The following is a 72,089-nucleotide window of genomic DNA, read 5'->3' on the forward strand; positions in this document are numbered from 1 at the left end:
TATTTACGTATAACCAATGACAATCAAACAACCAATACGTTTTTAATTTTTTACAATAAGTGCTGGTTTAATAAAATTTTTTTTTTTTAGGAAACTTCTATATTGTTCCAAACTTAAGTAAATGAGTGAACTATTGCTTTTCATTTTCCTAACCTACTTGCAAAGACCACTACAACTGTATACAAGTGACCGGCATATGCGTATGCATCAACGTATATGAAACGGTTGATTTGTCTTTGAATGACCGACCTCTAGAACCGTTATATGTTTTCCAAGAATAATCGCAATTAGATAAAATTGCTCTAAACTATGGTACGGTCAAAAGGAAATGGAACCAGTTAAAATAGATTAATAAAAACTTAAAACAAAACCAACAAGCATGCACGGAACAGGATACCCCACAGACAACTATCTCATTCAATATTGAACTGACATGTATCTTAATTGGGACAATTCTTGTAATTTCTTGTAATGATAATTTGCTACATTTTGTACTTGAACCTATTTTTACATATGTGGCTTTCAAACGTTTAAATGTGAGCATTCTTGATGGAAGGTAAATCTAGAAAAAGCTTTCATTCTATGAATGTCCATGCAACATTTTAAAACAATTTATTTGGTAACTTAATCCACTTCTTACTTAGATTCAAAGGTGAAAACTTATATGTACCAACTGTTTGTTACTACAATCGCATCTTCCCTTTTTACTTTTCCTCAGATTTTCTTACCGACAACCAGACAGATAGCAGGTTCAAATTAGATTGACACTCAAAAGTACTGAAACATTATGATAGATAAAAAAGCCATTTTGAATTATTTCGTGGTGGATGACGTGTTTATATTTGTTTGTAAACAGCTGCAAGCGTATTTAAAAAAAAAGAAAAACTAAAAGCACCTGCTGTGTATAAGGTCAATTTATCTAACCCTCATATCATCGATATGTTGGATATGTTGTGATAATGTTCAATGTCAGAATATGTTGGTTAACATCCTTGGAAAATGTAAATCATAAAAAGTGATTACACTAATAGTCATATTTATAAAGAAGTCGGACTACATTTTAGTTTTTCTATCGGTCAGAAGTTTGGGCATGGCAATAATTACTAAATACTTTTCATCAGCATCAATTTAAATAGGAATTAAATAATATGACAGTTGTTCTCCATTTGTTTGATGTTTTAGATTTTTTGATTTTTGCAATTTGATAAGGGATTCTCCGTTTTTTCCAATTCTCAATGTTTTTTTTTCCTTAATTAATCAAAATACTTTAAAACTGCTCAAAAACTATGGCATATCAAAGGAAAACACGAGTATTTTTAAAAATAGTCTGATAAAAACGTAAAAATTAACAATGATAATGCAAAGAACAGTATTATTCTACAATTAAATCTCTCATGAAATGTTGAAATGACATGAAGCTCAATTTAGCAATTGATTATAATACAATATCTGCAATATCCTACATTTTGTACTTGTACCTGTTTTTTCATCTGTGGCATTTAAACATTTAGCTGATTACTTGCTTATGAAGTTCAATTCAGAAACGTGCTTTATAAACACGACATTAATATGAAGCTTTTATTCTACTGAATACAATTCTAAATTAAATCATTTTGAAATTTAATCCCACTTCATCATTTTGTTGTAACGAAAATCCAGTCTACCATTTTTGCTCGAAGATGAGATAAAGAATAAGACTTATCACTCAAGCTGTACTAACATGAGCAAACCGACGTCACAAATACGTTGAGCTGGATCTTCGAATCCTCCTTAAACCAGCCTAACGGCCATGACTTCTTTTTATTTAAAATAGTTAATCGTAAACAAATTTCAGTATTTTTCATACCTCAGACTGACTTGTATTTTAAAATTATTTGTCCGCAATAACCAACACTGACCATTTAAGCATTTTATTCTGTAAATCTATATAGCCGCATAGTAAATGAGTTTTATTTTCATGTAAGGATTGATTGTTTAATAAAATAGGTAGCAATATTTGAATATTATGACTAAAACAATTTATTCCATCAATTTAGAATGCAAGCATGTCTTTTTTTTTATTCAAAACATTGAATCGTTTACAAAATTCAGCAGTTTTCATAACTCAGACTGACTCGTTATATATAATTATATGTCTGCAACAACCAAAACTTACCATATAAGCATTTTATTTTGTAAATCTATATAGCTGCAAAGTAAATGAGTTATATTTTTATATAAGGATTGATTGTATAATGAAAAAGGTAGCAATATTTGTATATTATGATTAAAAAACTTTACTCGCATCAATTTAGAGTGCCAGCATGTCCTTTATTATTCAAAATATTGAATCGTTAACAATTTCAGTAGTTTTCATACCTCAGACTGACACGTTTTATGAAATTATTTGTCTGCAACAACCAAAACTGACCATAGAAGCAATTTATTATATAAATCTATATAGCTGCATAGTAAATGAGTTATATTTTCATGTAAGGATTGATTGTATAATAAAATAATAATAAGACTTAAGGTCGTTTTTATAAATTAAATGTACAAATGAACTTGAAGTTTATTTCTAAATTTACCCAATCAGTTAACGCGAAAAGTCAACGCGCATTTACTTTCAAGTGCGCGTAAAAATACACTTGTAAAATCTGTAGTAAACGCTTGTTTACTTTTAAGTGCACGTAAAAATCAATTTGAAGAATTCTGAAGTAAACGCCCGTTTACTACTGACTAAACGGACACATAGTAAACGCCCGTTTACTAGGCTAGATGTTAGAAATTTCCATTTCGACCACGTTAACGTAATTATAGTTAACGTGCGATTACTAGTAAACAGGAAACTTTAAGTTAACTAACGAAATATGTGCAAGCGGCGTTAACTTGCGTTTACTTTATATAATGCTTGGTCTGCACCCAACTGTAAGTCCTGAGTGGGGATCATGTTTCTTAGTTTACAGTTTTTACCTCGCCTGTGACAAAAGTCTTCGTCGTCGGCGTCAGCAGTTGTTGAATTTTCAATTTTACAAATAAGGTAATTGCATGTACTTATATTGTTTTAAAATCAATTTATATATTATGTAATGCTGATGTTTGATCATAAACACAACTAAATATGTTTTGAAATGGAAGAAAAAATTCAATTGAGCTAAGTACTGTTAACAACTGACAAATTTCTTGATTAACTTTTACAAGGAAGTGGAATATTTGAAATCTAGGGATGCATGCTATCTGGAACAGTTAATGAACTGTATTGATATAGGCGTTGACAGTTTAAACTTGGCAGATGCATGCGCTCAATTCCAAGCGTTGTGGATATGACACAATGTTGCTAACATCTATGACTTTCTTCTTTTTTGAGTTCCCCAACGTTCTAATACTGTATACTAAATGACCGGTTGAACATTAAGTACAATGAAAATAAATATGTGATCCTTACATGCACTTGATAACTTAAACACCATGATCCATTCATTTGAATAATTATTCAACATATCAATTGCCCACTAATATGTTAAGAGTCTTGTCTTGTTAACGTTTCATATGATTTTATATGATTTTCGAAGACTAGACAGATATTGGGTTCAAATTGGTATTAAATTTACACTGGAAACTTATGATGAAAATAACCATTATGATAATGAATATTTTTATGGCGGATGACGTGTTTACATTTGTTTGTAAACAGCTGCAAGTGTATTATAAAAAGGTGAACTAAAAACACCTGCTGTATATTAGGTCAAATTATCTTACACTCATATATTAATATGTTGAGAACATTTTTCAATGTCAGGATATTTTGGTAATCGTCTATGGAAAATGCAAACCGTAAAAAGGTAGTTAAACATACGGTCAAATGAATAGAGAAGTTGGACTCCATCTAAGCTTAAGGCCGTGTTCACATTGACCTAAACTCGGTGTCGTGTTAGTGTAACTCACACGCACACTGAATTGTGTTCCCATTGATAAAACTCAATGTTTACATGTAGTTTAAATCATGTTTTGTCTACACACAGTCGATACTCAATGTAGGCTTCATGTAGGTTAAGTGTACAAAAACGCGGCATTTAGGACATTAGTTAAACCGTGTTTATATTTAAGAAGGAAACTTTTCTTGAATAAAATTGACAATTTCAACAATTGATAATAAAGTTCTTTACAGAAATTGTTGCCTAAAATGTATATTATGTTTATTTGTTTAAAAAAAATAACGTACTTTATTAACCCTCTGATCAAGACTCAAAGCAGCATCATTGCCGAACCAATAAGTTAGCACCCATTGATTTTCTGGGGAATGCGGGCGGGGTGTGTGGGGGTATGAATTTTTTGAAACAAAAGTTGTTTCCAGTTTTTGGAGAATTTTTTTTTTTTTAGACTGATTTTTTTTTCGCTCTCAGCTGTCAATATATTTAATGCTAAAGTTAAAAGAAGAAAAAATGTTTTCGACTTGTCACCAAAAAATGTCATGAAAAAGGTCTTCCCGAATCGACTTGATATACATAGAAATATGCGCCACTGGTTTTTACTCAAACAACGATTAACGCATAAATGCATTACTAATAAAAAGTGTGAGGCGGGCATTATCTGTATCAGATTTTTTTTCCTGCGAACGTTTAAAAAAATCTCAATATTTAATCATATAATGTATAGGGAAACTCTTGGTTCAGAACATTTATTTTTATCATCTGTATGATCAGATTGTGTTTATCCATTGGGGATCGGAATATTTCCATCCCCCCTTTTTGAAGTCAAATGGTCGTTTCCTTACTACTAGAAAGTTGTCCGAAAACTTTGCATTCGGTTCTAAGTAATCAACATTGAAATGACATATAGTTTACAAGCGTGAACAAGTCTTATGTACAGGTAATTAAACAAGGTGTATAGATCTGAACAAATTTAATGTGAAACCTGTGTCCATTACACATGTTACATTAAACTAATTGTAAACATGTTTACTGTACACGGCGTTTGGTGTGAACACGGCCTAAGTTTTGTTATCGGACAAAGGTTTGAACATGAAAATAATTACTAAATACTTCAACCTACATCAATTAAAAAAGGAAACAAATGCATGATACGATTGGATAAGGTTCTGAAAGGTGGTTGATACTGAAAAAACTTTGATACATAATGATTTAACAAAAATGTGGATGTCCATAAAAACAAGAAAAAATATATGATGTCATCTAATGGAACGACTGGAAAACAACTGTCATATTGCTGATTTAATACGTTTTGAAAAAAAAGGTGAATTTGTTCGAGCAGCACAAACTGGCACGATGAGTTAACATCACAGCTCCCAAAACAGTAAAAAAGTAAATCAGAGATAAACAGTTATTTTTAAATAATAAAAGCTATACAAACATTTGATTTTGCCATTTGATTATGACTTATATCTAGAAATTGACTATGAGGGTCGGGTGAAAACAGAACTTTACGACAAAAGAGATGATATCAGCTTCCCAATTGTGAATTTCTTTTTAAACCAAGAGTTCCAAATAGTGAAGATAAAAACATCACTGTGTAAATTTTACAGACGCCATCACGAGTTGGTTGACCGTTATCATGGTTATGGAATATCCGTTTCACAAATGATATCGGATATTTTCCTTATGTCGTAACTACAATCCCGTTCCCTTTTCACGAATATGACCTACCGAATTAGACTATTTACCCCTATTTGTGTAATTTTTACATTTTGTTTTTGTTTGTATTGCTCCCACATCGTTGTCAATATAATGGAATTATATACGACTGTCATACAAGTGAGAGGTTTAGCTATCTTTAAAACCAGGTTCAATCCACCATTTTCTACATTAGAAAATGCCTGTACCAAGTCAGGAATATGACAGTTGTTATCCATTCGTTTGATGTGTTTGGACTTTTGATTTTGCCTTTTGATTTTGGACTTTCCTTTTTGAATTTTCCTCGGAGTTCAGTATTTTTGTGTTTTTACTTTTTTTTCTTTATACAATCTATCTATTACGCCAACAAAAAACAGCTAGGGTTATTGAAAGTATAAATGATCGTAATGAGCCAAACCGAACCTACTGTGGTGACAGAACCGACTGGGTGAAGGTCAAATCGATGGTTATTACGCTTTAGTCTAAACACAGATACGCACATTGTTTTGGTTGATTTTCGTTTTATTGTAGTTTTGTTCACAAATGATGCTGGAACGAGGTGCAATACAGTTTCATTTTATGTATATGGATCAAGTTCTTATTCAGTTACAGCTGTAAATGTTGGATTTAAAAAAATCAACTTTTTTTTGCTCTTTGCAGTTTAATAATTTTGGTTAGAGATTATAATTAACAATGAGTTAGTGTATTGACCAGATATTCACACTGTAAATTTGTAGGTGTGATATGAGTGTAACGCATAAAACTACTGACCTGTAATCAGTAAACTAATCATTACTGTCAGATACTGTTACAGAATATCTGTAACACAGATGATGATGCCTGTGTTCCAATTATCGTAACCCTTATCATGTCCTCTGTTTTCGAGTATGAGCTTCTGAATAATACATATCACATGGTATGTGCTTACCTGACTAACAACACACAGGGTCTGTCGAGGACACGTGGTCATTATTCCAGATTTATGGTAGAGTTCGGGTTTCCAAGGTTTAAAAATATATGTTGTGCTTGCATACTGATGTTTTTCAGATTTTTTGTATGCTGTTTTAAGAATTCATTGTTACTCCTTGATAATCATAAAATTTGAATGGAAATGGGGAATATGTAAAAGAGACAACCACCCGACCAAAGAGCAAACAACAGCCGAAGTCCATTAATGTCGAAATGTACTATTGTATTTTTTATTTGTACATTTAGATGTTCTTGCATGTATTTGTAACGGATTCTTTACTGTAATATTGTCATTTTACATGTAATGTTGTCATTTTAGTGGTATATTTATCATGGTAATATAAGCGTGCCGTTTGGCTGGCCATGAAGCCAGGTTCAATTCAACATTGTTTATTAAAATGTCCTTCACCTAGTCACGAAATGCAATTGTTATCTTATAGTTTCTTTCTGTGTTTGTGTGTCATTGTCGTTTATTTTATAAAAGAGGGACGAAAGATACCAAAGGGACAGTCAAACTCATAAAACGAACTGACAACGCCATGGCTAGAAATGAAAAAGACAAACAGAAAAACAATAGTACACATGACACAACATAGAAAACCAAAGAATAAACAACACGAACCCCACCAAAAACTAGGGGTGATCTCAGGTGCTCCGGAAGGGTAAGCAGATCCTGCTCCACATGTGGCACCCGTCGTGTTGCTTATGTGATTACAAATCCGGTAAATAGTCTAATTCGGTAGGTCAAATTAATGAAAGGGATTATGTTGCACTTAAGTGTTACTGATGTTTCGTTGTTTTCCTCTTAAAGTTGATATAGTGGCTCTCTCTGTTTAAATGTGTAACAAAGTTTTGTTATCTCTCAATTTATTTATGACATTTGAACAGCGCTTTACAAGTTGGTGTCTTTTTTTTTTTTATCGCTTCGCGTTTTTTTGCCATGGTATTGTCAGATTGTTTTGACTTATGTATCAGTATCTTTTGGTATCTTTCGCCGCTTTTTTTTCACTAGAACATTATAGCTTTGAACAACGACACTTTATATAGAACCACCATCATCGTTTAGTAACTTTCAATGTTACGACAAAAACATCTAAGGCTGCCCAGCAAATTTATTCAAAGCTTCAAAAATATGCCCCCTAGGGAAGACATTAAAGTTATATAGGGCTTTAAGCACCTGTGTGAACAAAAAGCAGACATATATTTTTTGGAATATTTGCTTAACATTAAACATGATATACACAATCTCTAATTTTAGATAATCGCCTATTTGGAACTATAATTAGCAAAGTATTGTATGCCACATGTGGATCTATTAACCTTTCTGAAATATACGTTGTGTTTGAAACTGTGTAGTCATTTGGTCGTTTTTCGTCTTTTGCCAATGCGTTTACATATTGTGTTTTCTGAATGTAACTCCCGCTTTTCATATCAAGAGCTGGTGGATCATGACAAGAATAATGTGTTATGTTCGAGTATAGATATATATCCTTATCAAATCACATTGCGATAAGACGTGTCACGCTACTTCTGTATTTGGTTTTGATGTTATATTTGTTATTATCGTAGGATTTTGTCTGATGCTCGGTCCGTTTCTGTGTGTGTTACATTTTAGTGTTATGTCGTTGTTCTTCTCTTGTATTTTATGCATTTCCCTCAGTTTAAGTTTGTTACCCCGATTTTAGACTTCTGTTTTGTACACTGGACGTTAAGCAACCAACAATCAATCAATCAATCAATCTGTTTTGTAAGAACAGAGTAGGCAGTCGTGTACAACATTGCATTATATTTCATTGCGTTAGACCAATATGTTATCATGTTGTTTAGCGTACGTTATAAAGAGATATAAAAAAACACCAAAACAAGTTTAAAATGGGAAGTCCATATGACCTACTGACAAAAACAAACGTTGTCAATCAACGGAACAAGTGAAAACTACTGTTGTAAACTTGATTTAAAACAGACATTTGTCCAAAATTGTGAGTTAAGTATGGTTTAAAGCTAGCCACATCTTTTCCCACTTATGTGTGACAGTTGTGTGTAGTTCATTTCAAATGAAAAACTTGATGAGCATTTCAAACAGACAGTTTAAGTAAATATGGCAATAGTTCGCAAAGGAACAAGGATTATGATTTAGGACGCCATACGCGCGTTTCGTCTACATAAGTCTCATCAGTGACGCTCAGTTCAAAAAAGTTATAAAGCCAAACAAGTAAAAAGTTCGAGAGCATTTAGGACCAAAAATTCCACAAAGTTGTGCCAAATAAGGTTAAGGGCTAAGATAATCTATTCGAATTCCTGGAAAAACAAAATCCTTAGTTTTGCGAAAAATTAATAGTTGTCTCACAGGAAATATTTAAACAAATGACCATATAATTGGTATTCATGTCAACCCCTGTCATCTAGCAGCAAACTGTTTAAACCAGCATACAAATAAATTTAACAAGAAAAGTTTATTACAATGTAAAGACTGAATTTCAAATTTGACAATAACGTCAATAATAAAGTGTTATAAGGTAATGCAAAATTACGGTAAAAATAACCATGATGAGATATTTCAATGGCCGATGACGTATGTAAAGTTGTTTGTAAACAGCTGCAATGGAATTGTATTAATTAGACTATATATATACACACCTGCAGCATATAGTGTGCAATGATGTTCTTGTCTATCGTATTATTATCATGCATACATGAACTTTGCAGTGATATTGAATGATACGTAAACAAAAATGCAAAACCAAAATGTCAATAGAGGTAAACAAACGGTCAATTGTTTAGTAGTTCAACTTTTAATTTCTATCTCTATCAGTCGGACTATGCGACAAATTACCCATACCACAATATATAGACAATCACCTCTGGTTTCAATAAATGTTGTTCGTGCGTTTAGGGGCGTCGTCACTTCCGTTCCAATGGTGACCGAGTGGTTGGAAAACTATTATTTGGGAAATTGAATTCTAATAGTTGACAATCAGCTCTGCTGTAAAGAGGGACTTGTGATTACGTACCTACATAACAACCATTATTTTTAGTTTATCCTGCACAATGACGATCACTAAGCCGCTTGCTGAACGTTAATAGTGCAGGGATACAGGCGATCCCCTCTATCTGGTAAATTACGTCATAAAGGCGTGCATAATTTACGATTTTTTCCGGTGACGGACAAACTCCAAAGTTTTCTATATTAACAAACTGACACTTTGTTTCTACTGAAAAATCCTGACACGATTGGTAATTGTTCTTAAGGTGGTTTGGGTGTCTTCCTCCATCTTGGATTGTAAAAAACAGAGAACCAAAGGTCCCGATTTTCTATCAAGTTAGCAAAATTTGATGCAGGAATGCAATTATTTAATGTGAATTTTCATTTAAAAGAACCAATTTATAAGAATTTAACTCATAAATATTAACATTTTTGCAAATGTTGATTATTTTTGGTTGTTTTAATTTTTTTTAAAGTAGCATTTTAAGGGAAGGTAACCCTAAAACAGTGCAATTTCTAAAGGATTCTACATGGAATTTTCCTATTTTGTATTTTAGCCGGAAAAAACGTACAGTGACCCTATCTTTTCTTTTGATATTCTCAAAGCAATGTCTGAAAGCTATTTTTTCCTTAAGTATTTAACAATTCTATCATTTTGTTTAGTTTCAAATCACAAAATGGTGTTTTTTCCTGTATAATCCATACAAAATTTGTCATTATGTCGCTTCCTGTAGCTCGAAAAAATGCACGGTGACCTATCATTCATATTATATTTTTCAACATATATCAATAGATACTACGTTTTGGCAAAGTATGAACAAATTCTATTATTTTTTTTAGTTTCCCAGACCACCTTAAGCAAATTGTTAACTGTACAACAATATGCTAATAAAAAATACCGAACACTGAGTAATTGTTTAACATGCCAATATGTTGATTGGTGGATCAAACCCTTGTAAGTCAGTCTGTTTTCGATCTATGGGTTTGACTGTCCCTCTGGTATCGTTTGCCCCTCTTTAAGAGCTAGCTACAATGTAGTATGTACAATATTGATAAATAAACAATCCAAACAAACATAACATCAAATGTAATACAACTGAAAATCGAAGTTTTTATAATTGATTGTTAGAATAGTTTGCTGAAATAAATTATAATATGACGACTAGTAATCGTTAACCAATATCATCACAATATATCTACCTTTAGCGCAAACGCAGTAATTCACAATGACGGCTGTTCAGCGTTACCATAAACCTATCTATACTGCCAGATATTCTCAATTTTTGACATCAAAACCTCCAGTTTACGTAGGCCAATATTTAGATACAATATATTTTTCACTATTTTACAGCAAAATAAACAAATCAGTCCATTTCAATTGATTTTTCATGTTCAAATTTCATGAAACGAAAATCGACGAAATGATGTTATTGTGTTGGGATGGCCACGCCACAATTATCTTTCCGTAAACAAAAATCGAATGTAAATTTCAAAGCTTCTTGTACGCCTCAGAACGAATAGAATAACATCAGAAGAAAAAATGTAAGTGAAAAAAGCGATTAAAAAAAATTACCATTGAATTATATTATATTACTTTTATTATCAAAATAGGATAAAATGACACAGCCAAAACAGTATCGTATGCATAGGGCTTTCAAGGTTATCAAAATATCTAATATAATCTAAATAATTCATGGCAGCCGTAGATTTGTTTTTATTTAACCATGGCCATATATCTTCGTATTTTTCTCTGGGCGTTAAGTACAACATGGCGACAGACACGTACTGTACTCTTAAAGTACAAATAAGTAAATATTAAAATGCGGACACACAAAATGGAAATTTCACAATAAAGTCCGAATATCGAGTAATATCAATATGGGACATACAAGTACGCGAACAATGAAATAAGATGCAACAAAACAGGAGCATCATCTATACCTGTAGAGCATCCCATACCATTTGTGAATGCACTAACTATCTATCTATTTTGTCTTGGTACATTTCGATAAAGTTTATTTAGAAAAAAACGTACGAGACATTCACTTACAAAACCATGCAAACTCTAGAAAATTTGATAAGAAGGGAAACATACTGTCCATCAGCAGGTAAGGTTGATATATTGAAACCAGGTTTAATTAATCTGCATGCCTGTAACAAGTCAGCAATATGACAGTTGTTATACATTCGTTTGATGTTTTTGATTTTGACATTTGATTAAGGACTTCTCCGAATTCGATATATTTGTTATTTCACTTAAGCTTATTGATGATAGATTACTTATAAGGTGAGGAAAATACTTTTGATTTCAAAATCTAATTTGTCTAACAAAAAAATCTGAGAAGAGCGAAGGATAATCAAGGAATATGCATAAACATTACAACAAAGAGCTGTGTTTGTGTTTTTATTCATTTTAAATTTGGAAGGATATAAAATGATGAAGTTTTTCATATATCGGAAGTTGCCTTTTTTATTATTCTGCTTATGAGATCCATTAGACTAAATATTTCTATATCCCATAAGGTTTCGTTTCCGCATTTTCAGTCGCACAATTTTACACGCAAATCTATAATGCTTCTATTACTGTATTTATGTGCAATAATCTATTTTTCGTTGTACATGTAGAATTTGTTTTAATTCCAGGAAAAAATTCCTAATGTGCACAAGAGTTTACATTTATATTTACATTTCTTATTACCACTTTAGATAATATATTAAAAAAGGCACCTGCCAAAATTGTACAATTCTATTTTCGTCCAAATGACTAAATGGTGTGAATCGATCTCAGATCTTTGATTCAACAGACATTCGCACTGTATATAGATATAGGTGTGATGTGGGCGTGACGAATAAAACCTCTGAGCTGTCATCACCATTCTAACAAATGCCAAATATAGTTAATTTGTAAGTTAAAGATGAACTAACAATGTCATGTATCTGTATCAAATGAATTTCTGCAAATAGAGGCACATCAACGTATTTGGAGTATAACAATAAAATAATCCAACCACCGCAATATGATACGCAAATTCTTTCATCATTATGTTTACTTTTGAAACATTATGTACAAATTACACAGTTTCAATTAAGATACATATTTTTCTTTGTTTATGTTAAAGATAAAATAATGGCTGTACACTATTGTTGAAAGTAGAAATGGTAAAAAAAAAACTAAAAACGTCTAAAATACAAACAATAGTAGATACAACTGAACATGGAATACTTAACAAAGGCAATATATGAGCAACGCGTGACAATCAGATACTATTGCACACAATTAATTAACAATAGATCGTCTTGCTTTAATGTGATGACAATGTCAGGAAAAGAGCTTCCAATGTGTTGTTACCTTTATTACAGATTTTTGTCTATACTTCTTCTGGAAGGGGATTATCACCTCAATAATAAAATGATTTGCTTTTATAATTTAGTCCTTTTTGTTTATATGGCTAATCAATTGATGTGGTATTTGTATATTCTTGTCTTTCTAATATTTGGCTTGGAGCGTTTATGATAAAAGTTAATTCAGAAAAACCAAATAAAATGAATGGAATAGATGATTTAATTATTCACAATCATATAAGTTAAAACACAGCTAAATACAAATGACTTGAAAAAGGCATCATTGCGGTGATCCCGTTTTTTCCATTAAAGGAACCAACTTTACTTCACCAGATGCTATGTTGTGAGTAATGAAATAGACTATTTTATTTCCGTCTATTTTAAACAAACTCATACCATTCAACAGTAACACGGATTTGGAAGTAAAAATTGCAGTTGCTATCGCGCTGCTTTAGAGACTCACTGGTGGCCTTCGTGTGTTATCTGCTCTTTTGTCGGGTTGTAGTCTCTTTGGCATTTTCCCCATTTCTATTCTCAATTTTATTAGTTCAAAATAAACTTTGTAACAGTTTCGCATTTTGGGAGAATGAAAATAATACTTGATGAATGAAGTGGATCTAAAGGATATTTTGTTGAATTACCTCTATAAGTAAGCTTAAACTTCACAATTAAAAAAAATATACATCATCTACTTTTATTTTATTCTCCACAAATGATTGAAAACATGTAATAATAATTAAATGCCAACACATCTAGAATAATTTTAGAAAGTTATATTTATTGACTTATCAGTACTGCTATGATGAAAATACACCTTACATGTATATAAGGACACTGTTGCCATTTCAATAAAATTACAAATCTAATGCTATAAAACTTAGGCATCACCCTAAGAATTGAACACATTCTAATTTTTTATTTTATTTATAGAATAAAGTTAACGTCATTCTTTCAACATTGATAAGTCGAGAACATGCGTTTATTTATCAAATATCAAATATCATATTGTTTCCTTAATGGAAACTGTGAGCAATGTTTGTATTGAGTTAGTTAGTTAACATGTAAATGTTCAGCAGAAATATAAAGAGCAATACTTACTGTTTTAATATTATTTTCCCTTACTGGTGAAACAAATGCAAAAGTTGTGTCATGTGTACTATTATTTGTCGGTTTGTCTTTTTCATTTTTAACCATGGCGTTGTCAGTTTATTTTCGATTTATGAGTTTGACCCTTCCTTTGGTATCTTTCGACCCTCTTTTGTAAGTGAATAACCATCTTGAACCTTATACATCCACCTTCTCATGGAAAATTAACATGAATAACAAGAATAACTCTTTCACTGCATGTAATTTATATTGTTGAATTTCCATAAAATATGAGTAATCATATCCAGTTTTAATAAAACAAATAATTATAAACCAATGCTTGAAAAATAATATTCTGTAGGTTTTTAAAATCATCTTTTAACTAATTCAATAATATATATCTCAATTTGAAATTTCGAAAAGATATATAAATTATGATTTCAAAAATAGACATTTAGGCAATTATATATTGTGTTTGATTCATCAATGAAAAGTATGCTGTACACATCTGCAGGTGTTTGCATAAACAACCAACTTATAGCGAATCGTTTGAATTGGTGTGCGTTATATGATCATGTAGTATTTTTTGGACATGTATTTATTGTGTTTAGCAATTAATGTATCATTTCTTTGGATGTGCCAATTCCAAGTCAGATGCCTGTAATTGAGTGATTGTTTGTTGCTTCGTAATATTATACGTTTTTCGTTAATAATATTGAAAATTAGATAAGTTTTACATGTGTCATGTCGGTCCATTTCCGGCTTGGTATGGAGCAAGGGATAATTCATTGTTGTATGCAAAACAGTGTCCTTTAGTTGACTCTTTCATGTTTTCTGATATGGTGGACATTTTTCTAATTGTCAATTAATGCATTACAACATTATTTGATGAGAGATTATTAACATGTTTGTATCTAGCTTGCCTCAGGCTTATAATTGGAACTTATCATTTTAGTAGCACAACATGTACTATCATGACTCATGATCTATTAACACGTTTGACGCAGGTTAAATCTAATTTTATAAAAAGATTAATGAAGCAGATTTAAGCAAATTCAGGTCACATTATGACCTTTAATAATGAAAAATTTAACACCAAATATAGTTAGAATTTTTAGAATTTACTGATATGACAAGGTTGTGAAACAATAAAGATAAAAAAAAAAAACGAAAAAAAACAACTAACGGTCTGATTTATGATCAATTTATCATATCTACATGCTGATTTTACTTCGTATGATAATGTATCAGTATCTCTGGAAAAAACCCAGAATATAATATTTCAAAAAGAAAATACATTCAACTTAAAAGTAAGAACGTTTCACGGATATAGTCTAATAAATTCATATCTGTTGATTACAACTGACCAGTTTATAAAAGAGATTATTGTTGTATTCATAGAATAACATATAATTTTAAGATAGAAAACATTAAATTTCAATGAAAGGATCTTCTTTGGAATAATTTCCTCTTAGACTTTATGCAATGCAATGTTATTTGCTATATAGGCTATACTTTACTTGTACCCTTGTGTTAAATGAGACCTACTCCAATGTCAATCACATTGTGAGGTCACATCACTTATGACAAAAAATAGATTGATATGTCGAAAGGTGAAAAAAGCATTCATCCACACGTATGTAATAATGAAATGTATAATCCCACGGTAGTATTTAGAAACCACATTTGGACATTTGGTATAGATTCGCCTGATAAGACATATGTATGACAGATAATGTTACATTGGTGCTGCTTATCATTGTGGTCTGTGAACGTTAAGATAATTCCTTTATTATGTGTCTTTGCCATTTTGCAATACACGTACTGGTACTTGTACTTTCAAGAAATTGAAAAGCGAGGCTTACTTATTTCAGTCATTTAAGTTGGTAAATTATTTTTTTTCTCTCTATCAATTTATGAATTTTGAACAGCGTTATACTACTGTTGCATTTATAAGATATGACAAAATTGAACGAACTTTTCAAACTTTTCAAACTAAAAAAAATAAATTAAAAAACATTTAAACAATAACAAACCATTATGTTAAAGCCTATTGATTTATTTCTCACAGTCACTCACAAACGAATGAGATGTCGACAGTGAGATATTATAGAGCTGTTACTGTAAACAATTAATTATCTATCTGAATAATTGTGTTTTATATTTAGATAAACGAATCATAGATATCAGGAATAAAAACGTGTTCACTAGACAAGTGTTTGAGTACAGGAGTTTCTCGCTACATTGAAGACCCATTGGTGGCCTTCGTCTGTCTGCTTTATGGTCGGGTTGTTGTCGGTTTAACACATTCCCCATTTCCTTTCTCAATTTTATTTTGTCTACAAAAAGACTCATTGATGACGCTAACATTAACAAAGAAAAAACGGACACATTAAGTACTTGAAAATCTATCAGGGCCCACAACTCCGATATGTGTTGTCGAATACAGTATACAAGATTGTACAAAGTGAATATTACTTGTGTGGTATATGGTGCTATGTACACTGTTACAGTAAGTCTAAATTAACTTCCTCTAATAGTTAAGAAATTGATAAACACAATAAATTTACCGATTATACTGATACATTTTAAATGTGTTCAACACAATAAATATACTGATAAATACTGATAAATTTGTAAGGAATCCTGAGAAATGAGAAAAATACATGCAAACAGATGTACTTTTTCAGAGTATCATACCATTCAGGCATTTTAAAGCAGTTGTTGTGTACACTTTTTTATACAACACGACAAATCTTATAAATGCTGAATATATTTTGATCGTGCTTTCAGTTGTTACTCACATTCTTTGATATTGTATTGCTTAGCATTACATTGTTGAAGTTCTATATAAGTTTGCGGTTTTTTTACCGGTATGAATATTTTAAATGTTTTTGTATCATTGGTCCGTAGTCTTTCTCACAACTCGAGGTGTTGTAAACATTCAATTTGAAAAAAATGCTGACTACTGTACTAGTGATATAAGTCTTAGAATATCGGAAATAACAACCTCAATTAAACATCAAAACATAAATACATTGTTTGATAGCTGTATGAAAGATACGTTTTCTTTATTTACATTATCACATTTGTTCCTTATAAACACAGGTAGATTAATTTCTGACATTTATGACAAAAATCTGATTTTAAAATGTAAATTTCGATTTCGTTGAAACACTATTGAATCGCCAAGATACTTCCTATGAGAACCATGATAAATTCCAATGATAAAGAAAGACTTCTTAAACTGTAATTACATTTAGTGCATCCAAAGATTTTCGTTAGGTTCTTTTTATATGACAACCTAAGTTAGATTTTTGTAAAATATCTTTTGACCAAAATGTTTCTTTTTATAACATTTAGTTGGATATTTTTTGTTTTATTTCCTCTCATTGTTAACGTTGATGGCTTATAAATTGTGATTCATCAAGTAAAAATACCATATGCAAAAACTTAGTATCCCTTATATACATACATGACAATCTTATCACAAAAACACTGAGGAGGTAGTTTGAATCAAAACATAATATGATAATATAACAGAAGGAACAAGACACTTCATATGTTTTGCTTGTGTTAAACCGTTATCAGAAATTATCTTAAAAAAAGAACCTGTTATGTTTTGGAAATTAGACTTGTTCGGGTGGAAATTAAACTTTTATAGAAATCGATTTATTAAACACCCACAGTGTTGAAGTTTGTACATTGCAATTGTGCTATTTTTACAATGTTATTATATTATAATAATCAACACGTATGACAAGACTATGCTATTTATAGAAAACTGACGTTTCAGTTTAATAAACACTCTATATCGATGCATTAGTCTTTACGTCATATTTTTACAATAAGTATTTCATTGTGCTATTGTTAAAGTCTTATTATATTATTTGTATTAACATTTGTCATATGGTCTCTTATGGATGTCTTTTGACATCATCGATACATTGTTCATAAATGTTTTACGTGCATATATTCACAAAATGTTCTGTAACAAGTAAAATTAGTCTATGATCTAGTTGCGATGACGAATAATTCTTCTTCAAACTGTAAATTACCACACGACAACCCGAAGACAGCATTAGGGAAGAGGTATTATACACTTGAACGTGATAAACTAGGGATTTGTTATGCCCCACCTACAATAATATATGGGCATTATGTTTTCTGGTCTGTGCATTCGTTCGTTTGTTTGTCCGTCAGTTCGTCAGTCCATTTTTCAGTTCATCGGGTTAAAGTTTTTGATTAAGTTGAAGTCTAATCAACTTGAAACCTTGTACATAGATTCTTTATGATATGATTTGTTTAATTGTAATGCTAAATTAGAGTTTTGGACCTAATTGCACAGTCCACTTTCATTAAACATTGAAAATGATAGTACGATTTGAGCATCCGTGATTTAGGGACACATTCTGATTTATATCTACTTACAAAAAAAAAACGAGATATCTAAACAAGTCTATCTTTACCAAGTGAGGAATATGATATTTGCTTTCCATATATTTGAATTATAAAAGATTTTCATTTATTTATTATCTACGGTTTTTCCGTTTTGCATCTTCTATGGTTTTTTTTTTCTTTTATTGAAATGTGTTTACCGAGAAAATCAGTCAAATAACTAATGAATTGATGGTCGGTTGAATTATGTTTATTTGGTAACAAATTGAATAAGGAAATGGATCAAACAAATAAATATATCTTTATGAAATATTATATTATAAATTTTTTTTTAAAGTGACGAAAAACATGCATTTCGGATAGCGTGAAAAAGTATTTATATTCATATTAATTATTATGCTAGAAAAATACATATAACTACATGTACGGGTAGAAATATTTGTCTCTATGAGTAAATTATATGTTCTAATTGGAAACAAGAAAACATTTTGTAATGGCAAAGTTGTCATAAATAGTGTGTTTCTTTATCGTATATCTTTTGAAGCTGGTCTAAAAGATTTCGTTGTCTTAGATCTCGCGGATGATAGCCCTTAAATGGAAGCATTAAAATTCATCACAGAAACGGAATTATTAACAACTGTCATACAAGAAGGAGGTTGAGTTAGCAATTTTAAATGGTTTAAATGTTTTCACTGAATCTGATGTACAGTAGCTGTCGTTTGTTTATGTAATTAATACGTGTTTCTCGTTTCTCTTTTTTTGTATATAGCTTATACCGTTAGTTTTCCCATTTGAATGGTTTAACATTAGTTTTTTTGTGGCCCTTTATAGCTTGTTGTTCAGTGTATGCCAAGACTCCGTGTTGAAGACCGTACACTGACATATAATGGTTTATTTTTTTAAATTGTTATTTGGATGGAGAGTTGTCTCATTGGCACTCACACCACATCTTCATATATCTATAACATACATAACAATCTACATGTAGAAACTCATATGAAACGTTGGTTGATAAAATCTAACGTTTGTCATACTCGGTATGTTTCTTAACCTCTTCCCAAAACGAAAAAAGTGGATCAGAAGTGGCAATTGTTTAATAGATGAGGCTTTTAATACACAAAAAAATATAATATTTATATCTTATCATATCGTTATGACTTGATCGATCTTACAAGTATAACTTATTTTTCTAAAATATTTGTCCAATACTGCAGCATTTAATTTCAATTCTTTTATCATGAAAAAAAGAGAAAGCCTCAGGTTTGATTTTTCTAGTTTTCATGTACTTCCTTTTCATGCACTTTCTTTTTCAAAGTTCAACTTAGAGCAAAATTTGCCTACATGTACGATTCCGGAGAAGATGAGATAACACAAAGATTTTGGTGGGTTTTGTGTTTATAAGTATTAGGTTTTCTATTTTGTGTGTTGTGTACTATTGTTTGTATATCGTTATTTTACTTTTTTAGCTATAGTGTAGTCTCTTTACTTTAGAAATATGAGTTTGATTGTTACCCTTGGATCTTTCACCCCTCTTTTTTTTTGGTTTTGTGGTTCGGTGTTTGAGTTATTCTTTTTCCTAGTATAGTTTGTATCGATATTTTCCACTATTATATGTTCTATTCTAATTCTACAAGAAAACTGTACATCAACAATGCATTCTAATGCAACAACGTTTGTAACGTTCATTTTGATTGGACAACGTCACTTATTTACATGGCATCAATTGACAATTGATGCTAAGGGACGTACGCGCATGCGCAGACGGCATATGACAGATTTTAAATACATGTTTTAACGTTGTTTTCTGTCAGTTTCATTAGAATGGAGATAATAATATTGTATTTTAAGCTCCGACGGCATCAATTTGGGATTTGATGGTCGCAAATACCCGTTTACTGTCTCCGCTAACGGATCGCCAGTAAACTTAATCTGAGACCATCAAATCCCCAATTCATGCCGTCGGAGATTAAAATACAATACAGTTACGTGCATCTCCTATTTTTAAAATTTTACCATTGTTATGATAATAATACATTTTGTCACAACTTATGGTACTTCGGTTAAGAATAATAAATGTTAATTGTTACCATATCGAGACTGCCTTGGGCACAACTAAACACTTTGAAATGGCAAAAACATCGCTTAATGTACTGTCAAATTAGGACAAAAATAGTACTGATTGTTCGAAATATAACACCCAACAAAAAGACATGCGGTTGTAATCCATTTAAAACAACTTGCAACCAGTGACCAAAGGTCGAGTATACAAACAACTATAGGTCTGCATTCTACCCTTGATCATTGATCATACTATAGGACAGGGTTCAAAGGTCAAGAATAATCAAATAAGAAAAGTATTTTTTATGAATAAAGTAAAGAAAACTATTCCCCAAGAACACCAAAATAAAGATGAACAAAAAATGTTGTTATGCTAAATAAAATAAGTTCATTCATATATGACACAAGCATAATCATGAAAATGTCTTAAAAATATAGCCGCTAATGTCATGCACGCTACTACGAGGGAAAAAAAGAATTTAAATATTTTTTTCAATGTGTTATAATTGACGAGCTTTATGATAATGAGGGACATAGACGATATCAATAAAGGCAACAGTAGTATACCGCTGTTCAAAACTCATAAATCCATGGACAAAAATCAAAATCGGGGTAACAAACCAAAACCGATCGAAACGCATTAAATATAAGAGAACAACGACACAACACCGAAATGCAACACACACAGAAACAGACCAATCATCAGACAAAACACCACGAGAATAACAAATGTAACATGAAAACCAAATACATAAATTTGGGATAGACAAGTACCGTGCCACGTCTTATCTCAATATCTCAAAAATAAGAGAAAACACAAACGGACTCAACGTTAAAATGCAACACAAAGAGAAACGAACAATATTATAACAATGACCATCTTCCTGACTTGGTACAGTACACTTTTAAAGGGGAATAAAAGTGGTGGGTTGAACCTGGTTTTAAGGCATGCCAAACCTCGCACTTTAATGGCAAAGTTAAATATAACATTGAAATGACAAAATAATATTACAGGACTACAATACAAATAAATAGGAGAACATATTAGACACAGAAAAACATGATTAATAGATAACAAAAAGCATCAGGTTTAAAATTCAATACGCCAAAAACGCGCCTTGTCCACACAAGACTCACCAGTGACGCCCAGATATAAAAGATCGAAAGTGAAAAAAGTACAAAGTTGTACAGCACTGAAGATCAAAAGTTGAAAAGGTTTCGCAAAATACGGCATTGTTTTTATGCCCGGGATAAGAACATTCTTATTATATAGAACAATTCATGCTATTGCAAACAGAAAATTTTATCAAATGAATATGAAAGAGATATACACAAAGAAACTAAAGTATTAACTAATTACAGAAAACTAAACCTGAATACATAACGCCTAGATATAAAAGATCGAACGTGAAAAAGGTACAAAGTTGTACATGTACAACACTGAAGATCAAAAGTTGAAAAGGTTTTGACAAATACGGCATTGTTTTATGCACGGGATAAGAACATCCTTATTATATAGAATACTTAATGCTATTGCAACCAGTAAATTTTAACAAATGAATATGAAAGAGATATACATAATGAAACTGAAATATAAACAAGTCAATTATTTAACTCATTTGAATATTTTTTAAGCAATTTTCGTTCCGTGCTGTGGCATAATTTTCATACCCGACAACATATTATGTTTAGTTATAAAAAAGAAAGTAATGACAACATTACAAAGTCAAACAAGGAACCAAAAGAATAAAAAACCACTTTGTTGAATGATTCGTCCCACTCAAACTCATTCATATACTGGTAAATGATTATCAACATTTTTTTAAAACATTTTTTCGACAGATTAAATCTCATGGGAAAACAAATACGATGTCTACAAAGAAATCATTGATTGTAGAACAACAATTATACAAGTGGAACTGTGATAGGGTATTTCGCTATTGAAAATCAGTTGTGTTCAATTTTATCAAAATAAGCTCATAAAAATAAATAATTTATCATTAACTTCAAGAAATTTTCATAAATCATCGTCATAATTAACCATGCGAACTTCAATTTGACCCTTTAAGTTAATAATGTAGGTTAAGATACGATGATTTACATATGTTTTCGTCCATAAAAAATTCAAACAAATTGTTATTATACGACTGCACGTTCTTGTCTACTTGTGTATTTATTTTTAAATTGATGTTAATATCAGGTCACTTGCACCTCCGAAATCACAAATGGAAGTTTTTAACGACCTTGAAAGGCTATACAGCCCTTGCACGGTCGGCATCCGAAATCATCTGAAGCTTGTTGGTTAAATATATGGCATGTATTGTGAAATGCACACACAATGTTAATATTTGTTTTTGTATTTGGATAGATGTTGAAGTATGTTATGAATAAAATAAGAGAGTTTGAAAAGATCCAGTGAACATGAATACGACAGAAAGCACCATTTTCATTTAAAGCTTATGCATACCCGACAAATTTATCTTTTATTGATAAAAACTACTCACAATATTGATAAGAAGTGTCTTTCACATAGTTATGGAAAGTATATATTTCTATTTGAAGACGTTGCCAATTAAATGACTTGATTTCTCTAATTCTGTAAAACGGATATGTGTACTCTTTACAAATATCACAATAGATAAGATAATAATTGCGATATTTTGCAAGTTATACAAACATATATGTTATGTTCACCTGTTTATATACCTTGATACGACCTTAGATAAAAACACATAAAGGTAACTTCCTTCAAAATCAAAATATTTACTGGGAATTCCCAAATACTATTTCCGGGTACATGCCGTTCACTCTAAACTGTAAGTAGAACTTTTGATTATTTCACATATAATTTTATTAAACATTAATTTATACATTTGATAATAATAAGTATTTCTGTTTACTACAAATGCATGGACAATGCAGTTATTTCCTACCATGTTTTACCTAGTTAAATTCAGTGCAGAATTCTACTATTATTGATTTGTTCGATCAACAGATTCGTTGCATTTTAAAAACGTTATGTCTGGCGCGCGCGTCTGGCGCGCGTCTGGCGTATAAAACTATAATCCTGGTACTTTTGATAACTATGTATGTTATTATATTCAAGTAATCATGTTTCATTTTTGTAAAATATTACATTTCGTTATGACCGGACGATATTGCAAACAACCTGACAGAAGTCATTGTGGGTCATATCAGATTTAATAATCCTTTGTATACTTGGATTTATTGACACTTAATGATACCAATACAATATCTATTTACGTGAGTTAGATCGTGGATATGGATATAATATTATGAATTAAAATACCTTTATCAATCACATTAAATTAGTTTTCACAGTTCAAAATGTTATACAGATAATTGCTAAGTATTATATGGCTATTTTTTTTTAATGTATAATAGCAATGTTGTAAAATATTGAAAACAACGCGTTAAATAATGTCACGCGTCCGAAGCGATTTAACTTCATCAGGAACGCTCAAAACTAAACATTTGAAATCCCAGGATGTAGAAGTACCGAGATCATTAAAGAGCTATCTTACAAAAATACCTAAAATTGATAGCCAAATTCCCCTCGTCAATTTTTACCTGAGGGAGTTGATAACTAAGTTTCTTAATAATTTCAAAATGTATAAACGGACAATTTTATAATAGTTTGTCAATTCCTGTCAGCACCTATGTACTGACTACTGAGCTGATGATATTTTTGGGGACTGATAGTCCACCAGCAGAGGTATCGATCAAGTAATGTATAAAATTGAAAACAACACGTGTAATAATTTCAACGAATACGGATTAAAATTAAAATATGTTGTTTAGCTGATCCTGTTTAAACTAAGAAAATTAATTATCTAGTGGCATGCAGATCAAGAGCTTCATGTCTATACTGTGACTTCGAGGAAAAAGTACGCAATTAAAATGACGGGTTTTTTTTCGCGTGTAGGTATTCCCATATTTGCAATCAACACAATTAGGAATAATAATATTAAGATCTGCATAGATGAAGCAGAACCACATGACACAAAAAATAGGAAACATCTGTATATGATAAATTCGAATACCATTAACTTATGAATAATCTAATTCATTCGTCATTTTGTTGGGTATTTTATCGCGTTGATCCCGCGATGTTAAGCCAAAATTTATTTTTTCAGTACGTTCTTTCAATTTGTGTCCCAAGTAAGCGGCGGATTGTGCACGAACAACAAAAATGTTCAATCTGCCACATAATGTTTGCCTGGAGTATGGTCATGAGTATGTTTATCAGTATCTGAAGTTATTCATGTTATTTGTCAAATGTAATACTTATATTTAGTTCATATTTAAATATAAAGCTTTGCGTTGAATATTATGATTTAGCTCTTGTTTTGTCATGATGTCTAATTCTTTTTTTATGCACTAAAAGCAATGGTCATTGTTTAAAGTCGTACAATGACCTGAAGGTATTTAAATTCGCGTCCGTGGAACTATGGACAAGCATTATCGTATTGCAAATCATAATACATTTCCTTGTTAAAGTAGATTACATGTATCCCCAATCTTGGGTTTTGAAATAGCAGTGCATAATCTGTTTTTTTTTCCAAAACGTCACATGTTTAGACATATTGACAATTAATACGTCAAACTGTTCGAGTAAATAAAGTAAAATAAGTGATTAACTGCATATTATGACTGTTTTAACAATTAACAAATAGTAATTTTTATATACGTCTGGATATAAATTAAAATTTTAATTTTTTTTGGTTGTTAAAACTCTTGATGATAATAAGATCGGTTTTTAAAAAGTATATTACAAAACCTATCTTCTCATATTTCATTTCAAAATTATATTTTTACGAACTACTTATGCACCATTATGTAATTGTGGAGTACTTTTAGCTTTCAACATAGAACTGTGACCCATTTTTCTGATATTATAATTTATAAAAAAACATGCAAATAATAAGCCAATAGTTAATGATGATTAACCTTTAACACAATCAAACAATCGATTTGAAGGAGACGAGCATCTGTTAACTAAATAAAATTATTATAAGTTTTTGAATCAAAAACAGGTTATCGATGGTTAAAATCTGGTGTAGCATATCATTTGAATTTAATAAATTGTATTGATTAAATTTATCTGATAAAACTTGATATTTTTAAATTATAGAAAATGATATAAAGATGACCGGTACAGTTATTGAGACATTGCGTGCAATCATTGTCTTTTCATAATACCAATGGTACGTATTATCTATTTGATCAAGTATGATTAAGGAAGTCATTGACATCGGATTACTGGTAATTCAATAAACGTGTCTTTTATGTGGGTGAACCTTAGTAGGCGTTGAATCATTTAAAGAAATTTATAGTGCATTACGCTAGTTTTACGATGGGTTTATACTTAAACCTATTTCCTTATTCCTACATTTGTTTGTTATGTATTTAATATATTTAACGTTAATGTTGCGTCGATATTGTTTACTTTTTATGCCATCCGTCCACTTACTGTTTTTAATTAAAGTTTCCATCATAAGAAAGTTAACTTAGACCTTTGTCTAATAATTCATCAATTTTGATATAGAGGAAAATAAGTAAGTATAACACATGTCTTTCGGAAAATCGAAATTGGCATATCTTCTTATTATTGTCTTATCGGGGTCTCTTATAGCTGACTATATGCGGTATGGGCTTTGCTCATTGTTGAAGGTCGTACAGTGACCTATAATTGTTAATGTTTGTGTCATTTTGGACTTTTTGGACAGTTGTCTCATTGGCAATCATACCACATCTTTTTTTATATATAATACATATAAAACTAACAACACAATCATAGTTGTATGACCACATCTTAGAACAATAGCATTATATTGTCATATCCTTTTTTTTTAGATATATATGTACTCATGCTTGCTTGTGGACTTAATCTGTAAGAATCATCTTATTTTCGAATATAAATTCATTTTTTAAGGTTCACAAAACCCTGTTTTTTCATCTGGCATATATATGTTCCGGACCATATGAGTATCTGGACCATACGCGTAGGGTCATGACCATATGGATATATACTTATTTGGTCCGACCATACGCGTATGGTCGGACCGTACGCGTAAAGTCTAGGTAATAAACACGTATACTTTTAAACTCTTAATTGGACTTCATTAGGTGTGACTCTTCTGTTTGTCACGTCACTAAAATATCATTTTATTATACATTAAAAAAACTTACAAAAAAAAAGTTTCACACTGTTAATATTACTTACTGTTTGTAAGTGCAATGATAAGAAGATGTCAAAATCAAATGACTTATTGTGAAATGAATTTAATTGATTAAAGTAGGTGACATCACCGTCAAGGATCATAATATTTTTTTTAAAGATCATGATATTTTTAAGACATTTTTGATAAGTAAAATATTTAAAGTGTATGCTTCTTTATTTTTTTCTAGTCCTTATTTCTATACTTCTATTTTAATCTTAATTATTAGACCGGTAAAATAGCATTTAAGAGCCATGAAATAGCTACTGCCTTTATTCAATTTAGATCTAGAGTTTCTTAAAAACACCGTAGACACATGGGAGTTGCCCGAGTCGATATCACTGCACGCAGCCAAAACAAGCAATCTCAGAAAAGCTACATGTATGGTACTGTGTGAATGTCATTCTAAGTATACAAAAGCATACACGAATACAAATAGCGATGAAAACTAAGATCAACTGACCGTGGCATCAATATTCAATGTTTATGTAGCTTTTGAAATGTAAAATAATTACGTATTATTTCTATTGTATATTAGAACAAAAACCTATATGGTCAAAATACTCATATGGTCCGGCCTGTTAATAACCAAACGAGTATAATACTCATATGGTCCGGCCCGTTAATAACCAAACGAGTATAATACTCATATGGTCCGACCATACGCGTATACTCCTATGGTCATGACCATACGCGTATGGTCCAAATACTCATATGGTCCGGAACATATATATTATACATATTATGTTTATTGGAAAAATATGTTATGGATTGTTATGGATTCTAAAATGTTATATCTAACGCTCAAGTGATACCTATTATAATATTTAACCAGAATAATATCAACAAGAATAACACATTTTTATTTTGCGTAGTACTTGATGAAAAACATAGGAAATATTTATTGTTCTTCCTTTGAAACAAATGTTTATCTATAAATGACATCTTTTCACAGTCAGTCATGTTTGTTTGTTTGATAAAACTTCTTTAGATTTCTTGTGAAGCTAAGTCTACATATAAATCAATTCAATCGGTACAATCTAGTATTTGAGTATAAATGATTTTAGATAAATTTGAAAAGGAAGAATTGATAAAGATAAAACCGTATAGCTCAAATGTAATGTAAACTCATACTTTAAAATGCACATTAAGAGAATAATGTTATTCACCTTATCAAATTCTATAGTCAAAGAGATGTATTGTTAAATCTAAAGAAAAATAACTTGCTGTTATTTATGGCGCACACAAAAATCGAGTAACTTTGTTAATCACAATGAAAGAATAAGATAGGACATAAATAAACGAAACCCGTAATGATAAATGAAAATAAATGTGTGGCCTGATTTATCTGATGGGATATTTAATGAGGACTTAAATTATACTTTTGATGGTTGCTACTCAGCTACTCAAGTTTGATGATATGATTATGAATGTGTAAATAAGGTGATATCGCTAGAATATTCCTTTTTAATCCCTTTCTTTATATTTATACATCAATTATAAATATTAAATTAGAAACAACATATTTGACACAATGTTTTGTTGTTTCAAGGTTAAAACGTCGGTTATTCCCTGGCATACAACTTACAGTATCTAAGCAATGATTGCTTAATATACGTTTCATGTTTATATAGGAGATACACATTTGTTCTTATATAGGAATAATAACCTTTTAATTATGGTTCAAACATTTGCTCATATGATTTGCCATCGAGATTGTTGCCAAACAATTTGAATGCACATGTAAATTGGAAGGATATCATTGAAAAGGAACTTTTACGATGAGCCCAAAATATAAAGAAGTTAAGTTTTATTTCTTTTTTACCGTTTTGTCTTCAAAACAAATTTGAATCTTACATCAACCAATATGATCTGAACCGAATGATCCACAAGAAATACGTGGACGGGTGTTTATTTCTTGTATATGCATAAATACGAGGGCTTGTATAAACTGCTTTAATTTTCATCAATTCAGTTAAAAAGTGGGAAGAAAACATGAAAGTTAAAAAAAAATAGAAGTCGTAATGAAGTGCAAACGGTGTGGCGAAATAGTGTCACAGCGTTAAAAGCTTTCAAACTTGGTTATAATCCCGGTTTAATAATGTAGACACTTATTATTTTTAAAACACGACAAGTGCTACATTTGAATAGGCAACATAGCAGGAGGTAAACATACCAGGTCTGATAATCTATTTCAAGTTCTTCTTGTATGTCTCTATCTATTAAACAGTTATCGTGTATGATAAACTGACATAAAGGAACTGTTTATTATCGCGTTAGCACTTGAAAGACCCTTCAAAGACAGCATGTTTATAATTAGGTACGAGGAGTCTCTAGTTCCATCTGCTGTTGGATAACCTAATACCAAACATTTACGGAAAATGCTAAAAAAAAAAACTTCCCCAAAGTTCTCCGAGGTGTTTGCACGACTATCTAGGTATGTGAGTAGTATTTTCATGAACAGTATCTCCGCGATACAGCCAAGTTGTGCTTATGCGGCGAAATGTAACCAACAATCAATTATAAACAGTATATCTACCGAAAAGAAACCATATCATGCAATGATATTTGTCAGCATTGAATAATGGCGGTTTTGTTTTGCTAAAATATAAAACCAAGCCACCTTATATGTGTGCCTGTTACGATTCTCGCGTTGCATTTGAGAGGTTATAATATGTTTTTGGTATGTCTTAGTTTTTGATATTTGTCCGCATAAAAGGTTTTCATTTTGTTCTGTACTATTTCATTGTTTAATTCTGAATCTTCTATATCATACTTAACATGTTTGCTGTCCATCATTGTTAAGGACAGTACAATATTAATGATCTCTAGCTATTTAACTCATGTCACAGAAGTTTACCCGTTGGTTTAAATGGTTTTGTGTATAGAACAGTATCTTAATAGTATTCGAATAGAGACATAAGTAAAGGTTTTATGTAGACCTAAAATATCGAATTTTCCACATATATATCGCATGTGTGAGTCAGGAATATGACAGTGGTTATCCATTTCATTGATGTGTTTGAGCTTATAACTTTTTGTTAAATAATAATAAGCCCTGATTAACAAATGCACACACTCTACCTGCTGCTTGCATTTTAATGTCCATGAAATGATATGAGTTTGTATGGGCAAGTGAAGAGTTAAACAGTCTTTTTAAACGCAATCACAACAGAAACAGAATAATAATTGTGTGTTTTTGCAATACATATGCAAATGAAATGATAATTTCACCTAGTAGTATACCTTAACACAACCTTGGTTGAGATAAAACAACGGTAACTTCCTTGAAGTCAAAAATATAAATAATCATATGTCCGGGTACCCGCGTGTTGTACACTACTGTAAGTACAATTTTTTCTTTAAAATGTTATTGGACATATCAATCATATATTAAAAAGCATAATTGATTTAATGAGGACACATTTATCCTATCGAACTTGAGATAAGGGCTACAATATATCGAGATACAATTATATTAAACATATTGTTTGTCATAACACAACATCGACAATACAAATATTATAAATCAAATGCCACTGGGTTAATATTATTGACGACTTATACTTTAAGTGAATTGTTATACTACGATCAACAAACTTGTAACTTTTGTAAAAGGAAACAATATAAAATTTTAAAAGTCATGTTTTAATCTTGTTTTGATAAAAGACTGGTATAATGGTCGGACAACATTGCATATTCACGTGACCGAAGTCATTTTGGGTCAAATTACAGTTTATCAGATACAAACATAATGTATTTCTTTCCATTTACACATAATGATAACAAGTATGTCAATACACAGTGTATGTTAACTAAAACTTTGTTGAATAGTTTTTCAACTGTATTTAGTGCTAGGGTATTAGGTATCGATACTGTATAAATTATTGTGTTTAATTGCGATGTTCTGGAACAAATACTGATTCAAACTAAATATAAGTAGCTCTTATAAGTTCATTTTGGATAAAGATGTGATATGGAAAATACTGTAGCTTGCAGATGAAGAGCTTTTTCTATATGATAAATAAACCATCATTTGAAAACAAAAATTAAAGGATCTAACCGAACTTAGTAGGGTAGAGCTAATGTATTTTGTTTTAAGTGACTTCAGCGGGACTTTATGCAGATACCTGACATGTATGTAGGTATTCCTCATCGCAATCATGAATTATACTACTACGAATTATGTTAATAATACAACATAAACATGCCACAACAAAACGAAAATACGCATAAATAGGTAATGCAATATATTCGTAGATCGAGTTGTTTATCTTTTTGTTGGTTATTCTTTTTTTATTGTGCTGATTAAAGCCAAATAAAAACGTACTAGATTATGCTATAGTATACTTTTCTCGTTATTTACATCATTGAGCGCGACCAAACATGTTTACCACTGAGTTGGTTTTCTTGTTTCAGTTCTTTTGTTATATATTAGGTTTAAAAGCATTCAGCAGGGGTAGGTTTTTAATCAGTGTTGAAAGTCATACGATGATCACATTCATTGCATACATCTGTTAGATCTTTGAACGATATGTTTTGCATTGTCAATCATAAAAAGATTTCTTAATTAATTTTTTCATACGCAATAAAGAAAAGCAGCAATTTTTAAAATTTAATAGAGACGTGCATATGTTAACGTAATATTGCTATTATTACTTTTTTGTGTATAGAAAGGTTAATCAAGTTTTAGGATCTGGTTTAAAGTACGATGTTTCAAATTAATGAATTCTATTCATTTATTTACTATAATCTGATATTCTATGATAACAGAAAATGGTGTAAAGATGACAATTCAGGTTAAAGAGACATTGCGTGCAACGATTGTTCTTTGCATAATAGTCAAGGTACGTCTTACATATTATCTTTTAACAAGTAAGGATATCATCTTTTAGAAATACGATAAATGATAATCCGTGAAACGTAAATATTTAGATATGACTTTGATTTTTTTAAATTCACTGAAGTGTTAGTGTAAATTTTGTGTTAATCCATTTCATTGTTCCTTCACACGTCTATTGTATCTAGTTTTATGTTAATTTTTTTTATTTTTTGTATCCGACTAGACAAACATCGCCAAATTAAGTATGTGCCGGTACATAGTCCGGACCATGTAATTCGGTGTTGTGCTACTCTCTATCAAGATAGTAAATACAAGCCCTGTAATATCGTTTCAACTAGGAGATATGTGCTCTTTATACAACCTCAGTGGTTATGTTGCAACCAATAAATGGTAAGGTCAAAACCGTTAAGCTGAAATTTTCTCTTTGATCGCAAGTTATATTATTTAGTGGAAAAGTTAGGCATTTCTGGGTAACAAAAATATTATCGTCACATCTTCTCAAAAGCTGTCATAATGCCGGTTCGTAAATGTACTACACAGTTGTCATTTATCATAAAACAATCTATATTCGTAAACACTTAATATTCATGAGGAGGGCTACCAGTACGTCCCGAACTGTTTATTTGTTATCAGGAAGCATAAGATGACATATGATCGTCAAACACTTGAAAACTCACTAAAGACAGCATGTTTATAATTTAGTATACTTGTCGCGTGCTCCATCTACCTTTAGATAGTATAATTAGATATTACTGTACAGTGGATTGACATATACATATTTAAAAAAAATCCCTTTTTATGTTTTTTATAGACATACGCGTACAGATAATTACTGCCCGGAATTTTCCATATCTTTTTATTACAAACTTAGAAAAACAAATCCTTCCATTATCAATTTATTTGATACACGTAGCAAAACGTAAAATTACTAGATTTAAACTGCAAAATTTAGTATGTGCCGGTTCCAAGTCCCGAACATGTAATACGGTGTTTGTCGTTTGTTTCTGTAAACCATCTGAGTTTTTTTTTCATTCATTTGTTCACAAATAAAGCCGATAGTTTTTCGTCTGAATCATTTGCATTTGCCATTTTGCATTTGCATACGGGGTATATATCTCCCAATTGATACGATATTCCCGTGCTTGCATTTCCTATCATGATTTTCTTGATAGAGGGTTACTGCTTACAAGGAAGCTATTAAATCAAGAGTTCCAAATGGTGAAGTTGAAATCATTCATTCGTAAATTTTACGGACGCCATCACGAGTTGGTTGACCGTTATGGAATAACCGTTTCACAAATAATATCGGATATGTTCCTTACGTCGTAGTACAATCCCCTTCCCTTTCATGAATTTGACCTACCGAATAAGACTATTTACCGGATTTGTAATCACATAAGCAACACGACGGGTGCCGCATGTGGAGCAGGATCTGCTTACCCTTCCGGAGCACCTGAGATCACCCCTAGTTTTTGGTGGGGTTCGTGTTGTTTATTCTTTAGTTTTCTATGTTGTGTCATGTGTACTTTTGTTTTTCTGTTTGTCTTTTTCATTTTTAGCCATGGCGTTGTCAGTTTGTTTTAGATTTACGAGTTTGACTGTCCCTTTGGTATCTTTCGTCCCTCTTTTGATAGTTTTATAGCTGACTATACAATATGAATTTTGAAAATTATATCATAAGTCGAAAATAAACTGACAACGTCATTACAAAAATAAAAACAAAGAGAAACAAACAGTCCACAACAAAAAACCGTAAACACATTAAGACCCCAGCAAACGAAACCCAAAACAAACAAATGTCAGGGTGATCATAAATCAGTCGTAAGGGTATTCAGATCTTACGCCAGATGTGGCAACCGTCGTATTACTCATGTGAGTACAGAACAGGCAATATATCAAATTGGATAGGTCAAGTTTGAAGAAAGGTTTTCGAGATAAATTAATATTGTAATTACGACTATTAGAACATACTCTACGTCATCTGTATAACAGATATTCCTTGCTGCTCAACACCACTTTTCTATTACTATACGTAAGCTATTCTATATATAGAAAATCAAGATAGAATACAATTCCATGAAGTTTGTGTAAGACGGAATAAATCATTGTCACGATAATTTCTTGTGGGGTTCGTGTTGCTTATAAAAAAAAGAAGATGTGTCTTTAGTTGTCTAGGTTGTGTCTTCTGTACTATTATTTGTCTGTTTGTCGTTATATTTTTAGCCATGGCGTTGTCAGTTTATTTTCAATGTATGCGTCTGACTTCCCTCTCGTATCTTTCGTTCATCTTTTAAAACATATCTGATGCCATCTTGGTCTGTAACACCATACAAGTCCATACTGTAAACCATCTATTGTGTAGCTACTCTCTATCCAGCAAATCTTCATAGTAAATACATGCCACGTAATATTGTTTCAACCTGGAGATATATGCTCCATATACAACCTCTGTTGTAATGTTGCTACAAATAAATGGAAAGGTTTAAACCGTAAAGCTGAAAGTATATGTTTTTTGATATCGAAATTTTATTTATTTGTGTCACCTTCTTCCTTGTTGTCGTTTGTTTTTTTGTGTGTTGAATGTCAATCTAATTAGTCCAGATCTTTTCAACTGCTCCTTAAAGGTCATTTGTTGCTGTGCTATTACACGTCTGACAAATGATAGGGACATAAATTGAAGTTAAGCCATCGCAAACTTGAATAGATATATAGTGTATAGATTATGTTGTTTTATGGCTTACTTTTCGTTGGAATTTTGCCTGTTTTTAATAGAATACTAGTGATATTTTACATGTTTGGTTACTTAAACAATCACGTCATGTTGTCGCTATAAACCAATTTCTTTTTATCCTTTTTCATTTTAACTCACTAAATTTTATATTTTGTTTTAGATTTCTACGGTTGATAACTATGTCCATTATACAATTGATGGTAATAGAAGATTATGTCTGCCATATTTGAATTGTGAACCAGGTGAGCTTAACACATTCGTTTTTATTTTGTAATTGATTTCTTCATTTATTTGATCTTGCAATTACACTCAAAACATGACGGTAGCAAAACGAATTGCAATACAATTTCTTCGAGTATGATGTATCTCTATAATAACTGTTTTCCAGGCCATGAAATACATCCCTGTACTATAGAATACAAACAAGATATATGCACATTATGTCCAAATGGTTTAAAGCAACCTGATTTGATATCTTCATCACCAAAGGGAAATCCGAGCGATACAAAATGCTTTGCACCATTCAAGAAATGTGATTCAGACGGCAAGTAGAATATATTGTTATGCATCCTACGTTTATAAACAAAATGTACTGTATTCGAGAATGTCCATTTGATATTTTTTGTCTCTTAATTACACTATAGATTATAGTATTTTATCGGTAATACATCTAGTTCAAACTTGAGTTTCGATGAATCAAAGCGTCAACGCTTATTTATTTTAGAATCTCATATATCATGGAGCATATCAAGTTTTTGTGGATTTCGTGATGCTCAGTCTTTAGTTTTCTGTGTTGTGTTTTATACTCTTTTGTCTGACTGCTGGGCGTTTTGTTTTTGGGTTTTTTTTTGGTGGGCAATGCGTTATCAGTGTTTTTGTACTTATGAATTTAAATGTGCCTTTGGTATTTTTTTGCCCCTCTTTAACCGGGAGATAAAAAGCAACGTAACTAACACAAATGAGACAGTAATTTGAACTCTGAGATATCTGCGACTGGCAAAAACAATAGAATAAGCATGAAATACTATTCTTAGTTGTGTGCAAAAACCTTTTGTTATAATCTTCCAGTTTCATTAACGCAAGGAAATGCTAGATTGTTTTTTTATTTGCATATCTGTGTTTGATATTGTTTCTTTACAATGGATATGTAGTGAGATACACTCTTAAAAGTACATGATCGATAGTACTTTCGAAAAGCTCTTATTGTTTACTAGTTAATTTACGAGTACTTTTAATCGTTGTCCGACATTATCTGAGGCATATTGTCCAAAATAAAATTCTTACAAGAGAAACAAAGTATGTATGCTCTTAACAAATTTCTCGGTGTTGCTGTAAATAATACTTTAACATGAATTATACAAGGTCATATTATAAACCCATTCACAATTAGAATTCTGAAACAAGCAACAGGTGTTTATATAAAGATCATACGATACAATTTTGATCCAGTATTTACAGTTCGATGAAAATTTCCGTATAGGCTAATTAGCCTGATTAAATCAAATTTGTAAGAAAAAAATATCCCTTGATGTGCTACTTTCAGGTCAGGAATATTCAGTCAGGAATATCACAGTTCTTGTCCATTCGTTTTTGATGCGTTTTGTTATTTGATTTTGCAATGTATTATGGACTTTCCTAATTGATTTTCCTCTGAGTTCAGTATTTTTGTGATTTTACTTTTTATTTTTTAGTTAAATGAGGTCGAAATTTTGTATATTTGCTCAAAATTCAGATTTGTGGCCGTATTTTTCCTTTCGAAAGAAAGACATAATTTTTTTGTCTGAAAAGATAAACACAAATTGTTTTTTGTTAAATATTTATTAATTTCTGTTTTTTATAAGTATCTTAAAAATTTCATGCATTTTTCTATTCAGAAATAACTCTTATTTGTTAAATGGTAATGAATTAAGAAAAAAGCGTCATTTTTTGCTGTATATTTATCAAAATTTGAAAAAATGCACTATTTACAGTTTTATAAAATTTGGACAACTTTATCTCCCTGCATAAGGACACAGAATGTCGTTTAAACAAATAGGGGTCCATGCACTCGTTTTCAAATCAAATCAGTTTGAATGATAAAAATCAGTCGTAAAATGCATCTTTTCCCGATATGTCACAGTTTGACGTTGCAAAAATAATATTTCTCGTTAGCGACGTCATAACCTCTCCTGTAACTGAATCGTACGCCCTTAAACCGTCTCCTACTCGTCAAACAGCATATCCAAATACAAAATATACAATACACACAAATAGATAATAAAACATTCTCTGTTACATATTAAAAATATTGATGATGTCAGTTGAGTTACATAATGGACTGAAAAGAAAAGAAAATGCAATAGATAAGACAAAATGTTCAAAGGTTTATTTTGTGAATTACTAGTTTGTAAACCATTTATATTTAATATTGAACCTTTGTACAATGAGAAATAAACTAGTGTTTTCTTGATTTGTCATGGTACATAAGTTCATTATTAAATCGGCGGCGGCGGGATTTAACATGTATTGTAAAATTTCAATCATCTGCCTATGCTTTTAGTCAATATAGCATAAACAAACCAACAGAAATACGTACGCTGAATCTCAGTTTAAAGACGTCCGTGAGCCAAATTGAGCATGTAACATAATAAATAAACCTGTGGTTTTAACCCTCTTGCTGCCAAAGGGACATTTTTGGCTTCTACACACAAATCTTGTTGATTGTGCAGAATATCAAAGGTCCATGGTAACGTCACAATACTGAAGGGCACTGACACCCTCAAAAGACGGCGCAAAAAAGGACGGTTTTTGCGGGAATGAAGTATACTGAATAAAATGCATTATAAGTATACTTTTAAAAAATCGGATGTAAAAAAAAAGATACAGGATCATTAGCTTGATAGTAAATATCAAATTATTTAACATGTTCACTTATTATCTAGTTTGCCATTTTCGTGTACAATGTTGCATATCTTAGAGAAATTTGTTAGGTTTAATCCCCTATTTTTCTACATTTGAAAATGCCTGTACCAAGTCAGAAATATGACAGTTCTTGCCTATTCTGCCGCGTGATTATGGATTTGCCGATTAGATGTTCCTCTGAGTTCAGTATTTTTGTGATTTACTTTTTGATAAACGATTTGTTTTTTATATATCTTCAATCTGAATGTCTTATTAAATTATCGCATTCCTAATAAATAATCAGAAAAGAGAAACTGCTATCATAGGCACTCGTTTCAGAAAAAAAATGTCCTATATATCTTGATATAACACAATTTACCGAACTCGCGAAAAATGTCAGCCGATGGCGAAATTTCGTTATATGTCGATTTATCCATGCTTTTAAGTTACAATCAACATTTCCTATTCGTAATCCCAGTGGACTTAAATTTCAGAACCTTGTATCGGTTTTTTAACAAATTGTTTGTCTTACATTTTACTTACAGAAATAAAGTATAGCAGAAGCAAAAAGTCTGTATTTTGCGATTCGCTAGTCGGATGTGAATGTGATACAACTAAGTGTTACTATGGTGATCCCTGTCTCTGTGACGACAAAATAACAGAGTGTGGAATCGGAGAATATCTGAATAAAACTGGAGGTAATACTATCACTTTACAAAATGATAAAAAATATTCTATAATAAAAACAAACTTGTTGTTAGTAAAATTAAACCGTTTAAATGAAATTATATAACATATAGCAATATATATCATGGGTTTTGTTGATTGTTTGTATTATCTTTGTGTTTGTTTGCAGTTTAATTACATTCAGTTCTTATTTGTTTGTCTTAATGTTATTGTTGAAGCATTCGCATTACCAATAATATCACATATCCTGTAAATTTTATCAATAACAAGTAAAATCACAAAAAAACTGAACTCTATTGAAAAATTCAAAACTAAAAATCCCTCACTAAATGGCAAACCAAAAGCTCAAACACATCAAGCAAACAAACTACAACTGTTTTATTCCTGACTTGGTAAAGAAATTTTCTTACATGTAAGTCGAAATGTTAGTTTGAACTATTTTTAGCAAGCTAATGTACGATTGCTTTAATAAATGTTAATAAAAAAAATTTAGGATGTGTAAATTGTACAGAGGGAACAGAAAAAGCCGAAAAAGGTTGTGGACCCTGCAGAAGATTCAAGTATATTTCTTACAGGTTTGTAGTAGTAGATGTTCTGTTTTAATTGCCTTTAACTCAATTGATCAAAACATATTAAAATCGATGTAGTTTTTTAACAGAACTGCAAAGATTTATTGTGTAAAATCAAATGTTTATTGTAGATTTGACTTTCTACTGGTGGGTTATCATAATTCTGTAAAGAAATGCATTGATTCTATAAAACATAACATTAAATATGATAATACCAAAATGCTGTATTTTTTGGTCGACAATATATTTGTTGAGGCAGAAGAAGTTTTATTTCAAGAACAAATTTGTACTTATTGATCATTTCTTCTGGCAGATTTGTTTAAGTACAGAACTAATTCAGAACCTTCTAAAACACAAAACAAAACATACTTCTAAGAAAAAATTTAATTTATTTTCAAATATATATTGATGATTACCTATCACTGAATAACCCATATTTCAGTCCGTACTTGCATCTTATATATCTCATTGTATTTGACATAAGGAGACTATTACTAGACGAGCTACTTCATTTACTTTGATATTTTCCCATATAGAGACAGAGATTGACGACTACAAACTAAAATCTATGAGAACCCGGATGATCTAACAAACGACGTTTTCACCACGTCAAATATTGTGCTTTGCCATCTACGTCGTCTTGCCTGCTTTGTACCGAACGTGTCCTATTCCAAAATATGACTGTTTTACCGAATATGAGTCGTATTGTTATGTGAAGTATCTTGATTTTTCATATATCTAATATGCATGTATTTAATTATAATGTTTGTTTTTATGTTCGTTTTAATATTGTTGTACGTCTTATGATCGATTTACTTTCTTATGCATGTGGGTTTATTCGGTCACTTTGTGCTGAGGTCTTGTCTGTTGCTTCCGTTGGTGGTTTAAGTTTTGTGTTTTCGGTACATTGTACATATATCTTATTTGTCAGTATATTAGCGTTACTCATGGTTCGTGCACAGGATGTTGGTTGTATGATGTTGTGGTCTTGTCATTCTAATAAAATTCATAAAAAAACACAATACAACGAAATCAAAAACTGACAATGTTGTACGTGTTTATGATAGAAACAAATCTATTTTATGTTCGATATTTTCCGTAAAAGTTACACAAAATGGTCCATGATATGTCACGTTACATTTTCAGTTTTCAAGTTATATTTGTTACTAGCTCGATTAAATATTTTTTTCTATTTCATTAAGCATTCTTAAATTTGTTAATCTGTGATTCCAATATTGTAACATATGCATGAACATGATAGTGTAAGTTTTCTTTTTTTTGCCTTTCTGTGCAAATTTTTTTATGAGACTGGTCACGTTTCCGTTTAATCGTAATATATTACTCGTAAATTAACGTTAATATACATTTAGGTATTTGTTAACGTTCTTATGTTTAACGAAACGTTTTTGAATATATAAATGACATAATATAATGAAAATTCGTTGTACAGACTATTCCGAGGGTCAATATACAAAGAAAATTATCGGCAAACTTGACTAATGGGACGTTCGTTACAAGATGATAAGCACATGGACGTTAGTTTTGTATACCTTCCAAAACACCGTTCTCATACACCTTCCAATAAACTTCGTATTTACCATTTCTTGAGTTCGTATTGACTTTTAAATTACTGTGGATTCATTTATTTTAGTGGATACTAATTTTCGTGGATTGACAAAAACTTATATGTTCGTGAATATTTAATTTCGTGGTTATGGAGAAATCTGCATACAAACCTATTGAAAATTTGGTATTCGTTGAATATTTAATTTCGTTGTTCGTGTGTTCCCACGAAACCCACGAAATTGGTATCCAACGAATAATAATGAATCCACCGTAGCAATTTTAATGCATTTAGGTCTGCTTGTAATATGATCCAATATGTTATATCAGATGTGACCTTATAGTGAACGCATTACCTTATAGCGTGTGTCTGTCTACAATATACAATTTCATCGTTATTCATATCAAATGGGATTTTATTTTTGTGAGCCAAGTACACAATCGTATTTTTAGATAAATATTGAGCCCTTATCTTTTTATTATTTTCTTATTTGTATTCATATCATGGTACAATAATCAAACGTGATAAATATTATATGGTATACCAGTGTTAAAACAATAATAAAAGTGTAAATATGAAAATACTTTTTTAATCCATTACCTTTCAATTACAAAATACAACATAATTATCTAACGCTGTTATAAAATCAAACTTGGATAATCAAGACACAATATTATATAGAGTTATTGTTTATTCCCGTTTGTTAAATACATCGGCTTCTCTACCTCAGGAATAGATCAAGATAAGATGTATTTGGCATAACTTTTAATATACTCAATATGCCCTTCAACTTCGTTTTTTTTTTGTTTTTTTTTTGCCTTTGTTACCCCTTTTTATTCAAATGTAATTGATGAGTCTTTTAAAGACGAAACACGCGTATGGTGCAAATACACAAATGTATTCCTGGTATATATGATGAGTGTATTTACAACCACTGGGTTGATGTCACTGCTGATGGAGAATTAATTTCCAAATGGTATCACCAGCCCATTAGTCAGCACTTCTTTGTTGACATCAATTATAATTGATATTTTCATAATCATTAATTAACTGTTTACAAAACTTAAATTGTTTTAAATACTATTGATTATTTAACCTCAAGAATAGATTAACTCGGATGTATTTGGCCAAACTTTTAAGAAATTTAAGGTCCTCATTTTTTTAAAATTCGTACTTCATTTGGCCTTTTTATCACCATTATTTTTTTTTCGGGCGTCACTAATGAGTCTTTTGTAGACAAATACAACATTTCAATCCTGGTATCTATAATGAGTTTATTTAAAGTAACATTAGGTAAAATACTCTGTAATGCGTCTTAGATATCTTATATTCTGCTTAGACCACATTTTTTATAGGTGTCTTGTTCATTACTTGTTAACGTTGTTTTGTTATTCTACAGAGATTCCAAAGGTGTACAGGAAGTACAGAGTTCAACAAAAAGAACAACAACACAGTTGATTAAACTTAGTTTGTCTTTGTCCACCCCATCACAATCATCTTTAGGTATGTTTTCAAATCTGATATGTAGTTAACTTGGACCGTGTTACGAGTGAAACATGCATTTAAAAGTCATCAAGTCAATGCGTCCTATTTACCTCAGTTTTTTTGTTATTCCAAGATAGTTTAATTTCTTGCTTAAAACAAAATGAATATAGATGTTATTAGCATTTCTTAGGAAACTTAGAAATTTTTTGAATAGTAAATGGTACTAAATTTCCTCACTTTTCCTCAGGCCTCGAAATCAAATGTTAAATATACGCTAATCAAGGGAAGGGACATGTACTTTCTAAACTCGAATCCATCTTATTTGAATGTCGACTACATGTTAGTACGGGATCTGCTAAGTCGATATTTTGTAAAACGATATTTATTGCACATCAAATGTTGACAGTATTTATAACGAACAATAATCCATATTATAAGACATTGTTGTATGATGTTCTTCAGGAAAAGGTAACATAAACAGATACGTGTTAAGTTCATGTATTCCCAAGCTTGTATATGTGTGTTGTATATATCTTCAGTGCATGTGTGATTTTGTGTACTTCTTTTGCAAACTCTAAACAGTGGAACATATTATATAGTATCCGCGGAAAACACTATGGCTGGTGTAATGGTGTAGTGTAGTATGAAACATAAATAAGTATACCTACACAACAATGTATTACTTTCTTAGTATAGGAAGTTTATATATAAATGATCATTCATATTTCTATTTATAATTGTTATTTCCTTGTAGCACCTTGTCTGAGCCTTACTTGTAATATATTTTGTTAGTTTCTCGTATGCGTACAGTGGAAAGTTCATATTTGCAACTTTTGACACAAAAAAACCATTTCATCTTTCCATCCTTTTTTTCTAACATCAATAGATAATCTATTAGTTTCAGTTTATCCCCAACATAATGACGAATTGGACGATACAGCAATGATAATAATGTAAGTAAACTTTACAGTTGAAAAGACATCAGCTGAAGCTGTACAACCCTTATAATTACTTACACATGTTTAAAAGGATTACAACAGAGTTATCGTTTTCAAAGTGTAGTAATGCCATGAAATGGATTTATTGAAAAGTTATGGTATTATTGACTTAATTATAATGTGTACACGGGACTGTTACTTGATGTAGTAAAAAGTAAAATAACAAAAATATCGGATATTCAAATCGGAAAGTTCATATTACAAAAAAGGCAAGTAGAATATCGCTGTTCAAAATTCATAAATCGATAGAGAAAAAACAAATCCAGGTAACAGATTAAAAATGAGGGAAAAGTATCTAATATAAGAGAACCACGTCACAACAGAGACGCAACACCGAAATGTAACACAGACAGGAACGAACTATAATGTAACAATGGCCGTTTTCATGACTTGGTACAAGGCATTTTATGACAAAATGGTTGGTTGAACCTGGTTTTGTGGCATGCCAAACCTCCCGCTTTAATAACAATGTTAAATATACCATTAAAATGAAAACATTAAGTGACAGGACTACAATACAAATAAATGACAGAGAAACACGCGAATAATATCTAACAAAGGGTACCAGGTTTACAAATTGATATGCCAGACATGCGTTTCGTTCACACATGACTAACCAGTGACGCTCAGGTGAAAAAAGGTTGAAAGCCAAAACAAGTACAAAGTTGAAGAGCACTGAGGACCAAATGCATGTTCTTGACTTGACACAGGCATTTTTGTATGTGAAAAAAGATGGAAACAATAGAAATGTAAAGATATGAAGACAAAATTTTGATCATTTACCAGAGCGTATAATGTAAAAATGGAATACACCAGCTGCACTTATCAAAAGTGATTTGTGTTTGTACTCAAGGTGAGTTAATAGTGGTTCAATACAGTTAAAATCACTGTGTTTAAATTATTTGTTTAACTTTGAGGCTGAACAGGCATCTCTTTTTTTACTAGAATAATAGCAGGTAAGAAAGTGCATGTCACTGTGTATCGTTATTTCTGGTTAAAGTTAGATAGATGTTTATCTTGGTATTGATGCGTAGGTGGCTTTTATTCACTTGCATGTTATGTCATATTAAACAGTGAGTTCGTCTCGTCACGTGCTAACATAAGTAGTTCTCATCCGAACTAAAATGTATAGTTTTCATAATACTTCATCAACGACAAGTACAAAGTAAGAGGAAAACTTCTTTTTTTTCATTTTTTTTTTTTATATTTTTCATTTATATCATCATATGGTTTACGACAACGCCTTTCATCAATATCATAACGGTCTCGTTCAGTTACATTGGAGATCACTTCTGACATATAATCAACTCTGCCAAAATGCGTCAGAAGGACTGTTATATGACAGTATTAGAACTGTCATTCTACCACATTTTAAACAGTTCGAGTTAGAATAATTCTAACTTTAACTGATTTGGTCAGTTCTACTTAGAACTGATTTGAACTGGTCCTGACAATTTTTCCCTAGAACAGTTTTAGACAGCTCTACCTAATAAAACAGTTCTACAGTTAGAATTGATATGGTCAGTTCTACAACTAGAATTGATTTAGTCAGTTTTATACATAGAACAGTTTTAAGAACTCTCAGTCTCTAAGATAAATGTGTCAAAAGATTATAATATATATTAAAAAAAACACTCTTTATCAACGATAATAATAACACTTTATGGTGATCAGTTTGATGCCCTAACTGCATTGACGTCATTTAGAAATGTTTTACAATCCTAACAGGCTTAGTCAGAAAAGTTCTATGACAGATTATTCTGACAGTTCTAATGAGAGGTTAAAAGTGATCTCCACTGTAATCGTAGCTCATTCATTTTTCTTTAACTTTGTAGCCGTAATAAAGGTTGATATATCTTTATGCCTGAATTTTTTAATGTCATGAATTTTCTTTTCCGCATCGTATTAGTTATGTGAACTCCAGCATGAAATGACTCGTTGTGAGAATGCGCATAATCAATAACGCTTACTTCTTTGTGTTTCAAACTACAAATAATTGAAGGATCTGTTTACCCTTCCTGAGCACCTGAGATCAACCCCAGTTTTTGGCCGGGTTCGTGTTCCTTAGTCTTAAGTCTATGTTTATGCATTTGTACTATTATGTGTCTGTTTGTCTTTTTTTCATTTTTATCAATGGTACTGTCAGTTTTTTGGCGTTCTATGAGTTTGACTGTCCCTTTGGTACGTTGGCACCTCTTTTTTGCTAAATCGTAAATTGTAACAGTTAGTATATGTCAAATTTGCGGCTTTTTTTGTTTTAATTATGTCAAATGATCTGCTGAATCGTTGTCTTATTTTCTGCTAAAAACTGTTTTTTTCATGTGTAACATGTTTTGCATACTTTGCTGCTTTCCATACACATTTCTGGATTGTTTTACAATATAGCAAAACATTGAGAATGTCAAAGACGTTTTTACGGTCAATAAGATATTCTTATCTTACATGCAATAAAAAATATAAATGCAGCAGCGGCAATGTAGATTGAGAAATGACTAGTGTGAATATTTTTATAACTTTCTGCAATTTTTAAGATACCAATTCAAGATATGCAATAAAAGTCATGTTGGTAAAATGGTCAAAGTATGTATTACAAATGTGGATTTTTTCATTACAGCGTGGTTATTCTCGGTGTAGCTGTTGTGGTTTTAATCATAGTTGCTGCGTATATGTGGAGAACACGTGAACAGTGCATGTGCAGTTTTAAAATGTGTTTAAATCATGGTCAGTCTTTTCATATTTGTTTGTTTGTCTTTTTGTAAAAATAAATCAGTACTTTTATTCTTTCAACTTTGGTAAAGATAAGAAGATATTTTGACATCAATCGAGCATGTTTTTTCCTGAACGGATGCATTTATAAAGACATCGTTTTCTGAATGTACGTCAATTACTTACTACTAGAGGTCATTCCAAGAAAGGGGTTTCGTGTAAAGCATTCTGACCATTCAAAATGGATATAAAAAAGTAATATAACAAAAACACCGAACAGCTAGCAAAATTAAAAACTGGAAAAGTCTTTTATTGTTATTAAAAACAAAAGTGAAAAAAAGTGTCATAGAAGTTGAAAACTATATGTCACTGTGCGTTTGTATATCCTCATTTTTAATTGAAGAAAAGTATGTTCCTAATAACTGTTTTGTACAAAAGAGAGTCGGTTATAACAGAACACGACCATCCTCTTAACAAACATAGAGATATTGTATAGCGTTTTTATTACATTTAGTATTTAGAATGAAGAATGATTGTCTGGAATTAAATAAAAGGCGGGAGAATCACCGGAAACCTATAGTTCGTTTTATGATTAGTTTGTAAGCGTAATAATTCTTTCTTCAGGGCATCATGATCCTGCAGTCCGACTACGGGAGCAAATTCCTCTAAATCAAGTAGAAAATGGAAATCAAGTTGAAAAGGGAGATATTCAAGAAACTGTAGATAATAGAACAACAGAGGGAGGTAAACCAACAGCCACTCCAACTGATAATAGAAATTCAGAAATATATCGGGATCAGGCATCCTCCAACCAGTGCGAATATCAAAAAGACAATTCTAATACAAATACAAGTGAACAATGTCATAACAATAATTCGGTATCTAGATCATCAAAGTCACCACAGGTAGAGAGCGTGACTGGTAAATGTAAGTATACTTCAAAGATTTGTTATAGTTCTGAAGAAATAATATTAAACAATACTGTCCGTATTTGAAAGTGAATCAACTGTATTTGTTTAACATCTATATTATATAGTGTTAATCTAAAATATTTGGAAAATATACAAAAAAATAATTATTTGTTACATTAAATCTGTTCAGTAGAAAAGATTTTAGAGTGGGGTGCTCATTTTCGCCGGGGACACAATTTCGCCGTTTTAGGATTTTGAGGTGTAAAAACTTCAAAGGAAATGGAAGAAATGTACTGGTAAATTATATTTTTATAACAAAGATGATATTTTTTTAAACTGAAACAAAATTACGGCTCCTACCGAAAATGACCGAAAAACGGATAACGATTTTCGGACAATTTCCTGAATAAAAAATATGATTTCAAAGAAGTATTTCTAAGTAAATGTTTGACTGAATGCCCTAATTTTGAATTCTTTACACCTTTGAAAAGTCTGCTATTCATCTATAATGCAATTGATTTGATAAAAATTGTTAAAAGCTAAGGTTATTTGGTTTCAAATAGATGTGTCAAAACGGCGAATATGTGTCCCCCATTGACGAAATATCCGGAAATTTCAAGCACCCTTTAATCTAACTTTTCAGATGATTTTTTTTCAAACAAACACGTTTTCAAGCTTAAGAATATTTTGCATTTGAAGTTATCTTCATATAGAAATATCAGTATACTTCAAAAACATTTAGACCTGACCATAAACTGTAGAAAACATGGAAAGATGTGGCGAAAATGGGCACCCCACTCTACCAATTTATGATATGATTTATTATTTTTTTACAACGGTCATTAATTGTTAATTTTATATTTGAAAATGCTTTTGTCCCTCTTTTAAACAACACGACTACCGGGGTTAAAATGTTTGATTTTGCAGATTGAAAGTGGTTATCCATTTTCCAAACGAAGTAGAGTAGATATGTTGAAGTCAAGTTATAAATGATACGATTTGTTAAAAGTTTTAACTCGAGTGGTTCTTTGTGTTAATTTTCGTGTCTGTGTGTACCTTGTCTATCAATAACGACACAGAAGACGAATTGCAGAAACGGAAAACGAAATCTCAGATGCCAATGAGAAGTCAGCAAGTTAGCCGCAAAACAAAACGAAAAAAAATACTTAAATACTAAAGACTGAACAATAACAACCATATGAAAAATCAGGGTTGATGGCTTATCTCAGGATAGCAGATCCTGATGTAGACTTGTATTCTGAATGTGATATTGCTATAGTTACATATGACATAGTATCGTGAGACGAAAATAATTATAAATGCATTGTTACTACATAATTCTTCATTTATTTTCAGGTACGACTGATAAAAATTTGGCCTCAGGCAGATATATGACAATGAATGCATAGTTTAGGTAAAAGTCTGACAATTCTCTTTAATATTTTTTTTTATTGACCATAAAAAGCCATTTGTGTTATATTTGCTGAACCTTTGGTATTTAATCATATGCAAAGATGGGTGGCTCTATGATGCCGAGGCCACGATGTTGTATATAATTTGATTGTATATTGTACTGGTTGTGTTGTTTGACGAAACTTGCACTTTAAGAATATACAGATCATAACGATCATAAAGCAGTAAAAATATTATGAAATCGTTTAGCTATTCGTGTTTTAAATGTTCTTCCAATTCAGTTTCAGTTTAATGTTTTTTAACAACAAATAGCTTTCCAAAAGCAGTAAGTGACAAAAACCTTTAATATAGAAATGTATATATGTTCAATACTCATTCTATTGACAATTACGAAACACATATGATACCATTATATTTCTTTTGTATATTGATTCAACCAACCATCTATATTGTTCGATTATGTCTCAAGTATTCTGCTAATTTTGTATATTTGTGGATATATCATGATCTATATTTATCTGATTAACTATGCTACTGTTGTTAGTAGATATAGTCTTCTCAAAGAAGGGTTGTTAGATCTGATTGATATAGAATTAATGATTAAATAATAAAGAACTTTTTCTCATGGTGTTCAAAAAAGAGCAATAAGTTTTAACAGAACAGGTATAGTGTCAATATCTTATTTTTTTTATAGATGCAGTAACACTTTCAGCAAATATTTTGTAATTATGAAGTTTAAATGAAATTCTTTATGCGACCATTGTTGTTACATCAAATTGATACCTTAATAACGATGTGTATGATAATATGAATCGCTGTGCTATCTTGTCTTTATTTAAAATTACAAAATCCTTCAATTTTACAAATAATAACTCTTCTACGTAAATATCTTTGATTTATTTTAAATACCTAAATACACATTTTAACAGGTATTTTATGATTATGTTTAAGATCAAGTTCGTTGTATGACACCAGATATACCAAACGCAATAGACACTTACACCTTTAAATTGAAAAGCTATAGATGTTCTGGTTAGACGACTGAGATGATGGGAAACTTGATACTTTGTTATGTGTTGACAATTGAGTTTTGTATAGATTACCAGCCATACAAGGCACTGATCAGCGAATGAAAGACGAATGTTTGACTGACGCAACTAATTTATATAAATAACTGCTTGAAACCTGAGCTTTCATGATGAACGTATTATATATGTGTTAAATTACCAAAAGTATTACAACTGGGAAATAAATAATTTCCTCGTTTCCATTCTCCATTTTATCATGAATAACATGCTGTACATAGAACACATAGCAACAGTTTGTTTAAACAATTCAACTTAAGGTGGTACCCAACACTTTCACTAATTAATTAAATTTGGCTCGTTTAATTTTCATAAAATTTTGACAAAGTATTTACTTTGACCCTTTAACAAAAATATAAAAATTTTGAAAATTTTGAACCAACTGTTTTGTCTGAAATTATTACACTGGTTATACATGTTATATAGTAGTTTGACAAACAACAATTTTGATCATTGAGAAGCTTATTATTCCCTTTACAACACAACGTAATCAAAACGTGAAGCTGATTTTACAGAGTTATCTCCCTGTAGTGTTAGGTACCACCTTAAATATTATTTCATCGTTCATTATAACATTGTTTTGGTGTATTGTTTAACTTTTAGATTAAATAAAATTTTATGTGTGCATAGATGTGATACGATTTTATATAATTACTGCATTGTAGCATTGAAATCACATGTTCAGAAGATTTGTCGCTTGTTAAGTTTATGATTATTGTTTTAAAGAGAGGCATAGCCTAATGAATAGTCAAGCTCATTAGTGGAAAATAAACTGTCAGTAGTTTGACATTGAAAAAAAAACAGAGGATAAATAAAAACAGTATACAAAAGTCAAAATCAAAAGCCGAAAGACTTTAAAAAAAACACGAACAAGACTAAAGTAGGGGTTGTTCTCAGGTTCTTCGGAATAGTTGACAAATTCTGTTTAATATGTAATACCTGTCGTGTCACACCTATAAAATACGTTGATCAGCTATTTCTACGTACAATAAAATTGAAAGATGGAAATAGGGAATGTGTCAAAGAGACATTACCCCGACCAAAGAACAGATCGAAGATCAAAAACGGGTGTTCAACACAGCGAGACAATCCATCAGCCGGATGCGGGCTTCAGCTGTCCCCTAAACTAAATGTGTACTTGTTCAGTTTAGCTAAAAAGATATTCCATTGTTCAAAAGGACAAATGGATCAGACACAAGTTTTACAACTTAGTAACGTCTCCTCCAAAGTTCAGCGAAAAAAAACATCACTAAACTAAAAACATATAAATGAACTAAAATTAAAAAAAACAACATCCAAACTAATAAAGATCAGAGGTTCTTGACTCTAGATAAGCGCAATATGCTGCTGGGTAATATATGTTTTGGAAGATCTCAACCCTCTTATTATACAGTGGAGATAATCTCTCGTTAGAACTGTTAGAATAATTTGTCATAGTCCTGTACTATTATGTTGTCATTTCAATCTAACATTCAACATTGTCATTAAAGTGCTAGGTTTGGCATGCCATACATCCAGGAGCAACCCACCTTTTTTTCCTTTAAAAATGACCTGTACTAAGTCAGGAATATGGCCATTGTTATATGCATAAAAACAATGTCGTATTTGTCAAAACCTTTTTAACTTTTGATCTTCAGTGCTGTGCAACTTTGTACCTTTTTCACGTTCGATCTTTATATCTAGGCGTTATGTATTCAGGTTTAGTTTTCTGTTATTAGTTAATACTTCAGTTTCTTTGTGTATATCTCTTTCCTATTCATTTGATAAAATTTACTGTTTGCAATAGCATGAATTGTTCTATATAATAAGAATGTTCTTACCCCGGTCATAAAAACAATGCCGTATTTGGCGAAACCTTTTCAACTTTTGATCTTCAGTGCTGTACAACTTTGTACTTTTTCCACTTTCGATCTTTTATATCTGGGCGTCACTGGTGAGTCTTGTGTGAACAAGGCGCGTTTTTGGCGTATTGAATTTTAAACCTGATGCTTTTTGTTATCTATTAATCATGTTTTTCTTTGTCTTATATGTTCTTCTATTTATTTGTATTGTTGTCCTGTAACATTATGTTGTCATTTCAATGTTATATTTAACTTTGCCATTAAAGTGCGAGGTTTGGCATGCCATAAAACCAGGTTCAACCCACCACTTTTATTCCCCTTTAAAAGTGTCCTGTACCAAGTCAGGAAGATGGTCATTGTTATATTATTGTTCGTTTCTGTGTGTGTTGCATTTTAACGTTGATTGTGTGTTTTCTCTTATTTTTGAGATAAGACGTGGCACGGTACTTGTCTATCCCAAATTCATGTATTTGGTTGTCATATTATATTTGTTATTCTCGTGGTGTTTTGTCTGATGCTTGGTCCGTTTCTGTGTTGTGTCGTTGTTCTCCTCTTATATTTAATGCGTTTCCCTCGGTTTTGGTTTGTTACCCCGATTTTGTTTTTTGTCCATGGATTTATGAGTTTTGAACAGCGGTATACTACTGTTGCCTTTATTTATATTATTGATGTGTGTTACATTTTAACGTTGCGTCGTTTGTTTGTCATTTTTGATGTAAATTCACATTGCGATAAGACGTGTCACGGTACTTGTCTATCCCAAATTAATGTATTTGGTTTTGATGTTATATTTGTTATTCTCGTTGGGTTTTGTCTGATGTTTGGTCCGTTTCTGTATATGTTACATTTCAGTGTTGTGTTGTTGTTCTCCTCTTATATTCAATGCGTGTCCCTCGGTTTTATTTTGTTACCCCAATTTTGTTTTTTAGTTTTTAGTTTAAACATATTTATTTAGAGTGGATTGGGAAACAAGTTTTGCAACTTATATTAATCCCTTTCCACTTTGCGGGTGCGAGTGCTGCCTTGTAGCGGCATTAGCCTACTCTTTTTCGAAATCTACAAGGGTGTCTTTAACGTGCAAGAGATATGGCTCTCTCTTAACACGGGTCAGCCATTTATCGTCCCCTTCCGACGGATTATCATCGTTTCCTCAAGACCATACTCGTAAATGGTGTTAAGGGAGAGCCGAAAATTGAGTTCCTGAAATTTTCATCCCAAACGAGAATCGAACCAGGAACCTTTGTGTTAGTAGTCCGATGCACTAACCACTACACCACGGCTCTCATTATTTTTTGTCCATGGATTTATGAGTTTTGAACAGCGGTATACTACTGTTGCCTTTATAGAACCGTTCTAAACTTTTCTAGAACAAATCTACCTAGTACAGTTCTACCCTAGAAATATTCTAAGCAGAACTGTCAGAATCAGGCCGAAAATGGAACTGATGAAGAAAGTGTAGACAACAGAACAACATCCACTACAACTGATAACGACAACTCAGAAATATATCGGGTTCAAATATCAAAAATACAATTATAATACAAGTACAAGTGAACAATGAAATAACATCAATTCGGTATTTAGATCAACAAATTTATCATATGTGGAACTTGGGACTAGTAAATATAAGTTTATTGAAAATCACTGTTATCATTTTTAAGGTATACTATAAGAAATTGTGTTCCTATTTGAAAGTGAATTAAGTTTATCTTTTTAAATCTATATTGAAGAGTGTTAATATTAAATACATGGATACTTAACAAAAAATTATTTATTTGTTGAGTCAATTCGTCTTTAATGGAACGTTCATTTCGCCGGTTCAGATATTTAAAATATGTTTTATAACGTTAAATTAAATCTGCTCAGTAGGAAGAGATACCAACAATTTATATTATGATTTATAATATCTTACAACGGTCTTTGATTCTGGGTTGGTAATTTTAAATTTGGAAACGCTTGGTTACTTTCATACTTTATCATCTATCAAAAAATCATATAAGGGATGATTGTGGTAAATTTCGCGTTCAAATTTGATAATTTCAATTACTCCGTTACAAAATATTATATTTGATAATACTCAATGTAAGAGTGGATAACTCTCATATTTTGTTTCACACATATTGTAATTATTTTCAATCTATGAACTTGACTGTTCCTCTGGTATCTATTGTCCTTCTCTTTAATAACCCGTCCACCGAGACCAAAATGTTTGATTTTGCAGATTGAAAATACGTATCTAGCTTCCAGACGAAGAAGAGCAAATAGGATGAAGTCAAGTTATAAATGATACGATTGGTTAAATATTTTAACTCTAATGGTTCTTTATAAAGTTTTTCGTGTATGTGTGGTCCTTATCTATCAATAAAGGCAAAGAAGACAAAATTGCACAAAAGGATAAGTAAATTTGATATGACAAAGACAACTCAACAAAACAGCTGGCACAGAAAACCATACCATACAATTAACCGTTGTTGATTGCTTTACGCAGGATAGCAGATCCTGGTGTGGACTTGTATTATGATTTATAACATATGACATGTACATTGAATCAAAAAAGGGAAATATTTAAACATGAATTGTAACTACATAAATCAAAGTTAAGCTCTTCAACGGTTTTGGTACTTATACATCTTTGGATTTCAAATGTTTGGCTTTGAGCGTTCCTGATGAAGGTTAATCCAGAAAAGCGCTTTTATTTGGAAGCAAATAATTATAAAATGTATTGTTTTCAATATTTCACACCACTGGGTCGATACATCTCCTGGTGAACTATCAGTCCCCGATGGTATCATCAGCGCAGTAGTCAATACTTCGGTACTGACATGATTTAACAAACGTTATTAAAACTGTCTGTTTATAAATTTTGAAATTAATAAGAAACTAAGGTTTCAACTACATAGGGCAAAGTTGGCTTTTAGATGAATTTGGCTATTTATTTTAAGTATCTTTGACATAAAGCTCTTCAACGGTTTCGGTACTCATACATCTTCGAATTTAAACGTTCCTGATGAAAGTAAAACCAGAAAAGCGGGACGCAGGAAATTATTGAACGTGTTGTTTTCAATATTTGGTCTCAGGCATATACCTCAGTATCAATGCTTAGTTTAGGTAAGTGAGTCTTATGTAGACCAAACGCGCGTCTGGCTTATAAAATTATAATCCTGGTACTTTTGATAACTATTTACACCACTGGGTCGATGGTACTGCTGGTGGACGTTTCGTCCCCGAGGGTATCACCAGCCTAGTAGTCAGCTCTTCGGTGTTGACATGAATATCAATTATATGGTCATTTTTATAAATTTTCTGTTCACAAAACTTTGATTTTTTCGAAAAACTAAGGATTTTCTTATCCCAGGATTAATACCTTAGCCGTATTTGGCACAACGTTTTGGAATTTTTGGTCCTCAATGCTCTTCGACTTTGTCTTTGTTTGGCTTTTTAACTATTTTGATCTGAGCGTCACTGATGAGTCTTATGTAGATGAAACGCGCGTCTGGCGTATAAAATTATAATTCTGGTACTTTTGATAACTAATTAGGTAAAGATGTCTTACATTTCTTTAATGTTTTCTTTTTTTTGCCATTAGTTATATATTTTCTGACTTTTTAAGATTTCAATTGATGCATCTATAACATGTATTATGCTGAAGAAAATGTTTTTTAAACAGTTGTATTGGGTATTGAATTGGTTATGTTGTTGGAAACGTTCACATAAAGAACATAAATCGATGAATATATGTATGTTATGAAACCGTCTACTTAGTAGTATTATGTGTCCTTGCAGTTCAGTTTCGGTTTAGTGTTTGTACTATTTGTTAACATTATATTCTAAACTTTGTCTTTAAAACTAGTAATAAAATAAATTTCCAAAATGAGTGAAGTAAAGTGACAAAAACTTTTAATATAGACAATGATAGAAATGTATATATGTTCTATACTCTTTCTTTTGACAATTAGACTATATATATATATGATACAATTATAGGCTTTTGGTGAATTGATTCAACCTACCATCTAAATTGTCAAAGTATGTCCCAAGTATTGAGCTTATTATGTATCTTTGTGGATATTCAATAGTATTTTTATCAGATTAAATATGTTACTGTTTGTAGTAGAGGGATGTTAGATCTGAAATATTTAGAGAATCAATAAATAAATATTAAATCACTTTTTCTCATGTTCTAAATAGAGCAGTGTTTACAAAACAAAAATAGTGGCATTATCTCGAATTTTCCAGATGCAGTAACACTTTCAGCAAATGTTTTATAATTATGGATTTGGAATAAAATTCTAATTGCGACTATTTTTCTGTCATCAAATTAATACCTTATCACTACTTTTCTATGACAATATGATTTGCTGTAATGTGTTTTCTTTGTCTGGTTTAATTACAAAAATCGGTCATTTTAAAAAGTAATAACTCTTTTATGTAAATACATATAATTTATTGTGTATGCCTGAATAAATATTAACAGGTGTTTTATGATTATATTTCAGATCAAGTGAGTTTAATGACACCAGATATACCAAGCGCAAAAGACACTTACACCATTAAATTGAAACACTATAGAAGTTCAGGTTGGACGAATGATATGATGGGATTATTGATACTTATTTATATGTCGACAAATGAATTTGAATATAAATGTACAGATTAACTTCTATACAAGACATTGATCAGCGAATGAAAGACAAACAGTTGAATGACGCTATGCATTAATAACTGCTTGAAACCTGAGCTTTCATAATAAAGTATTATAGATGTGTTAAATTACCAAAAGTATAACAATTGGCGAATAAATAAATGCCTCCTTTCCATTTTCAATTTTATCATGAATAACGTGCCACATCATAGAACTTATAGCAACACTTTTTTAACAATTCAACTTGTATATTATTTCGTCGTTTATTATTACATTGTTTTGGTGTATAGTTTAACTTTTAGATATCATACAATTTTATTTGTGCATGGATGTGATACGTATTTTATATAATTACTGCATTGTAGAATTTCAATCACATGTTCAGAAGATTTGTCGCTGGTTAAGACTTGAGTTTATGAATATTGTGTTGAAGAGAGGCATAGCCTAATAAATATTCAAGTTCATTAGTGGAAAATAAACTGTTATTGCCATGACATTGAAAAAAATCACAAAGGATAAAAAACAGTATACAAAAGACACTACTAAAAGTCGAAACACTTTGAAAAAAACACGAACAAGAATAAAGAAGGGGTTGATCTCAGGTTCTTAGGAATAATTGACAAATTATGTTCAATATGTAATACCTGTCGTGTCACACCTATAAAATACGTTGATCAGCTAAACAATAAAATGAAATAGAAATGGGGAATGTGTCAAAGAAACATTACCCCGACCAAAGTACATAAAACAGCCGAAGGCAAAGAACAGGTATTCAACACAACGAGACAATGCATCAGCCGGATGCGGGCTTCAGCTGTCCCCTAAACAAAATGTAAACTTGTTCAGTAAAGTTAAGAAATATTTCTTTGTTCAAAATGACAAATGGATAAGACTCAAACTGAGTAATGTCTCCTTTAAGTTCAGCGAAAATGGACACACTGAACTCAAAACATATAAATGAACTAATATTTAAAAAAAATCATCTAAACTAATAAATGCCAGAGGTTCTTGACTCTAGATAATCGCAATATGCTGCTTGGTATAATATGTTTTTGAAGATATCAACCCTCTTATTATACAGTGAGAACTATTAGAATAATCTGTCATAGAACTGTTCTAAACTATTCTAGAACAAATCTACCTAAAACAGTTTTACTCTAGAAATGTTCTAAGCAGAACTGTCAGAACCATGCCGAAAATGGAAATGATGAAGAAATTGTAGACAACAGAACAATAGAGGGTGGACGACCAACATCACCTCCAACTGAAAACGGCAATTCAGAAATATATCGGGTTCAGGCAACATCCAACCAGTGCAAATTTACAAAAGACAATTATTATACAAGTACAAGAGAACAATGAAATAACAATAATTCGGTATCTGTTTCAACAAATTTATCATATGGGGAAAGTGGGACTAGTAAATATAAGTTTATTATGATTGCCAATGAGACAACTACCCTCAAAAGACCAAAATGACAAAACATTAACACCTATAGGTCACCATACGGTCTTCATCAGTGAGCAAAGCCCATACCGCATAGTCAGCTATAAAAGGCCCCGATAAGACAATGAAAAACAATTCACACGAGAAAACTAACGGCCTTATTTATGTAAGTTTATCTTTTTATATCTATTTTGAAGAGTGTTAATATTAAATACATGGATACTTAATAAATTCGGCATTAATGGAACGTAGATTTCACCGGTTGAGATATTTAAAAAATGTTTTATAGTGTTAAATTAAATATGTTCAGTAGGAAGAGATACCTACAATTTATATTATGATTTATTATATCTTACAACGGTCTTTGACTTTGAGTTGGAAATTTTATATTAGGGAATGCTTAGTTACTTTCATACTTTATCGTATATAAAAATAGTCATTATAGGGATGATCGTGGTACATTTCCTGTTCGACATGTTCAAACTTGATTATTCCAATCTTCCCCGTTACAAGATATTATTTTTGATAATTATTAAAATTGGCTGATCTCAGGTTCTCCGAAAAGGTATATATGTGCACGTGCAAAATCATGAGCCTGTAGTTAAGTAGTTGTCTCATGTCTGTAAAATTTGATTTTCGTATTTATTTTGGTTTAAATTCAATTCGTTTTAATTGTTTCACATTTCTCCTATCGTAACCTTTAAGAGGTGACTATACGATATGTGTTTTCTTATTGTCATACAGTATTATAATCGTTTCATTCCATGATATATCATCTGATCTGAAACCAAATTGCTTTACATCTGACGGAAATTTGAGTGCAAAATATTTAGACCTAGTAATAGTAATAGTAAAATTACATGTCCTACCATACATAAGTACTACGATTGGAATCTTAACGGAAGTGGTTTGATGCATATCACAACAGAAATTTAATCCATAATAATAATAATGATAATAATAATAACAATAATCTTTATTTAAAGTGAGTTACTCATTTGGATGAAAACAATTCTCAATAAGGCTCTCCACATACAATGTTAGCAATATCAATAAAAACATAATTAATCTACAAGTAAACACTTGTAAACAATAGACGTATAGAAAGCAATATATCAACAACAACAAAACACCTATAGTATATATTGTAGCTTAACTTCTAAATTTAACAATTTTAAAAATAAGATTTTTTAAATTTCACTGGACATGAATTCCACACTTTTCGACCACTAAGAGAAAAACAAGATTTGTATAATTCTGTATTAAATTTGATATTATTTATACAAAAAACAAGCAAATATAACCCAGTCACATTCAGTATGTATCTATTCCAAATCAGGAACCTATTATGCAGTGGCTGCCATTTGTTGTTGTAAATATTTTTTATATATTTGTTGTTTGATCAGTTTCTCGTTTGAATTGTTTTACGTTTTGTGGGATTTAAGTAATTATCAAGTTTGCGAAATAACTTAACAAGCTTAAACAAGGTAAAGACAATTAGATAAAGAAGAATATATCAAAATGTATTGTATTGTTTCAACTGCAACTCAATTTTGAAGCTTTTAAAGGAAACCATAAATTGTTCTTACATATAAGTAAGTGTTTTCAAAGTCGATTGATGCTACATTTTATATTTACCATTTTCAAAGAAACGAAAGGTACCAAACTGACGACGTCATGGCTTTAAAAGAAACAGAGAAATAATAATACAACAAATCTAAAACAGTTTAGTACCTTTCGTTTCTTTGAAAATTGTACATATAAAATTTAGCATCAATCGACTTTGTGTATCGTGTTTGTTCCGAATAAAATAGACCCTATCTTGAAATTGTATTTCTACAAAACATTACAGCTTAACATTATTTATAGTTTTGATATTACATGTAATATAAGCAGAAACTATCAATGTCTGGTTTTACTAGATACGATCATTTCAAAACGTATACATGTAATATGATGATACATTTAATGTCTTAGAAGCCACTTGCAGGGCATGATCTACCTTCCTTCCGGATCAACTGAGTTTTTAGTTGGCATTGTGTTACTAAATCGTTGATTTTTTTATGTTTGAGTAACACAATACCAACTAAAAACTCAGTTAGTTGTTGTTTTATAAATTGTAGTTAAACTATATGTTATTTACACCTAGCATTACTTATATCTGGTATATAATTATTTACTTTTCTTTCGTAAGTACTTTAAATTAATATTGACTGCATCATCTTTAAAATCCGTTTAATTAGCTAAATAAAACTAATTCATACTATCCAATTGACCGTCGTTTTTTTTTATTTATTTTTTTATTACATCGAGATGACCGTGATTTATGAATTTATGTCCACCGATTCAAATAAAATTATCATATTTGTTTTATAACAATGTAAAACATTTATCCAAACTATAAAACGTCTAAAATAATCAATTAACATGTCACGGGCATGAAAATATGTAGCTTCGTTTCTTGTATATTATAATTTAGACGCTATCTACACACATTACCTTCTGCTATCTATGTATAGTGTAGTGTATATGTATTGTATGCCTACAGTTGTTATGACTTTGATAAATGAAGACATATTAATAAACCTGATAAAAAATATATAATAAAGATATAAATAGATTAAGCAAACTCGTGCTGTTAATTTTTCTATGTCTATTTAATTTCAAATTATAGATGAAAAATAAATGTTTATCATCGTTTTAACATGTGATTTTTTTCTGTGACAAGTGCGTTTGACTATCCACAAGAACTTGTGGTCAGTATATGTTCAGTACTTCAGTACTTTGATTCACATTGAAGTTACTTTCCACGTACACGAGTCCTTGGGTACATTAAAATGCGACGCTATATTTACGGAAGTTTTTGTTGTTTATTCAAATTAAATCAATATTTATAAACGTGTAGGTGTTGTGGTTAAGTTACCCGATTATAAATATTGAGGCGTCGTAAAATATTTATGAGATTGTAATTGTTCACATTTTAATTGTTTTATAATGTGTTGAAGCAGATCTACATATAAATCTCTATTCATTATGCATTAATTATACTAAAACTTGTATATGGTCATTTAATTTTACATGTTACTTTGTTTCAATACGACCTAGTTGTTAGTTAATTTTCTAATAATATCTTTGTTTAAAAAGTAAAGTATTTCATTTTGTTTTTTTTTTGTATTTTGCAATGAAAAGACATTCAAATGTAGATATGCGTATACAGCTAGGACGTGAAGTTTGGTCAAAAAGCATGTATTTGTTGGAGGAGAATATCATATAATTGACGAACGACTTCACACTATAGTTCACTTGTCTTTTTTTAGCTGTCTTATTTGTAATGTTATTTTTCATTTCTTTTTAATCAAAAACATAGTTCAGTAAAAATTGCTTTGACTTAATAATTGACCCATACATTGTGTGTGCTTCTTTTTAAATATGCAAACAAACCGATATGTCAAGGTCTTAAAACAGATTATAGTGATAATAAAAACATAACCTAAAAAAACTAATTTAAATATTACAAGGAAACAGGTAAGCAGGAAAAAATGTATGGTGTACCCCAAAATATTTCCGCGTACGTAGGGACGCTACCGAAAACATTTTATATCAATAATCAGGACAGTTTGTGTATAAAGATCATACACGTTTACAGGTAAGCACAACATGTTTTAACTTGATTTAGTTATACATTTTATTTGTTTTTATTTATCATAGCATTCGCTTTGCGCATCTGTCAATGGGATTTAATTAAGTAATGAAACATATATAGCATTGTTTTATGTGTAAGAACAGTAACCTTATGTCATTATCAACACAAGAAATTTATAAGTTTCCGGCTTTACGGCTTTTAAACAACTTTTCAAAGCGGGACATTAATTTCTAGCTTATGTCAATCCTTCGTTTAAGTTCCTATCTTTTGACTACTGTAAATTCAGAAATTATTGCGTGCATTTATTATTGCGATTTTGTCATTTGAAACTTAAATGCGATTTTACTTTGTACAATTTTGAGGACAATCCTGTTAAATTCATAAAAAATATTTCAAAATGCGAGTTTAAATTATTGCGTTTGCAACTCAGTCGCATTTTTCGCAATAATAAAAAACTCACAATAATTTCTGATTTACAGTATTCTTATGTCTCTTTGTAATGTTTTCTAATAAAATCAGATTTTAACCTATAATTGTTTACTATTTTAAACATTGTGATTTGGATGGAAAGCTAGCTCATTGGCACTTAAACCCTACTTCCTATTTATTTGTATAATGTTAATGAGGGGTAGGCATAAATACATTTGTGTTAGTTTTTTTCCGACTAGAGAAAAACAATAGAATAAAGTTGTTTATCACATATTTGTTATGAATATCGTAGGTTTTGCATATGCAATAACCTCCAAATTGCCCGGGGCAAAAAAGACATATCCATATTGTGCCCTGTTCCTAATGACGTGACGTCATTGCATCCTCAACAACACGTTTGTGATTATTTGCATAAGATTTTACCTTTTATGTATCATAAAATTGTTATAATTTACGTTTTTTCTCTTTTCTGCAGAACTTAAATATGTGATAAAAAGATTATAACATGTCTTTTCCATATTGGCCCGGGTATCATCCCTCGACCCATATCGGCCCTCGGCTAAAGCCTCGATGCCGATATGGGAGTCTCGGGATGATACCAGGGCCAATATGGAAAAAGGCATGTTATAATCTATACGTATTTGCTGGTTAAGATACGCTCCATTTAGGATAAAGAGGGTAGCATGATTGTCTCGGTGTCGTATTAATATATCTGGATAAGGTGACATGTATTCCTGGGTATATGTCTATTGTTGGCTTGAATGTACATAATACTTCTTCCTCTCCCTCCTTCTGTTCATTAGGCGTCACTGCAGCTTTTATTTTCATTTATTAATCGGATTAAAAAGTGTTGAGCTTTTAAAAAAATAGGTCAGTTTTAAAAAGCGTAGAATATCTATATTAAATCTATAACTAAAAAGGTGGAAATGATCTCAGGTTCTTTGAAAGGTTACGCAGACCCTGTTCCACTCGTGTTGCTCGTGTAACATCTGTATAAGTAAAAACTTATCAGTGTACATTTCAAATGTAATTCTAATGCAACTACGTTTGTAACGTTTATTTTGATTGGATAACGTCACTTTCTTACATGACATCAGTTGACAATTGATGCTATGGGACGTACGCACAAGCGCAGACGGCATATGACAGATTTTAAATACATGTTTTAACGTTGTTTTCTGTCAGTTTCATTAGAATGGAGATAACTATATTATTTTAAGCTCAGACGGCATCAATTTGGGATTTGATGGTTGCAAATACCCGTTAACTGTCTCCGCTAACGCGTCGCCAGTAAACTTAATTTGCGACCATCAACTCCCCAATTGATGCCGTCGGAGCTTAAAATACAATACAGTTATCTCCTAAATGTAATGTGCTGAATGCATCTGTATGCTTCTGTAAGCATTGATAAAACCAGAATTCGAAATTGAAATGAACATGATGAAATAAACAATAATATATTTTCTTTTGTAGTAACATAATTCAGTCTATACAGCATGATTCGGTGTATAATTTTAGTTGCCAGTATTTACCATGTGAGTATTTACAAACACGTTAGCAAGAATTATGGTTTACATTTAGTTTATATCTAATTCCAAATGAAGGACACCAAAGTGGTGAAATCGAAGAAAGATAGACAGTTGTATGGTCCCAGCAAATTCAAATTTCGAGAATAACTGATGCGATATGAAGCCATTATTAACGAACAAAGCCGACATTGTATCTTGGTCAACTGAATGACCTACGTAAAGCATTTTAAAAAAACCACTCTAAAGAAGTAATTTGTTTTACCATTTAGATATTATAAAAAAGAAGATATGGTATGCTTGCAAATGAAACAACTGTCCACAAGAGACCAAAATGACATAGACATTAACAACTATAGGTCACCGTACGGCTTCTAACAAACGCCCATTCCGCCTAGTCAGCTATAAAAGGCCCCGATAAGACAATGTAAAACAAGAGCCGTTTATTCAATATCCTCTGTTATGCATCTATACTGTTCCAAGAAAATCACGATAGTTACCAAGAATGTCGTGATAGTTGGCCCTGTGTAATCGCAATGAATAAGATATCATTATTCGAAGTGCAAACTTCCGCGTAGGAAATTTCTTAATTGAATTAGAAAAGGCAGAGTGGATATCTTCCCATCCCCGCAACTGGCGTTATATTTAACTTTCAACAACTTGTTAACGTAACTCAAGATATGAATCAGACCTTTATGTAATCTAAGTATTCTCAATATTGAAGTTCAATTAGTTCGCTTTTAGTCAACACATGATCCGTATAACAAAACATAAATCACATTTAATACTTCTAGATTTGATAACTTTTCTGTCGATGATTAAATGCAGAGATAAAGCAAACTTTATATCGTATAAATACCTGAATTGCCGTGCATACGAATAATCTAATTTTCGGTTTCTATTTCCTCATTTTGACATTTGGGATCAACAGTACTGTTTTGTATTCATTCAATGATATCTAAACTTAATATTTACATATTGTAATGCAAAGTAGTAAATCAAATTTAATTTCATTGGTTATCACGTTAAAAACATAGTTTATAACCCACAAAATATATTGCACCTACATTTGTACATTGTAGTCCACGTAGACTAAACATCTATAATCATATATAAGGGTGTGAGTGGGTGTTTACAAAAAATGGTAAAATGGGTAAAAATATAAAGAAAAGAGAAAAATGAATCAAAATATAAAAATAGAGATCAATAGGGAAAAGTATATAAATGGAGAAAAATGGCTTACATAATAAGAGAATATATAGTTTAGGTTTACATAATAAGAAAATATATAGTTTAGGTTTAACATCCAGACCCTCATATTTACTTCACCCTGTTGGTCCAATGCCGATCATGATTAATGATTTTCAAACACGAACGTCAAGATATAAGACATACAACTCTAGTTTTGACAGTGACGAAATTCACCAGCACTGAAATGGAAAACATCCAGCGATAGAGGTACCGGTGTTAACGCCAGTGCGAATGATTTAAATTCAATAGCACTAGATATATGAAGTTGTAATTAAAGAAGTATATACACAGCGCTAACGTTGTCAGATCAAGCTCTGCCATAGTTAAGTCCGATTCCGACATAACACATTTTAAAGGATTGCTTTTTTTTAATTCGAAGCATTGGTATTATATAACTTGTGTTTTTAGGTTTCCCTCGACGATAATTTTCATGACGTTCCCGGCTTATATTTTGTTGGGTTTACCGCTTAGTATTTTGTCCTGTACTTTACTATTTAAGAATTGAATGTTTTTTTTGTAAATTTATTGGGGTGTAAAAGCGTTGACCGAAGTACATTTTGTATGATGCGCGGAATCGCTTCATTCTAAAAATATACACAGGGTCAACGCTTTTACAACCCTATAAAGTTACAAAAAGAAGCATTCAATACTTATACATGGTATAATTACAATTTTTAGCTAGGATCATTAAAACACAATTTTACTCAAGTTTTTGTTTAATTCACCTGTGCACTTTATTGTGGGACCTCGTGTCATCATGAATGATAAGTTATATTAGAGATTTCCAATAAAATGACTTTACTCGACATAACCGACCTAACTCAACGTATTTCGTCCTACTGCATTGAAGCATGACGGAGGGGAGCATACACTGCATACATGTTTTGTTCTTTGAACACGCATTGTTGCTGGAATATGCCTTCAGTAAAAATCAACCGCAACTATTTTTTTTATTCTTTCAATATTTTGGTATTAAACTTTGAATGATTTTATTAACATAAATACTATAATGGAACAAGTACATTACCAACTTGTAATCAAACACACCCATCATTTCTTGTCATTTCACTTGACCCATATCGTAGTTCTTCTCACATTATGAATTTTAAAAACTACCAAGACGACATTTAGCATACACATATTAAAATAACGAATGCCGAAGCGAGAAGGTTGCCTTTTTGTTGTTTTAAACAGATTTAACGTTTAAAGTAAATTCCAACACACCCGAATGTAAAAGGTGTACTCGACTTGTAAAACAAAATAATAATTTTCTATAATTTAATTGAAGATAATTTGATGTGGGCAGAAATTCATATCAATGATATATTTTTCAAAAGTACTTTTTTGTCTTTAACTATACCAAATTATGGGGCGAGGTTTTCGTTTAAGTATACCTAAACTTGCATCCGAGGATACAGGGGTAGAGGGCGTACTCCCCCTTTTCCATCGATAAATAAGAAATTAAATATTATAAAACATTAAAAATCGAAAAGAAGAATCTATCTGATAACGACACACAAAATCAATACAAATATCAAATAATAAGTTCATTAAATTTTGCAATTATATCTGAAAATCAAAGTCATTGTCAAAACCATGAAAGACAACTCCAATGAATCGTATGATAGGTAAAGATACGTATATATACGTGGTCTAATGACAGTGAAGTTTAGGCGGGAATCTCAAGAATCACGTGATATATAAAAATCATGATTTCTTTCGTTTTTCATCGTCTTAGAAATATTTGATATTGATTAAATTTATTATGAATGGGTTTCCTAGTTTATAAAGACTTAGTTAAAACTTGAGTAACGCATTTTACAAAATTAATTGGTTAGCAATAACCGGTCCCGTTACGTGCGTACGTCGAGTTAGGTACGTATGTCATTTTATTGGAAATCTCTAATGAGTGATGCCAGTGCTTACGGAATAACATGTGATGTGAAGTTAGCCAATCAGAATAACGTATTATAATGAAACATGCATTTAATTTATTTTTTAGATAATACAATACATAATCAAAAGATGCTTTGCTATTGTCAAATATCAAATAACATCATAAATATCACCGAAAACCGTTGTCTTGATAATCTCACAAAGGTGTTTGTTACGGGGGGTACTTTATAGTAAAATTCACTTTTGACGCTTTCATTCCTTTTCTATCAAAACTAATATTTATGTTCTTCTTCTTCAAGGTTTCAATGACTTATATATATTATAAACAGCTCAACAGACATTGCCTCCCTTATTATGATTGTGAACCAGGTAAGTACATGTGTTAAACTCAATAAAAGAGAACTTTATTTAGAAATTGCATATACTTGGTTGATTGATGATTAGTTATTCAATGCCCAGTAGCAAATATTGCATGCGTGCTCAGGACGATACATATATCATTTCAATTACGTATCATATATTTCAAACCTACAATAATCGTTCAAAGAATTAACATGATTAAATGAGTTTGATTATTTATATATTGTATATTTTTTCATTATTGAAATTATCTTGTATAACAAAAAGAGCAAAATTCATTTGAAAAGCTAGAGTGTAATATATCATATAGCGTGTGGATTAATTAATTCACAGTTTTTTTTCGATTGAAAGTCATGTTGAAAATAAATCTTAAATCTGAAGTTGTTACAATTGCCTTCTGTACGAGAGTACCTTTATGTACCCGAGGATGTTGTTGGGTTTGTCTGTTCCCACGATTGAGATTTTTATTCAGTCTTTTTTAAAACGCAATGGAGTTGTCGAATTTATCTATTTACTCGATGGCTCTTTAATAAGAATTATTCTTAAAGTATTTCCAGGTCTAATATTATAACTGTGTTAAATTTCAGTTACTTTAATATATATGCTTTATTTTGTTTACAGGCAATGAAATCCAGCCATGTACTAAAAACTTTACCCGTGATCTATGTGCTTCTTGTATGGATAGCATGGAACAGCCAGATTTGATATCGTCTTCGTTTGATGGAGATGCGAGTACTACTGCATGCTTCACACCGAAGAAAGAATGTCTGGCAAACGGTAAAATTGAAATAAGTTGATTCATTGTATAAGATAATAAAATTAACCAGACAACTAAGAACATGTGGTATGATTACTAATGAGACAATGAGATAGCGAAGACAACAGAATAAGGATATATGAATAAGAAGATGTGGTATGACTATTAGTAATGAGAGAACTATATTGGACGAGAATGTATTGAAAAGTAAGCAGATGAGGTATACATATCACACGAGACAACTATACACCAAAGACTAAAGGTCGAGGATGTTTATAATAATATGAAGATGTGACAATATTTTCATCGATCTAACCATATATAATAATATAGACTTCATGGAATAGGTTCCCACTGCTTGGAGGAACCCGTACAGACATCTATAAAAGGCCCGACATCAAAAACAATTGAACCGAAAAAGTTAATGGTCTGATTTATGTACGAAACAACATGCGAAATAAAAATATGGGAGACATCAACCAATGACAATGACTGGAAAAAAATATTAGATTTTTTTTTTTTTATTCAGATATTACATACAGTCGTCATACCTCGAAAGCTTTGTGTGATGGATTAGACGGTTGCAAATGCAATACAGCAAACTGTTTTCATGGAGATGCCTGCTTATGTGATGAAAAAGTCGAAGGCTGTCCACCTAACACAACACTAAATCGATCGGGAGGTATGTTACAAATTAAATATATAAACATAATAGCTAGTCATGCGATGTATGTGCTCATTGTTGAAGTCCGTAGAGTAATCTGTAGTTGTTGATTTATGTTTCATTTTGGTCTCTTGTGATATTTTGTTTTCATTGTTATTTTTTTCATCTTAGAAGCAATCAAAAAATTTATCATTATTACCTTACAAGGGTTTAAATATGTAGCATTCATTTTTTTACTTGAATTTTACCATAGTATAATGATTATTAGTATCCTTTTCTCCTTAGCATGTATTCCATGTCCAGATGGTACTTACAAGAATGGAAGTGGATGTGGTCCTTGTCGACATTTCCAAAAGACATATCAAGAACCATTTGTACCGTACAATATACCAAGGTTAGTGGTTGAGACATATGGAATCAATATTGTCGTAATTTTTTATTCTTGTCATGGATTATACACAGACTGATTAAAGATGACATGCTTATATGTAATGTGCTTGTTTTCCCACTATATTCATGTATATTATCATCATAAATAATTAGAAACTTGGTACCAGACTAACATGTATAACTTGGAATATCAGATGAGCGTTTCTGCTAAATAAACAATATCATATATGTATGTTGTCGGAAAATATAAAATTTATTTGTATGAGCTTTAAAAACCGGATGAAAAGCGAGGCTTCGCCGAGCTTTTCTCCTGTTTTGTAGCGAGTACAAATAAATCATATTTTTTCCGACAATTTTCGTTTATTGTGTTTATCCTGAAATTACTCCAACACTTGAAACTTTAGTTTTAATCTTAACCATATCTATAAATTCTCAAAGAAATCGACTTATAAAATTGAGAAAGGAAATGGGGAATGTGTCAAAGCGACAACAACTCGACCATAGAGTAGACAACAGCCGAAGGCCACCAATGGGTCGTCGATGAAGCGAAAAACTACCGCACCTGGAGGCGTCCTTCAGCTGGCCCTTATAAAAAATATGTATACTAGAACAGTGATAAGGGACGTCAAACTAAACTCCGAATTATACACAAGAAACTAAAATTAATAATCAAATAAAGACTAACAACGGCCAGAGGCTCCTGACTTGGGACAGGCGCATAATAAAACAGGTTTAAACAGGTTAAACATGTTTATGAGATCTCAACCCTCAACCCTCACCCTATACCTCTAGCCATGTAGAAAAGTAAACGCATAACAATAAGCACATTAAAATTCAGTTCAAGTGAAGTCCAAGTCCGATGTCAAAAGATGTAACATTTGTTTAACAGTTTAAGTTGAAACGGGGACCGCGAAGAGGACCCCAAAGTGAACTGGTTAGTTTACATAAATCTTCATATGACCGCTTGCTCAACATGGATGTGGGGTAACAGGAGACTTTATTTGTAAAATAACAAATAAAACAAAAATAATATGTCTTTACCTGTTACTTGTACAATAGTTTGCTTATTGCAGGATAAATATATTCATATATATAATCATCATAAATAATTAAAAAAAATAATACATATTTAGGATGCTTTTTCTTCGAATGACTACACATGTAACAGTATGTGATATACTGCAACGAAAATGGGTTTTCATGTGTAAACGTATTCTCCTTCATAATCTGTCTCATGACATTATACCCTGCTAGCTCAGCCATTTACGTTACTAGTAGAGAGGGTTCGGCCTGTGCTTTCGCTCCAGGACTTCTGACAGCAAACTGACAATACAACGAAACAGTAAATTCAATAATGACAGGAATAAGAAACCTAGAAATGACCAGTGATGACGATTTGCCAAGCAATGTATTTGCTCATAGAACAAATGACAAAAATTCATAAAACATTTTCATATTTAATAGACAAAGACAACATAAATACATAAATCATATCGCGGTATCTCCAGGGCAAAAATATCAATTTAGAATTTCAATACACTTTCGAACTTCCCCTTTTTGGACAAACAATGCGGTGAAAAATACCCATACAAGTTAATCATTTCAAAGAAGCGTTTGGCCTTAGTGCTATCTAATTGAATAAAATAAAATGATACTAGAATTTGAGGTGTCCGTTTACTTAAAATATTGAGATCTGTACACTATTCGTTTTAACTAAATTATAATCCAATCAATCAAGTTGTGACGTCAACCTTCCGAGACAAAATAATTATACCCACTGGTTCCCACCGACTTTGTTAGACTAGATCATGAATCTCATTATTCTATGACTAGGGAACAAAAATCGATCCAGTAAAAAAAAAACATCGCATTTCCCGTTTAGTTTTCAATCCAACCAGAGCAATGTCTGAAAAACATTTTTCAGTAAAATTGACCAGTTCAAGATCCAAAACCAAAACATGCGATAATACAAAATTCTATTTCAGAGTAATTAGGCACGAACAATCCCGTAGATTGACGACCGTTACTCCAAAATATCCCTCGGATTAACCCTCTGTCTAAATATCGCTATCAAAATGAACTCCATCTCTTTATAAACCCGAAATCATAAAATATCAAGCTAGTGTACAATTCCCTCTATTTGTTCTGGAACGGAAACGTAAATTTAACATTTTAGAACTGTTTGACTACGAGCCCGAAAAGAAATATATCAAATGTAAAGAAATAAATATTTCAGTCAAACATCGAAATACGAGATACCATGAAATTTAAAGTACAACTTACCAGTACGAAAGTTTTCCCCAATCTAAAGAAATACTGCCCTGACGAGGTTTAAATATCCAAGTCTGGACATTGAGTTCAAGCACGAGATAAACGATCCCCGCGAAAAAGTGACCGGACAAGTATAGTTATATATGGTATCTATAAATAGAAAAAGGGGAATTTACGATGACCCACAAACGTTACAATACCCCCTACCCAGAAAAACAAATCGTCCGCGATTTGACAACAAAGTAAAACAATTGAAAGGACAAGAAAAAAAGGGGGGACTCTAGTAAAGAGAGGGGTCCCTACGTGGGCGCCAATGCAACGAAAATGGGTTTTCATGTGTAAACGTATTCTCCTTCATAATCTGTCTCATGACATTATACCCTGCTAGCTCAGCCATTTACGTTACTAGTAGAGAGGGTTCGGCCTGTGCTTTCGCTCCAGGACTTCTGACAGCAAACTGACAATACAACGAAACAGTAAATTCAATAATGACAGGAATAAGAAACCTAGAAATGACCAGTGATGACGATTTGCCAAGCAATGTATTTGCTCATAGAACAAATGACAAAAATTCATAAAACATTTTCATATTTAATAGACAAAGACAACATAAATACATAAATCATATCGCGGTATCTCCAGGGCAAAAATATCAATTTAGAATTTCAATACACTTTCGAACTTCCCCTTTTTGGACAAACAATGCGGTGAAAAATACCCATACAAGTTAATCATTTCAAAGAAGCGTTTGGCCTTAGTGCTATCTAATTGAATAAAATAAAATGATACTAGAATTTGAGGTGTCCGTTTACTTAAAATATTGAGATCTGTACACTATTCGTTTTAACTAAATTATAATCCAATCAATCAAGTTGTGACGTCAACCTTCCGAGACAAAATAATTATACCCACTGGTTCCCACCGACTTTGTTAGACTAGATCATGAATCTCATTATTCTATGACTAGGGAACAAAAATCGATCCAGTAAAAAAAAAACATCGCATTTCCCGTTTAGTTTTCAATCCAACCAGAGCAATGTCTGAAAAACATTTTTCAGTAAAATTGACCAGTTCAAGATCCAAAACCAAAACATGCGATAATACAAAATTCTATTTCAGAGTAATTAGGCACGAACAATCCCGTAGATTGACGACCGTTACTCCAAAATATCCCTCGGATTAACCCTCTGTCTAAATATCGCTATCAAAATGAACTCCATCTCTTTATAAACCCGAAATCATAAAATATCAAGCTAGTGTACAATTCCCTCTATTTGTTCTGGAACGGAAACGTAAATTTAACATTTTAGAACTGTTTGACTACGAGCCCGAAAAGAAATATATCAAATGTAAAGAAATAAATATTTCAGTCAAACATCGAAATACGAGATACCATGAAATTTAAAGTACAACTTACCAGTACGAAAGTTTTCCCCAATCTAAAGAAATACTGCCCTGACGAGGTTTAAATATCCAAGTCTGGACATTGAGTTCAAGCACGAGATAAACGATCCCCGCGAAAAAGTGACCGGACAAGTATAGTTATATATGGTATCTATAAATAGAAAAAGGGGAATTTACGATGACCCACAAACGTTACAATACGTGATCTACAGTAATGACCATGGTAACATACTGCCTACTATCAGGTCAAACAATCAATGTTAACTTATAACCTTTGCCTTTGATGTATAACCATTCATGTTTCCTGCTCTTTGTACTCCATCACTCTGTCTCATTTCTTTCAGCGATACCATCGAGAAGGACGCGTCTAAGAGCATTCATTTATTTACTGAAATCATGTCTTCATCAACATTTTTACGTATGTACAATTCATTCATTCTTCACATCATCTTAATATTATATCATATGTGATACTAATCCTTAATACTTACTTGTGTGTCCATGAATTGAATTTAACTATTTACAGAGTAATTTGTTGAAGACTATAAAGTCAATAATATACTGAAAAAAATCTGGAAGAAAAAATAAATAACAGTCGGCAAGGCACTACATGAAAAAATACTTATAAAACACGACCCCCCTTTTTAGCTCACCTGACCCTAAGGGCCAAGTGAGCTTTTCCCATCACTTGGCGTCCGGTGTCCGTCGGCGTCCGTCGGCGTCCGTCGTCGTCCTGCGTTAACTTTTACAAAAATCTTCTCCTCTGAAACTACTGGGCCAAATTTAACTAAACTTAGCCATAATCATCATTGGGGTATCTAGTTTAAAAAATGTGTCCGGTGTCATGGCCAACCAACAAAGATGGCCGCCACGACTAAAAATAGAACATAGGGGTAAAATGCAGTTTTTGGCTTATAACTCAAAAACAAAAGCATTTAGAGCAGATCTGACATGAGGTAAAATTGTTTATCAGGTCAAGATATATCTGCCCTGAAATTTTCAGATGAAT

The 72,089-nt window shown here is 31.4% G+C and overlaps 2 protein-coding genes across 3 annotated transcripts in view; both read left to right on the plus strand.

Annotated features, from left to right (window-relative positions):
* Positions 1 to 23,176: 23,176 nt before the first annotated feature.
* Positions 23,177 to 48,303, plus strand: LOC134693100 (uncharacterized). Its single transcript, XM_063553808.1, has 12 exons — positions 23,177 to 23,261; positions 25,601 to 25,673; positions 31,461 to 31,534; positions 34,422 to 34,503; positions 34,650 to 34,805; positions 37,687 to 37,839; positions 38,322 to 38,403; positions 41,361 to 41,464; positions 42,345 to 42,399; positions 45,059 to 45,165; positions 45,775 to 46,077; positions 47,418 to 48,303. The coding sequence occupies exons 3-12, from the start codon at positions 31,475 to 31,477 to the stop codon at positions 47,468 to 47,470; spliced, it is 1,155 nt and encodes a 384-aa protein (XP_063409878.1). The 5' UTR covers positions 23,177 to 23,261; positions 25,601 to 25,673; positions 31,461 to 31,474; the 3' UTR covers positions 47,471 to 48,303.
* Positions 48,304 to 60,047: 11,744 nt separating this feature from the next.
* LOC134693138 (uncharacterized) overlaps positions 60,048 to 72,089 on the plus strand; it is a 21,546-nt gene continuing 9,504 nt past the window's right edge. For both annotated transcript variants that reach the window (XM_063553845.1, XM_063553846.1), the window contains exons 1-7: positions 60,048 to 60,135; positions 62,035 to 62,096; positions 65,534 to 65,603; positions 66,216 to 66,371; positions 66,881 to 67,033; positions 67,301 to 67,409; positions 71,425 to 71,498. In XM_063553845.1, coding sequence (XP_063409915.1) covers positions 62,058 to 62,096; positions 65,534 to 65,603; positions 66,216 to 66,371; positions 66,881 to 67,033; positions 67,301 to 67,409; positions 71,425 to 71,498 — 601 coding nt within the window. In that variant the 5' untranslated portion in view covers positions 60,048 to 60,135; positions 62,035 to 62,057. The remainder of the gene's footprint in view (positions 60,136 to 62,034; positions 62,097 to 65,533; positions 65,604 to 66,215; positions 66,372 to 66,880; positions 67,034 to 67,300; positions 67,410 to 71,424; positions 71,499 to 72,089) is intronic.

Source organism: Mytilus trossulus, chromosome 12, assembly GCF_036588685.1.
Source record: "Mytilus trossulus isolate FHL-02 chromosome 12, PNRI_Mtr1.1.1.hap1, whole genome shotgun sequence".
In the NCBI taxonomy this organism is placed as follows: domain Eukaryota; kingdom Metazoa; phylum Mollusca; class Bivalvia; order Mytilida; family Mytilidae; genus Mytilus; species Mytilus trossulus.

Excerpts from the sequence above, each read along its gene's own strand:
- LOC134693100 (XM_063553808.1), top strand. The coding sequence starts at position 31,475 with ATGACAATTCAGGTTAAAGAGACATTGCGTGCAACGATTGTTCTTTGC. Across the intron at positions 41,465-42,344 it reads CCCATCACAATCATCTTTAG|TTTCAGTTTATCCCCAACAT; the intron begins GTATGTTTTCAA and ends ATAATCTATTAG. Across the intron at positions 46,078-47,417 it reads AGAGAGCGTGACTGGTAAAT|GTACGACTGATAAAAATTTG; the intron begins GTAAGTATACTT and ends ATTTATTTTCAG.